Source organism: Vitis vinifera, chromosome 1 (assembly GCF_030704535.1).
Source record: "Vitis vinifera cultivar Pinot Noir 40024 chromosome 1, ASM3070453v1".
NCBI classification, from domain to species: domain Eukaryota; kingdom Viridiplantae; phylum Streptophyta; class Magnoliopsida; order Vitales; family Vitaceae; genus Vitis; species Vitis vinifera.
In genome coordinates, this window is record NC_081805.1 from 9,776,616 (window position 1) to 9,847,142 (window position 70,527).

Genomic DNA, 70,527 nt, shown 5'->3' on the forward strand with positions numbered 1-70,527 from the left:
AGTCCCGCTACAATAGTTGCTATGGCAGTAAGGGGATTGTCCTATCCATGTAAGCCACATGAAGATGCCTTGATCACCGGCTTGGCCGTCGCTAACCATGAGATTCAGCATATCCTAGATAACCTAAGGAGTTGCATAACTCGGCCTTCCAACAGATGTGATTATGTTAAGCCAAAGATGTAATTATTTTTTTGTTAATTAGTAGTTAGTTGGGATATTGTATTTCTTGATATATAACAGCTACTCTGTATTTTTCACAGTAACAGAGCAGTAACAACATGATCTTTTTTCTCCTATTCTGTGTCAATCTTCTTCCTCCTTTCTTTATCTTTTTCATCTTGGTATCAAAGTGGCCATAGCAATTGTTACTAGGACCTCTGATTCATCTTCTGCTAACACTACAAATGCGCAAAACCCATTAGCTCAATCAAACACCCATCCTCCACCCATTGCTCTACCAACAAACACATCGTCTTTCTCCTTCGCTTCAATGAATCAACCTCTCATGGTAAAACTGGATAGTTGGAACTATCTTGTTTGGAAGAATCAACTTCAAAATGTCATTATCGCTAATGGACTTGACAATTTCATTTATGGGTCTTGCCCTTGCCTTGCTCGATTCCTCGATGTAGCAACAAATCATCAATCTGAAGTGCTTGGTTTGGCAACGATACAAGCAACTTCTAATGAGCTGGTTGTATGCATCCCTATCTGAAAATGTAATAACTTAGATCATTGGTTATTCAATAGCATTGAAGATCTTGAACGCCCTTGATCAAATTTACTCTCTCCTCTATTGTGTGGGTTATCGAGCTTTGTACTAAGCTTCACTTGAAAAATAGGGTTTCATGGGAATAATAATCTTTCATTGAGATTATTCTTTTATAGAGTTTACAACATATACAAATCCTTCAAATCAGGGAACTAAATCATTGATTAAAGGAAAAGAATTACTCCTAATAATTACTTTCCTAAAAATACAAAGATTGACAACTAATAGCTAATTTACAACTTTACAAAGTTATTTCTTTCCATATCAGTTTTGGTTTTCCGACACTTCCCCTCAAGCTGGCTTAAAGATATCTTCCATAGCCAGCTTGCCAACTAGAAAATTGAATTGCCTCTTATGTAGTCCTTTGGTGAAGACATCAGCCACTTGTTCCTCAGTAGGGATATAGGTCATACAAACCAATATGTTGTCTATCTTCTCTTTAATGAAATGTTTGTCCACTTCCACATGTTTGGTGCGATCATGGAGAACTGGATTGTGAGCTACTGAAATTGTTGCCTTGTTTTCACAATACAACTTCATAGGAGATGAACCTGTCATCTTTAACTCTTCCGGTAATCTTCCTATCCACATAATATCACAAATAGCATGAGCTACAACTCTAAACTCATCCTCAGCACTACTTCTAACAACCATGTTCTATTTTTTGCTTCGCCACGTAACCAAGTTACCACCTACAAATGAACAGTACCCAGAGGTGAACCTTCAATCCACTATGCTTCCAACCCAATCTGCATCGGTGTAGGCTTCAATTTGTAGGTGTCCTTGTGACTTAAACAGGAGGCCTCTACCTGGTGTCCCCTTTAGATACCTTAGAATCCTGTAAACAACTTCAAAATGCTCTAGTCCAGGCCCATGCATAAACTGACTAACCATACTCACTAAGAATGCTATGTTAGGGCGTGTATAGGATAAGTAAATCAATCTCTCAACAAGTCTCTGATAACGATCTCGGTCCTTCACATTCTTGGTTTTTGTAGGCTACAATTTTACATTTGGCTCTATAGGTGTTTCAGTAAGCTTACATCCTAACATACTTGTCTCATCAAGAACATACTTCCACTGATTTACAAAGATACCTTCTTTGGACCTAGAAAACCTCATACCAAGAAAGTATTTTAATGCCCCCATGTCCTTAATCTCAAATTCCTTAGCAAGTTTCCCCTTCAGCTTCTCTAGTTCATTGCAATCATCCCCAATTAACACAATATCATCAACATACGCAATTAAGATAGCTACTTGACCTTCATTTGAATGTTTGTAGAACATTATGTGGTTAGCTTGACTTTGAGTATATCCATAATGCTTTATTACTTTTCCAAAGCGCTCAAACCAAGCTCTAAGCGACTACTTAAGTCCGTATAAGGACTTCTTCAATTTGCACACTTTCCCAACTCCAACACTTTCTTCAAAACCTGGTGGAGGACTCATGAAAACTTCCTCCTCTAGGTCTACATTAAGAAAGGCATTTTTAACATCCAATTGGTGTAAGAGCCAACTGGAATTTACTACAAGGGACAACAAAACTCTAATCGAATTTATTTTAGCTACGGGGGCGAAAGTCTCTTGGTAGTCTATCCCATAAGTTTGAGTAAAACCCTTTGCCACAAGTCTGGCTTTGTATCTCTCAACACTTCCATCTGTTTTACTCTTTATTGTAAACACTCATTTGCACCCTACAACTTTTTTTTCCTTTGGTAAATCTACAACCTCCCAAGTGCCATTCTTTTTTAAGGCATTCATTTCCTCAAACACTGCCAATTTCCAAATCAATTCATCTAATGCCTCCTGAATATTTCTAGGTACCACAAGTTTTGAAATATTTGTAGTGAATGCTCTATAGTTTTCAGAAAGGTTACTGTAGGAGATATATTCGGCAATGGGATATTTAGTGCAGGCTCGAGTTCCTTTTCTTAGAGCAATAGGGAGATCAAGGTCAAGGTCTTGTGTAGGAAAAAGTAGGGCTAATCCTAAACTAGGTTCAGGTGCAGATATTTCTGGACTTGGATCAAAGTGTGATGGTAAACTTAGATTAGTAACAAGAGAAGAAGAAGCATGTATAAGAGTAGGAACAGAAATAGGGTTACCTAAGGCATTTAGAGAGCCATTGCCCAAGGCTTTCGGTTAACCATGTGCTAGGGTGATCAATTGGTCTTTACTTCTTCCAGGGACTTTTTTCCTTGAATAAACCACAGACTCAAGATTGTTTTTTTTTTTTTTTATTCATAGTATTTCTTCTTCTGATAGACCAATTTCATATTCGGATTCAGTAGGCTTGGTTTCCTTATTTTCTTTTTCAAGAGAGATATCAAGAATTACACTAGGCAAAGGTTCAACAATTTCCCAAAAATTTGGTTCCACTAATTTCTCCCCTGAAGTAAATTTTTGGTAAAATATGAGACATTTTCCATAAAGGAAACGTCCATAGTTGTGTAAAAACATTTTTAAGGGGATTAAAACATTTGTAACCCTTTTTATTAGGAGTATATCCTACAAAAACACATTTTTATGCTCTTGGGTCTAACTTAAATCGTGACCTTTTTGGAATGTGTACATATGCAGTGCAACCAAATATTTTCAAGGGTAATTCAAAATTAATTCAAGATTGTGGAAATACTTTTTTTCAAACACTCTAAAGGAGTGGTATACTGTAAAATTTTTGTAGGCATCCTGTTGATTAGATATGAAACAGTTAGTATGGCATCCCCCCATAAGTATTTTAGAATATTCATGTAAAACATCATAGCTTGTGCTACTTCTAACAAGTGTTTATTTTTACATTTAGCTATTCCATTCTGTTCAAGGGTATTAGAACACAAGGATTAATGTAAAATTTCTTTCTCGTTTGAAAAAGTCTCCAAAACTTTATTAAAGTACTCAGTCCCATTATCATATCTCAAAATACTGATTTTTGTTTGAAATTGGTTTTCAATCGTTCTGTAAAATTCTTTAAAAATCCTTTCTACTTCAGATTTTTTCCCTCATTAAATATAGTTGTCTATAAAGGTCATAAACCATTTTTTTCCTGAAATTGTGGTTACTTTTGAAGGTCCCCAAACATCACTATAAAAAAGATAAAAATGGTTTTGATGCATAGTAGGGTTTTGGAATGTAAGTTTTACGTTGGCTCTTTTCCAATAAACAACTTTCACATTGAAATGATAAATGATCAACCTTTTGAAATAACACTGGAAATAAATGTTTTAAATAAGAAAAACTAGGATGGCCTTATCTGCAATGCCAAACCATTATTTGATCACGAACAGAAAGAGAACTAATACTACTTAGTCCTTGAGAAATGTTATTACTAGGTAAATTATCCTCAAAATAATAGAGACCATTGATCATCCTAGCACTGCTAATCGTCTTCTCCGAGCTCCAGTCTTGAAAAGTACAAAGGGATTCATAAAAGATAACACAACAATTAGAATCTCTAGATAATTTGCTAACAGACAAGAGATTACAAGTAAGTTTAGGAACATGGAGAAAAAATTTAAGATCTATTCCCTCAAAGATTTTTATTAGACTTTTTCCTACAATAGGTGAGAAATTACCATCACTTATCCTAACCTTTTTATTTCCAGGACACAGTGAATAGGATTCAAACATGTTTGAGAAATTGGTCATGTGGTCAAATGCTCCAGAATCGATTATCTATGGAGTAGATTTAAAAAGACAAGATAGAGCATATAATTCATTACCTGTATGTGCCACAAAAACACTAGGAATACCAGATGTCGAGTTGGATTTCAATAGTGCAAGAAGATGCTTCATTTGCTCAATGGTGAAGGGGCTGGTCACAACCTCATTAGCAGTAGGAATAATAGCTCGGCCTAGTTTGTCACCTTTTTTTCGTTTCCAATTAGCAGGTTTCCCATGGATTTTTCAACAGTTCTCACGAGTATGGCGAGGCTTGTTGCAAAAATCACATCAAACCCGTGGTTTTTCATCTGATTTGCGCAGAAACATAACAACTTTATTATAGTCTCCACCCGTGGTAACCAAGGTTGAACCTTCAATAGCAACTCCAGGTCCCTTCTTGCCCAGCATCATATTTCTCCGACTTTCTTCTCTTCTAAACTCTGAAAAAACTTCACCAATTAAAGTCAGGGATTGTCTTCCAATGATTATCCCCCTTACCTCATCAAACTTAACATTAAGGCTAGCCAAGAACTTGAAGATCCGATTGTCTTCCATGGTTTTCTTATGATGATGTCCCTCCTCGACAGATTTCTACTCATAGGTGTTGAAGAGGTCAAGGTCTTGCCAGATCCGCTTCAAGGAGTTGAAGTACTTTGTGACGTTGTCCTCCCCTTGTTAAGTCTCACCGAGTTTGAGGGTTAATTCAAAGATCTGTGATTGATTCTCTAGATCAGAATACATCTTATTTATATTCTCTTAAAGCTCTTGTGTTGTTGGATAGCACATGTAATTAGAGTCAATGTCTTCTTCCATAGAATTCACAAGCCATGTCATCGCCATGGAATTCTCAGCATCCCATATAGCATAGTTCGGATCATACACTGCAGGAGCCTCTTTTCACCTGTCAGGTAGTCTATCTTTCCATGTCCTCTGATGTACATCCAAACTGATTAAGACCATCTCAGAAAGTTGTCACCATTCATGCTAATCATGGTGATTTGGATAGAGTGAGATTCTGAGGTGGTAAGACTGATTTTTTAAAAATCAATGATGATGGGATTGTTCAAAGAAGGTTGAGAAACGATAGTGGACTCGTTTGAAATATCCGACATGGTTTCAGAGAGAACATGGATTGAAAGAGAGGAAAAATGAGGGTTTCGGCAAGCAAATTGCTAGCTCTGATACCAACTTGAAAAATAGGGTTTCACGGGAATAATAATATTTCATTGAGATTATTCTTTTATACAGTTTATAGCATATACAAATCCTTCAAATTAGGAAACTAAATCACTGATTAAAGGGAAAGAATTACTCCCAACAATTACTTTCCTAAAAATACAAAGATTGACAACTAATAGCTAATTTACAATTTTACAAAGTTATTTCTTTTCATATTAGTTTCGGTTTTCCAACATCTTCAAACGCTCAGAAAATATGATCTCTCAGCTAGTGAATACATACAAAAGCTCAAATCCATCTACAACAGCCTTTGTAGTGATAAGAAAGTTGGTTTCCCAAAAAATCATCTCATTTACTTGTTTTGGTGGATTAGATCGTGAGTACAATCCCTTTGTTACCTCCATTCAAAGTTTGACTTGATCAATTAACAATCAAGCAAATCCATAGCCTATTACTTAACTATGATTTTCATCTTGAACAACAAAACTTTGTTCCTCTCCTTAATTCTGCCCAAGCCCATATGGATTATTTGAACAAGAAATCTTCTAGACCAACCTCTCAACCTATATTCAATCAAATTCAAATTCAACCCCGATACTCTCCTCTTTTGCAACCAAACACTAATTGTAGGAAGAGTGTAAATAATTTTTTATTTTATTTTATTTTTAGGAAGAGTCCTATTGGGAATTATATTTATTTTATTTTATTAATCTTATATTTTTGGGAAGTATCCTATTGGGATTGTGTTAGTGGAGTCTCATTCCTTTTATAAGTAGAATCATCTTCCATTTTGAGTCATGTTCTGATTACAAGTAGAGTCTTGTTGAGACTGTGTTAGTAGCATATAAAAGTTGATCACCCTTCACTTTCAATAAATGAATACCAATTTTTCAGAGAGTATTTTCATACATCTATCTGGAGGAATTTTTTCAAAACTCGTGTTGTACACATCTCGCTTACAGAGTGCACCCAATGAGAGATTTGCTTGTTGAATCCTGGATGTAGACCACTGGTACCCTAGTGTACCAAGTTCGTCATCGAGGAGGGTGGATCTATTTCAAGGATAGTGTTTGTCACACCTCAACCGATAAGTTTTTTTTTTTCTTATTAATTTTGTTTTTTGTTTATGTCTTTTGGGCTAGTCATTTGTTTCCATACCCTTAAAACCAACAATCTTGAAATAAATCCAAATGGAAGCTTCCCTAGTTCACACCCATCCTGACACCTCTAGAATTGATCCCTTCAATGAGACATTTTTTAAGAGATGGAAGAAAAGGGTTTTCTCTGCCATTGATGTAGTGAACGTGGGACAAATTTTGATTGACTTAAAACCTTTGATGCAATGTTGGTAGGTTCAGGAGCACCCTCGATCTTGTGATAGAAAGCTATCTTATTCGCATGTCATATTCAAAATAGAATACCTTACAAGAAATTCCTAAATTCTAAGTTTGATATGAAAGACCTAGGAGAGGTAGAGATGATTCTATGAATTAAAATAACTAGAACACCTAATGGGCTTAAACTTTCTCAAGAGCACTATGTTGAAAAGATCTTAAGGAAGTTCGAACACTTTGATTGTAAACCAGTGTCGACTCCTTATGATCCTAGCTCACAGCTGAAGAAAAATAGAGAACATAATGTTGCCCAAATAGAGTATGCTCAGATCATAGGGAGCCTAATGTATTTAATGAACTGTATCAAACCTGACATTGCTTATGCAGTAGGTAGATTGATTCGGTACACCCAAAGTCCTAATTAGGACCATTGGATTGTTGTTCATAGAGTCCTTAAATATTTGAGAGGCACCATTAACTATAGTTTGTACTTTAGTGGATTTCCAAGTCTCCTTGAAAGATTTAGTGATGCAAATTGGATCTCGGATTCAGATGAGATGAAATCCACTAGTGGATATGTTTTCATCCTTGGTGGAAGTGCAGTTTCTTAGAAGTCTGCCAAACAAACTTGCATTACTCAGTCTACTATGAAGGCTGAGTTTATTGTCTTAGAAAAAGCAAGTTTTGAGGCTGAGTAGCTTAGAAACCTCTTAGTAGATATCTTTTTATGAACAAGACCAACCTCATCTATGTCTATGCGTTGTAATAGAAAAACTACAACTGCTAAGGCTAAGAGTAAAATGTTTAATGGGAAGAACAAACATATACGCCTAAGGCACAATATTGTGTGGTAGCTACTTGAAACAGGGGTTATATCCTTAGAATTTGTGAGGTCATAGTTGAATTTGGCTGATCCTTTTACCAAACCACTAAATAAGAAACTAGTGGAAGAAACATCGAGGGGGATGGGGCTTATGCCTATTATAGAAGTCAAGAGTGGTGGTAACCCAACCTATTAGAATGGAAATTCCATGAAGTAGGTTCATATGGGTAATAACAAATCACTTGTTGACTTGAGGTGCTCTATCAACTCTAATTGTATGAGAGTCTATCCATATGGTGTAGATAGAGTGTATTTTGCATTGATTAAGGTTGAGTGTTTACTCTTAATGAATATCATATTCCTTATGGATGGTATGTTTAAGTGCAAAATATACTTGATGGATTCACCTAAATGAGAGTGGAGGTGGGACCGCTTCTTATAAGAACTTTGGCAGGTTCTCTAAAGCTCTCATGAATATCCAGGCAAGGCGCATGGTCTGTTTGTGTCAACCCATTTTATACAACTCGTAGTGTAGTTGAGAAAACCAATGTGGATAAAAGTCCCTTGAGTTACATCAAGAAACACTGGTTCATAGAAATTTATTTTTACCATGTTTTGTGGTTCAATACTTATTTGTCCTAAGACTAGTTCACAACCCTTGGTCACCAGTACTGATACATTGAATTCTTTTTTTTCCTAAAAAAAAAAAAAATCACGTTTACACTCTCTAGGGGATTGTAAGAAGAGTGTAAATAATTTTTATTTTTATTTTATTTTTGGGAAGAGTCTTATTGAGAATTATTTTTATTTTATTTTATTCTATTAGTCTTATATTTTTGGGAAGAATCAAATTGGGATTGTACTAGTGGAGTCTCATTCCTTTTATAGGTAGAATCTCCTTCCATTTTGAGTCATGTTCTGATTACAAGTAGAGTCCCATTGGGACTGTGTTAGTGGCATATAAAAGTAGGTCACCTCTCACTCTCAATAAATGAATACCAATTTTTCAGAGAGTTTTTTCAGATAGTATTTTCATACATCTATTTGGAGGAATTTTTTCAAAACCTGAGTTGTGCACATCTCGCTTACAGAGTGTACCCAAGGTGAGATCTGGATGTTGAATCCTGTAGGTAGACCACTGGTACCTTAGTGCACCGAGTTCATCTTCGAGGAGGGTGGATCTATTTCAAGGACAGTGTTTATCACACCTCAATTGATAAGTTTTTTTCTTATTAATTTTGTTCTTTATTTGTGTCTTTTGGGCTAGTCATTTATTTCCATACCCTTAAAACCAACACTAATCAATATCAACCAAGCATATTAGGCAAACCACAATAGTGTCGACCCTTAAGCCTAATGGAAACCAAATACTTCGACCTAAAACCAAAAGCCTCGGTGATACATTTGTAGTAAATTTAGACAAACTACTCTTATCAACTTTCATCATACAAATCTAAATTATCAACCCCAACCCTCTCCTAAATCTTTCAATACCATATTCACAACTAATTCCTAGTTTTCTAATCCTTTAGAATTTTCTTACCCTACAATGGCTACTCATGTTGCCACACCCACCACTGTTGCTAAAACAAATTAGTACATGGACTCGAGTATCACACATCATTTTACTTTGGACATTAACATGTTTGACCCTATGACACCATTCATTGGATTTGATCAAGTGACAATAGGAAATGATAAGTAAATCTCTATCACACATCTGGGCACTATAATACCTAGTGTTATCAAGTTATCTTTTGATAACAACATTTTTGTTGAATTTTATGCCTCCCCATTTTCTTGTCAAGGATCAAGTTTCAAAAAGGGTCCTCCTTCAAGGTCAACTCAATCATAGCTTGTGCAAAATTCAATCATCTTTCCCATCATACCCTGCTTCTATTGCATCATTTCCTTCCAAAGTCTTCAAAGCACATGAGGTTAGGTCACTTGGATTCTTGTAATATTGATAAACCAAAAACAACTAGTTGTAATTTAGCTAGCAAAAAGCCTCAAGCTCCTTTTTTCTGTCTCAATCTATTGCAATGAAACCATTTAAGTTAATTCATACACACCTATGAGGTCCTTCTCTTGTTAACTCTATTTCTAGTACTCGCTATTTTTTACTTTTATTGATGATCACACTCGATTTGTTTGGTTTACTTGCTAAAAATAAAGGATAAAGCATAACCTACTTTTCTAAAGTTTAAAGCTCTCATTAAAAATCAAATTGACATTAAGATTAAGATTGTACAATCTCATTAGGTTAAAATTGTTGTATCTATATATTTTTTTTCAAAACCCCATCTTGGTCATGCTAAGCAAGGATTAAAATATCGATAATCACGAGTATATCGATACTTGAATTTTACAGATATATCGGAGATATATCGACGGATATTTTGACACAAAATATCGATAGACCAAAAATTCATCAAAACCTATAAAAATATAAGAAAAAACTCTTAAAAATGAAATTAGAAGTATAATAAGCATTTTAAAATTGTTTTATTGAAGAAATTAATATATATATATATATAATATGATTTGTGATATTAAATTTAATTATATAGTGTCGATTGATAAGAAATGTGAATTTTGTAAGTGTAGACTCATTATGAAGTTAAATTATTACAAATATACTAATTATATTATTTAAATATATTATTATTTAAGTTAATTTACTTACCTCTATTAAAAATATATTAATTAATTGTAAAAATATACTAATTTAAATTCAATGTTATACTAATTTAAAAATGTACTAAGTTAATTTATTCTCAATATACTATTATTACACTTGAATATCAAAATAAAATAAAATTATTAATTTAAAACTAAATTATTGCAAATATACTAATTATGTTATTTAAATATATTTATTATTTTTATTTAAAAATATTGGTACATTTTGATACAAAATATTTTTATTTAAAAATATTGATAATTTTATTTATGATTTAATTAGTATACAAATTTAATTATAAGATAATTAAAATTAACTTCTTTATAATATTTTAATTTTTTACCGATTTTTCATCGATATATCTCCGATATAACCAATATATCTCCTATATAACCAGTATATCCCTGAAATTTCAATGATTTTTTTCTTATTTAGGACTGATATTTTGTTTATTTCACCGATATATCCGTGATTACCGATATTATCGCCGATATTTACCGATATTTTTGTCAAACGATATATCTTACATATATATCGTATCCACCTTCTTCGATACACGATATATCGTTGATATATCCTGATATTTTCTTCCTTGATGCTAAGATGTATTTAGCCAAACAAGTATACAACACACCACATGTTAATGAGCAATACGATTTCTTGCTTATGTCAATTGTCAACTCACCATGGTCATGACTTCTCATCAAGTCCCCAAAAAAGTTGGAATTAAGAGAAGATACAAGGACAAGGTAGGAGGAATTAAGGGAAGATCCAAAGACAAGTTTTGCAGCACCAACAAGTGGTGACTTACTTTGGCCAAGTTGATTTTCAAGAAAAATGGACCATATTTAATACTTAATTCATTCACACAAATCCATTCATTTTACTTACAAAAATGTGGAAAAATAATATAGGTTATGTTATACACTTATACCATCAAATTTCAAATTCGTGGATTAGATTGAAATTAAATCTTATTGGTTAAATTTATATTAGTTGAAAGTAATTAGAGTAAATGATCAAGTTCTTTTACAAATATGGTCATATTACAAGATTGGACCCACTATCTCAAATCTGAATAGGTTATTAGATCATGTCATCAATGGAGCACTACAAGCTAAAAACAAATCATTCCCAACCGGTGATGAGAGGGAAAGACGGTGGGCTGGGGCCTGCAATCGGAGCCCACACGTGGGCCTGAAAATTGGAATGGACCAGGCTAATCCTAGACATTCTTAGAAGTTAGAAGTTAGAACCTAAAACCCCTAGTATCGGCCTATATCGAAGTTTGATTTTAAAAACTAGAACACCTGTTAAACCCACCCTGAAGTTGGAGATAAGAAGAGGAGAGAGAGGGAGAGAGATGGACTGGAGTTGTTGCAGTAAAGCTCCATTATCTAATCTTGTTCCATTTTCCTCGTTTACCTCATCCCACTCCCACCAACATCTTGCTCTCTCATCTTTCTCCAATTCCTCTTCCTTTACTTGCTACACTGGCATCAGGTTGAAACACTGGCCTCTTCACTCTTCGCTCACCACCAAATTACAGCCACAGCTCCATTCTCTGGTGTTTTCTTCTTCCTCTTTCGCAAATCACATTTGCCGGGCGGCCGAATACAAATTTCCCGATCCAATTCCTGAATTCGCCCAAGTTGTAAGTCCGTCACTTTCTTCTTATTCATTTTCGTATTTTATATGTAATAGACTGAGAAACTCTCTGCGATGATTTTTTTTTTGTTTTCGTTTTATCTTTCTGGGTTACAGGAGACGGAAAAGTTCAGGACCCATCTTCTTAACAAATTCTCCAAGAAAGATATATATGGAGAGTCTGTTGAAGAAGTTGTTGGAATCTGCACGGAGGTAGATTCTCTCTCTCCCACAAATTTTCTTTTATTTGCACAAGTTTCTGGTTTGTTGGAATGGGTATGACTCTAATTAAGTAGGAAAATAGAGGTTTGTCTCGTTTTTTTTATGGATACGAGGCTTGATTGTTTGTTATTCATCTTCATGAGTTAAACATGCGTAGCATATATCCCCATATGATATGGCCTCCTTCAAGGTTGGACAACTCAATCCTCATTTCCCCTTTACATGTGTGAGGCACCACTTTGGCATTTTAGTTTGAGAAGTAAACAGCCGTCTAAGTGAAAATAAAATCTCAATTTTGTTTTCATTTTTGTGCTTTATCCTTTTGTTTAGTGATTAAAAACCAAGAAACCATGAACTCTATGCAGATGTAATGTTGTTTACGCGTATCTTCTGAGGTTTACCTTTAGTGAAGGGTTTGTGCATTGTTGAATGGCGGGTGTTGGGTTTTGTTTAAATATGTATAACCATTACTAATTTTTCTTTAATAACAATAAAAAGAATGGAAGCAAAAGAAAAATGACCAAATGGCATTCATTCCTGTGTCAAGATAACTCTCACAATACATTCAACTAAAACAGTGGATCAAATATGTGGATCAAAAAGCTTGTCAGATCCCCATACCACAAGTCATGCCACAATGAGATGACCGAAAAGAAATTTACAGCCATGTGGCTAATACCTCTTGTACTGTACAGTCTCATAGAGGAAAAACACATCTTCATTACCATACATGCTTTTGCTTTTGTTGCTTTTTCTTTATAACATATCTTCAAAGGCATTTCTAGGCCACCCAACCAGTTACCATTTTCGAGCATGGATATAGGTTCATGTTTCTAATGAGTAGATCCCCAACTTTCCCAAGTAGGATAATGACGATACATATTTAATTTGTAAGAATTTTTTTACATGATAAATTTATAAGAAAATTTTAAATAGTTTCATATTAGTATAATAAAACTTAATACCCAATGTTAACAGGAAACATCTCTCTCTCTCTCTCTCTCTCTCTCTGGAAAACCGTTGCTAGAGCTCTTTCTGCTTTTTTTCCTTGTATAGCAATTTGTTTACCAATGTGTAATGTATTGTGGTTTTAACAATGGTGCAGAATTCTTGACCCCCATACATTTCTCACCTTCTCTCCACTACTCATCTCATCCACCCTATTTCCATCTACTCCAGAGCTTAATGGTCCATGGTACCCATTTTCCCATTGAAGCTCGTGATATAAGAAGTTTACTGTAAAATGCCATGAGATGTTTCCAATGAGAGCTCAAAAATGCAACTGGTTCCACTTATTAATTACTAATCTTACTTTAGGAACACCCTACCACATCAGAGAAAAGTCTCACAGTCCTCATCCATATACAGCTTCAAGTGGTAATGTGGACATTGTTTGCCAATCTTAGAATCGGTTGTCTTATCATAGTGATTGGATTAGCCACAAGTACTAAGAATTTTAACAGTTAATACCATTAACATTATGAGGGAAAAGAAAAAGGACTGAAATTGCCTCCAGCACAAATTTCCAACTGAACACAAACTTGGGATATTTAGGTATCTGCTTGCAAAAGAATAAAAGAAAGGTTAAAAGAGAAAAAGGGTAAAAAATCAAAGAATTGAAAAATTATTTGCTGGTTGTCACACTGGTGAAACCAAACACCAGTACTTTCAGCAAAATAAGGGGAAATTGTGTAAACGGTTTACAAGAGTATGTTATTTTGAAATAGGACTCAATTACAGTTTGTATTTATCTTTTTCCCTTGGAAAGAGAAAGTATGGGAGATACTTCTAAATGACATCCTTATTTAATTATCAAACAATCTTTCATGTAAATATAGATACTTGGAATATCTCTTTGTGATTCCTCTCTTGAAGTTGTTCTCCTGTACTTAAAACTCTTGTCATGTTAGAGATGTATTTTATGGGGCCTTAAGGTAGTTTGTTTTCTTATTCTGCCTTTGTCAAGGCTACTTCTCTTGATTGGACATGCTGAAAGTGTAAAAGGTGCTGAGCTATTTTGCTTGTGATAATACTCTGAACAGATTTTCAGTACTTTCTTACACACCGAGTATGGGGGTCCTGGGACACTCTTGGTCATTCCTTTCATTGACATGGCTGATACTCTGAATGAACGGGGTTTGCCTGGATCACAAGCTGCCCGTGCTGCAGTCAAATGGGCCCAAGATCATGTTGACAAGGACTGGAATGAATGGACTGGTGATGATGGCAATTAATAGGAAAGCCTCCTCATGTTCAAGTTGTCATTACGAGTATTGATTAGGTTCTGAGAGCTCATGGTGCAGTTTTGAAATCCTTAATTCATGCACACCGTGTAAGACTGACTGGTGACTTTAAGTCACTTGAGGATGTGAAAGTTTTGCAGGTTTTGTTCTAATTGAGATTTGGCAAGAAAGTTCATGAACTTTACTGTTAGGATATTCAGTGTTGTGCTTTGAGAAGAACTTAAATTGAAGGTTTTATGATGTGGAAGATTGTTCTAATATCTTTTCATCTTTTGTTGCTCAATTTACAGAGGCAATATACAGCAAATGGATTCATGATCTTCTGTTTTTAATGCATCCAATGTTTTTGTTTTGCTGCTGTTATAAACTACTAAAATTGAGATACCATCCAACAAACAACCAGGATTTTGACAAATATCAATCCAAAGCTGGATTTTCATTTTTTGGAGAGATCAGTTCTTGATATTTCTTAGGCCCTGTTGGTATCCCAACTCTCGGAGTGGTACAAAATTCAGAGACAAGGGGGTGGGGACACGAGGTGACTGATCTCTTTCCTGGAGAATTTTTGGAACAAGCCTGGTGGCATTGGGAACTTGAATAGGGTGGATATAGCAAACTATTGGAGAAGATGATGATATACAATTGAATCCGAGTCTTCCTGAAATATTCATAGAACATTTTTCGGGACTTCCATTTCCCTAAGAAAGTGGGTCATCTAAGTAGTATAGACTAGCTTCCCGACCTCATATTTTACTAGAGAAACTATGGTACTAAAAATGTAGAATGAAAAGAATACTATGATTGAAAAATTGACGCATAGTCTCTTAATAAGTGTGGAACATAATATAACATTATATTAGATGTAATTAGTTCATAATGAGGCAATTTGGATCCGATCATCAAGTACTGCCTAGTGTTTGTTCCCTTGGTGCTTCATGGGATGCATCATATCTACTGAATGCAATGCTTTCCAAGTGCTTCCTATTCGTATGGCTGGCACTTTATTTGGATTATGACTACATTCTAACAATTAGCGAGACACTCATCCTCTGATGCAAGTGAAGAATGTATTATAAGTTAGCACTCAGCTCTGCCGGGGTCAGTTATGGGATTCATCCATATATCAAAATCAAATTGATGAACATTTTTGTATTGTCAACAGGGTGCAATCCTTATACTGGGGCAACAGACATGCATGACATTCCATTGAGAAATATATAAACTTGTAAACATGTAAAAATTATTTATTTCTCCAGTCTCACAGGGCAATCTTTCTCCAGTGGTTCTGACCAAGAATGATATTTGGGGTATATTGCAGTAATCTTGATAGTACAGTGCATTAACAACTTTACATTTGATTATAATCATCAAATATGATCGACTCCAATCTGGTGTTTCGTTCTTATCTCTATAAAAGCCTCAAGCATCTCTTTCCCTTGAAAACTAGAGAATCTTGACACAATGGTACCACGAGGGCTAATCAAGAATCTGATCGATTCTGATCCAACATTTCTTCCCTGTCTATGAAACGCTCAAGCATCTCTTTCTCTTTCAAAACCAAGCAATCTTCTTCTTTTCCAAACCAGTCATACCGTCGCTTGGCAACATAATCATAGATAGCATCTCTTAAAGGAGTCGGGATTATCAAGAGCGTGCTTAAAGCAGAGTAGGGTAATGGCAGATAAGACAGCACTCTCAGTGCAGCTGCAAAATCACATGAAAGAATCAGATGGTGTTCACTCTCATATGGGGAAAATGTGAAAGGAGAATCACTAAGAATCTAAATGATACTATCCACCATTCATGAGTCATATGTAAACAAAATTCAGCACCAACAAGCAGCAATATGGTTCAAGTCTATGAAGGGGATAAAAGATGGTGACTTTATTTTAACAAAAATCATCACCAATGAGGAAGCAATAGAATTAATGTAGCAAACACCAAATAGTTGCAATAACTCTCGCCTTTTCCCTTTTAATGTAACTGATCCTATAAATAGATGGTTCAAGACAAAGAGTTTCTGAATGCCTAATACATTTAATTTGACAAGTACTTCCATTCATCTTCAGAATCCCTTGGTATAAATTATACCTGCATATTATGCATGTTAGAACACATTAATTCCATGAACAATGCATCTGAATGGAAAATACAGATTTCAATTGCATTCATTTGAATGGCAAATACAGATTTCACCAAATATACTCTGCCTTAATGATTTCAAGTGGTGCCACCACCATGTCAGTATTCCCATCATCCATCCTGCCCCCAAATTGTGTTGAGGTTTTGGATGCATACCCAACAATTGCTTGTTCATACACTATTCAATATTTAATATGTTGGTTGGTAAGGAATCACTAAGCACCCATGGGGTTGAAGGGATGTTCTCTAACTAATATATGTCTAGTTAGTCAAAGTGTAGTTCTAGGCCTCATGAGTGGCTTCTTTCTTAAATGAGACATCAGGATTGAAGTTAGCATCACTCCCCTAAAAAAAAATGCAAATGGAGAAGGGTTGATCTTAAGATTGACAAAAATGTTGATTTATTCTTGCAAGATGACTACAAATCAAGCGAACCCAAATGGAGCTCAATACGTAGATAGGCTAGGTTTCGATTAACGATCATAAAAAAATTTCTGTTAAAGAGAAAAATATTATGTTAGAGATGTAGAACAAAGGACAGAGTGAGGAGACAAACCAGTGGAGGCCTGGTGGTATAAACCCGGGCCTTCAATGAACAAAAAGCGACGGAGAACATCCTCTCGGTCCAGGCCACATACTCTCAAGTATGGTTCAGCAGCCTTAGACTGGAGGCAACAGAACTTGATCTTCCTATGCTTGTCTGCTGCAATAACCCTTTTCACTCCTGCAAAATTAAGGGATTGTGACATAAACCATTTATCAATCAGGGAATTTCTACCCAATTGACAAAAACAAAAGAAACGAAGCAACTGACCGTCTTTTTTCTTATTTAACTGAAGAATTCAATTGGCCTTTCGTGAATTATAACAGAAATGCAAATACCCTAGAAAACAAGAAGAAAAAGAGAAGAAAATATTGATGTAATGATGCAATATTACCTTGGTGGCAGAGATGGCAGACGCCATCGTAGACCACCACCCGTGGCTGAAGGAGGGTGGGTATAAGGGGCTTAACAGGGGGAGGAGGTGAGTGCTGCAACAGCAGATCATCGCCAACAGCATCAACGGGAGCACCAGAAAGAAGACGGGACGGCGGTGAGCGAGAAAACAGGGAATGAAATGAAGGAGAGACCGTCCTTGTTATTTTCAAGCTTCCACCGCCTCTCAATCTCGGCAACATATTCAATGTCATTTGCATTTTTCTCTTCTCCTTCCTCAAATCAATTCAGTGATCAGCTGCTACATTGAAGGGGCATGGGCGGTGTGTCAGAGAAGCTGTTTTTGGAGGCCGCGCCTTCCACACTTGTATTCCTTTCTGATTTCTCCAATTCTCCATATTCCGAGTCGGTTCCCCGGCATAAAAGCCCATTGGGCCCTAGTGAGCTAGACTTCAGTTCACCGTCTCTCGTAAACTATTTTTAAAAAAAGAAAATCCTAAAAAATAATTAAAAAACTTACATTTTTTTTTTAAATTATCAAATGTACTTCTTGAATTTCAAAACCGGTTCATAAAAATAAAAGTTTTTCGAGATCACCTCGTGTATGTAATGATAATGATAACAGAGCTAGAAAATTAAGAAGTCTGGGGGCATTTGCCGGAATATATTATAGAAGCTTTTTCAAAAGAGTACATTTTAGGAGACGAGTTTTTGCAATGCGAGAGTTTTGGTATCATGCAAGCTTATAATATAAAATACTAAATTATGCGAAACTTCCTGACAAGGTGCAAGAATATGTTAAGTAGCATAGAGATTCGAGAATGTACGAAGGTTTGAAGAGTCTCCAGAAGTTGGGGTCAAGTGTAACGCTTTCCATAACAATTCAAAAATAAAAATTAAAATTAATTTATTTTAGGAATAAAAATGTACTTAAAATCGGAAATATGAAAAATAATTTAATTCACATCCAAGATTAAAGTGCGAGTACATTTCAAAGTTTGCCTATTAAAATCTCTTTAAAAATGTTATATACAGATGAAATTTTTAAGAGAACACCAAACCCAGAGTGAAATTAATCCATAATTTTATTACTTGTTCTCTATAAAATTATTACAAATTTGTATACAATGTAAAATATAAAAATAAAATTAAAATATTATCCATATCTTAGCTTGTACGTAAAATAATGTCATCAATGATTGTGAGCTTATACAAAACCAAGTCCAATTCTAATTGCGTCCCACTATATAAAATCAACTACAATCCAAAAGTCTAATTCTAAACATGGATTACATCCCATTTCATAGAATCAAACCATACTCCAACGTTTATACACATTTTATGACATATAAACCCCATGTTCATAATCTACCCTCTTTTAAGTCTCATTTCATTTGGCTATTTGATAAATTTTTTACAAATTTTTTTTTGATAAATTAATAAAATAATAAACAAATAAAAAAAATCCTATTTTAGAAAGGAGAATTATTTTCAACAACAAATTCCAATCAAAACCTTTGATTTTCAAGAAAGACATGCATTTTAGCCATGGCACCAAGACCTGTAAAACTCATTTGTACAACAGGCTTTTATTTTTTCAATTCAAAGGTTTCAAGGGTTTTCTCTTCCTTGGCTTAAGTATTTAGCTTTTACTAAACTTAGCAACATAAATTAGACTTCATTAGTCTACGTCATAGAAGTGCTTAGAAGAGGGAAGGTCCATGACAACAACATAACCCAAAAAATTTCATCCCAATTCACATGATCTTCATATGATAATTGTCCAGACAAACAAAACAAGCATGAATCAACATAAGAGACATGATCTTCAACCTCCCTGCACCCAAAGATAAACAAATAAATAAATAAAAGAGAAAGAAATTGAACCTCACCAACACAGAAAGTACTTCTCATCCAAAGTAAGCAGGCATATTGGGTCACATTATGCCTGGTTCAATCAGCGCTATGGGTAGACAGAGTTGCCTTCTTCCTTATCATTCACAAGATGAATATAGTTTATCTAATACAAATTGAATGCCAAAAGGCATAAGACAGCAGCTATTTATGCTCGAAGGAATATGCACGGATCAAATAAGAAAGTTTCTTCCCAGTCATTCCCACCTTGTGCAGCCAATTTCATGTTTTGTTGGAATCAAGGCACCATAAGATAGAGTTTCCTCATGCTCTGCTGAGTTTTGAAAACCAAAAGCAAGTAATTTTGGCCCTGGTGCCAATCGAGAGCTTTAGTTCAAAATTGATACATCTTCAACATAGCACCGCCAATTACACTGGAAAGTTAGGCATGCATGCAGCCAGTATTGTATTGCCTACTGACACAATGTATGTAACTGCAGAAAGACAAATTCACATTTGAGGGAGTCTTCTAAGCATTGTAGACATACACACCCTTCAGATTTTGATCCACGAAAACAAGGCCATGTACCTAAAGAACAACTTTTAGTCCAAAGAATACAATTTATTGCACATGGTTTACAAATACAAACCTGAAACATATCCAGCAGCTACAATCCTTTGAGCTACTACTCACACACCTCCTGAACTTCACCGACTGCAGCCATAGAGAGATCCCATGAACATTCACAAAGTCGTTGAATAAAAACTATGTAAGATGGTTAAAGAAAGCCTAATAGTCTCACCAGCAAGATGGACGGCCAAGTTTGCTTGAGCATCGGCCTCAGAGTTTAATCCCTTTAGAAAGTTGTATGACAAAATATCAGAATGTTGCAAAGAACCAACGTAGAGGTGAAAAAGAGCAGCAGCAGGTGAATTATAACAAGTAGGATCCTCAAAAACTGAAATGAAGAGATATAACTCATTCAATAAAAAATTACTGTAGTTCATAGAATGACAATAGCCCACACAATCTAAAGCATGCCAAATACTCGGCAATTATTCCATTTTGGAAATAACAGAAGCATAATACAGAGATCCTATGGGTGTTCAGGAAAAAGGTGCACCCTAGAAATGGTTCTGAAAGGGCCCCATTACCATTATGTTTGCAGCACAAGAACATTACTACATTTTCAGTAATAATTCTATGCTGCTCCTTCAAAACAAAGGAAAAGGACTTCCCTTTATATTTTTATAAATCACACTTTTAGATAGTAGGCCAGGGTTACTATCCAAGTTAAGAAGATTATAGTCCTCTGGAGAACCATATATCAACCACATCTGGTTCTAGCATTCACATCAGTAAGCTAACCACTGGCACAGAAAACCAGTTTAGTCTTTATAGGATCTGATGAAAAATGTGACTCCAGATCTCATTTGATTTCTATTCAGTGTAAGGAGACCTACATGATTATGCTAAAAGCCGAAAAGTAAGAAAAGAAGAAATTGTACAAAGCATATGTAGTAGGTGCACCGGTCAGATTGTTAACCAGAGTTACAAACCTGGAACCTCCAGCCTTATTCCATCCCAGCTCATCTAAACTCAATCAAACTGAGATGCCCTGGGAAACTAAACCCAACTGACCAATGGGAGATTGATTTGGTGAAGATACCAGTTTTATTTGGTAGAAAATGAAATTTATTAGAAGGGAAAAGAGAGTACAAAGACAAAGAAGTTCCACAAGAACAAAAAGAGAAAATCTGAAAAAGACATATAAGCAACTGTAGAAGAGAATGCAGGCTTACTATACCATACCACTAAAGTGGCAGGGAATTTTAAACAATGTCTTCTAGACGAACAGTCAATGGAGTCTTTTTTAATATGAGCTTCTGAATATAATTTTTTTTTTTTTTTTTAATTTTAATGGTGGGTAAAAAATGTTTTGATTCTATTGGATAAGAACTTTTTTGTGGAAGACCATTTAACTATTCCTACTCCAGATTCCCTGTGCAAGAATTACAAATCTGTGTTAAAAATGTGCCGGTGAGACTTACTAGACAGTAGGAGCATGATATAACAGCTGTTTAGCTACAGTGTAGCTCTTTGGTGTTAGATACCAAATATTGTTTCCTTTTGCTTTTCCAAGGATCAAAACCTACTTCACTGTATTTCTTTACATCTTCAGTCACCATGTTATGGAAAATATATGAAAGCAATGCTGCACAAGAGCTTGAGATGATTTACAGTGGCTATAATGCCTTTCCGTTGTATTTAGGGTGGTAAAGACACCACCCTAAGAAGGGCAATGTACGAGGGCATCTTTAGGGTTCAAAACATTGTTATCTGTCATCCCACTAGTGTTATTACTCCAAGGAAGCTTTTATGATGGATTATTAAGATAAGCATTGGAGAAAAAAACATGTTCTAAAACTGGAAGCAGAATGCCATAGAGCATAAAAGACGAATGCCATAGAGCATAAAAGAGATGCAGATTCTATTTCACATACCCTTAGAACATGATTGATCTCGACCGAAAGGAACTCATTCTTCAGTTTTTTAGCCTCCTTACACAAGATAGACATGTTCTTGTTTCTTGCCTTCCAGAGACCCTGAACCTGTCCCATGAAGCATCTTCATTTAAAAAAAGAGTTGAAGACACAAACACACACACGCATCAAAGCAAAACAAAGAAAAGAAAAGAAAAGAAAAAAAGACAATGACGATAATGAGGTGCAAAATAATAAAAGGAATGCTGCCACAAATCAAACAAGTTACTAGGGAGATCATTACAATATAAACCAACTGATTCACGAGCATAAGGACCTCATTCAAAAAAAGAGTTGAAGACACACACAACAAAACCAAACAAAAAACAAAAAGAAAGAAAGACAATGACTATAATGAGGTGCAAAATAATAAAAGGATTACCCCCACAAATCAAATAAGTTACTAGGGTAATCATTACAATATAAACTAAAAGATTTACAAGCATCAGGACCTAGAGGTGAGAAATTGATATGATCATCCAGGTTGATACGAAGTAGGAACAAAAGTGTGGCAAATAGAACTCATACTTGATCTAAAGCTTTCAAATGGAAACATCATAAATCAAACTTCCTATGGATTTTGGTCAGCAAACAGTATTTGGTCCCTGAAGTTATAGCTGTAACAGGATAGATGAAGCAAGTTCCTCACTCTGTGACAAGATAAGAGAGGGGAGGAGTTGATGGGTGGGTGGGGGTGGAATGAAGTTTAAGCATGGATACCAATGTTCCCTCTCTGTTTGATAAGGATGATATAATCCTCTCACTGTCCTTGTGGAGGATCCGCAAATTTTGTTTACAACTTCGATTGCTAACAAGGCTATTGGTTTAGATAGAAGAGTAGGGGAGGGGAGGGAAGCGGGGAGGTTTGGTTTGTAAAGTAGACATTTTTTTTGACAAATAAATGTCAATTGAACATGGAGAGGATGGGCTTAGATTAGGAATGGAATGATTGGATCAAGTTTTGAGTTTCAACAGTTAGGTTCTCAGTTTTGGTAAATCGGACAACTATCAATTTTTTTGGAGGCTTGAGAGGTTTGAGACAGGGTGATTCCTGTCACCCTATTTGTTTATGTTAATGCTGGAGGCCATAAATTGTTCCTTTTCTAGGGCAAGGGAAGGAGGTGTTACTTAGGGGTTGAAGGTGGGGATCAAGAAGGTGAGGAATGGAAATTTCTCATTTACATTTTGCTGATGATACCCTCTTATTTTATCAGACTTGTTCAGAGCAGCTGCTATACTTGAGATGAACATGTCTCTAGTTTGAGGGTTTAAAATGAATCTTGAATAATAGCAAGTTAACTCCTATAGAGGAGGCTCTTAACATGGAGAAGCTATCTACTTTCTTGGGTTGCAGAGTAGGTAAGTTGTCTGCCACCTACTGAGCCTTCCATCGAGTTCCCTGTTCAGCCTCTAATGGTATGAATGCAGTTGAGGACAAACTTCATAAAAGTTTGGCCCCAAGAAAAATTAATGCCTTTCTAAGGGGGGCAAGACTTGCACTTTTTTTTTTTTTTTTTTTTTTTGATAAATAAAGGACTTGCACTTTTAAAGAGCGCTCCATATAGCTTGTCTATTTATTACTTGTCTCTCTTGTTCCTAGGAAGGCGAATTAGGCTTGTGGGATGCTTTCAAGAAAAAAACCTCACCTTTTGGAATGGTTGACTTAGTAATCAAATAAAAAGACGAGAGGATCAAGCATTAGAAGCCTATCTATGCTCAACAAGGCATTGCTCGGAAAATGGTGTTAGAGATTCACAAGGGAGTAGGACTGTCTTTGGAAACGTGTTATCTTAGGGAAGTTTAGGGAAGAGTTAGGTAGATGGTTCTCTAGAAGAGGGATAGAGGGCTTTGGGGCTGGCTTGTGGAAAGTGATGACAAGAGGTTGCAATGAGTTTCGTGTAAGAACTTAGGTGTAAGTGATGGCAAGAGAGTTAAATTTCGGCATGTGTGTTAAGATGCTTCTCCATTATTATTATTATTATCAAGGCTGTAACAAAAAAAAAAAGAGCTAAATAAATAATAATACTTGTTACAAGCTTAATAATAATAATAATAATTTGCTTTTATATGACGAACTTTACTTATCAACAAGTTTTTATGTGTCACTTTTATATGATAATCTTTACTTATCAATAATGATAATAATTGTTGAGATTATAGGAGCGATCATAGGAAATTATGGGAATATTTTTTATTTATCTCATTTTCTTTTGTTGTTATAGGCTTATTAATACCCTTGTACCTATTTCAAAATATATAGAAAATATGAGATGAACATTCTTCTTTTCAACATGGTATCGAAGCATAGTTGTCCTAGTGCCACCATCCTCCATGATACCACCTACTTGTCTATTTTCATCTCAAAGTCATTTTACCTTGTTGTGAATGTTTTTTACAATTTTTTTTTTCTCTAAGTCTCACTCAGATCTTGAGACAATTCTTTCTCATAATTATAAATGAAAACACGCCAAGCAAAGACTCACATTTCTATGACCCTATGACCTAGTGCCAAATTAAATAGGTCTAACTATCTTCTATGATCCCAATCAATAGAAAATTTCATTAAGGGCACATAGTAAAATTTCTCATATTCGGTCACCTAAGCCTAAAGGTGTAAGGTTGCTTAAGAATATACTAGCTCCCTCAGAATCCAATTCTAAAGTCGACTGAACAATATGTCACTATAGGGAATCAACTGCACTTCAATATCCTATGATATTAAATCAAGATATAAAGTTCAAATCTATGACATACTAACAATTGCATGCAAGTTTCCCATGAACTAGTTTTCGTAATTTAACGAGGTGAATGTTTCAACCTCTTAAGATTACCTCTACCATCCTTGAATTCAAATTCTCATATGTAATCAATTGACATATTCTAACTTTCTAAGAGCATATATGAAATTTCACTTAAGAAATTACTGCAACCACAGGTTTCATAATCACTTGTCCTTAAGATCATCTAAGATGACACACTATCTCAAACTTATAAGATATTATGATGTCTATCTCGAGAATACCTATTGTCACCTGCCTTGATCAACAGTGACCCAATCCATAAGGAATATATATTACCTTAGGTCTCACCCATTGGTTAAATTGTCAAAGTCACTAAAAAACTCAACACTAGCTCAATATTCCTCATGGTTAAGAGCTCATGCAATATAATAGCTTGGTGAAGTTATGACAACTTGATAACCAATGTCATAACTCATTGTAAATTTTGTCCAATGTGCAACCATACACACTAGTGCACTCATCATGGGAACTTCATCCTGATAATCAAGATAAGTCATCCTTCCTATTGGGAGATACTACAACCTCAGATGGATTGTTTAAATCTATAAACTAGGTGTAAACAAGTCATCTACTTGAACCCATGACTTCAATTTTCTATATAATTCCTAAGGCACCGACTTCATGTACAATGCAAGTGATGCAGGCGTGAATGCTTACCATAGATTATGCATAAATAAGATAGTGAAAGGAGAACCAGAATCATACTATAAATATTAATGAAATTCATTTATTATTACGTCAGTTTATGCTTTTAAGGATTCTATCCTAACAAGTATATGGAAGAATCCCGAGCTTCTCATCCATTGAGAGGTAGTAGGTAGGACTCAAGATACCTATGCATGACATATTCATACTTACAATCAATATTATCAAAACTCCATGTCTTGGTACCAATATTGTCTCAAACAAGATGAGATTCATTTATCTAACAATACCATAAAACCACATTGATCTTCATTTCGGTACTGAAGGACCATTACAATGTAATATGTATAAATTGTTGATATTTAATTAAACCAAATATTCAATTTAGATTAATATTAAGTGCACTCTTGCAAAATTTATATTTCTTATCTACACACACATGATATTATTGTTGGATATCACAAATAATATCAAACATATGACTTAGCTTTAGAATAGCATGGAAATAAAGGTATTCATCAGTGTCATTTGTCTCAATTCTACTAAAGATTACATTGGTTGAAATGCATTCTTTTGCCACAAATGTTTCTCGAATATTAACTCAATCAAAATCTCTACTCTTGCCAACAAGGTAATAGATCAATTCAACAATTTTTTTTTTTATAGGTAAATATATATATTATAAAAACGCTTGGAAAAGGCGCACCAAGTACACACAGAGTATACGAAATGCATCAAAAAGCAAGCAATAGGAAAAGAGAAACAAACCACAACCCAATACAAAAACAATGTCCCAAAGTTTTAAAAAACAAAAGGCACCCATATGACCAACTTGCAAACAAACCAAGTTTGCTAATTAGTGAATGAATAGAGCCTACATATCTCCTACCCAACCACTCTTCAAAACTCTAGCATGTACCCTCCGAAACCAATTTCCACTTGCTCTTCTGACGACTCCTCTCTTTTCTTTTTGATTCATTGTAATTAACCGAGTTGTGCAACTTCCAAAGCTCCCTCCCAAAACAAGACATAGACAAAGATCTCCTCTCAATACTCGAGGCCCTCACTCTATGCCCTTTCAAGCTTTCAACTTCCTCAAAAGGAATACAACTTCCTTCTCAAAACTATCCATTGGCAATCCCAAAGACTTACTAAAAAAGATGAATTCCTAAAAGAGGAGAGACCCCCATCTCCCACAATGTACTAATTAAGGTCATCCTTTCCTGGAGCCCCTCCTCACTACACTAATCAAGGACAACACACTTGGCATATTTATAAGAGTTTTTTGGGACATCCACAAAAGTTCACAACCACCACCCTTGCTTTCTAAAGAAAATCCCTCATCTTGATCCTTCAACAGAACTAAGCACTTAGACAAATCCATCGACGCACCCTTGCCTTTGAAAATAGAAGAAGGGAAATCCCACCCCCTAATAATAAAGCAAAATACAAGGCTTTATCCATGAAACCTTTTGCTTCACACAAGTGAGCAACATCTGCAGATGGCACTCTCTCACCAATGATATGTGTTGCTGCTGAGAAGCAAAGGTCTCAGGGAAGCCTCTAAACCCATGCTTCCTTCATCGGACAGTAGTGGAAGCCTCTTAAAAGAACCTCGGGTTTGGCCCAACATAAGATTGCACCAACCCTCTATAGGAATAGCTTAGCTCGAGGCAGAGGAGGGCTTCCCTCCAAGTAAAAATGAATAGTTAGAGAACAAAAACCTAAGGAAAGAGGTTGGTCCAAGTCAACAAAAAAAATTGTAGGCCTAAGGCACTCAGGGCCTCCCACCTCTTGGCTTGTAGGAGAAAGAGGCCTCGATACTGCTTGGCCCTCTAGCCTAACTCGAGCCAAAAAAGAGGCTCATAGATCATCCCCTCAACTAGCCCCTCAGCCTCCATATGTCTATCGCATGCAAAAAATGTTGAGCCTACTAAGACTTAGGGAACATGCAAACACTCCTTGGGTGGCTCTAAACTTTTTGCACGCTTCCCAACCTCAACCCCCATAGTCCACCCTATGTGTTGCCTCCCCTCACTATCATCCCTGACCTCCATCATCCTGCAAACCTCCAGAAAAACCATTGACACATATGGTGGTATCTCCCACCATAACTGAATAGCGAAGACTGAAGACCCTACCACCCATGGTAATATTAGGATTGACCAGAAGGGAAATGAAACTTTGATTCATCACCTTAGCAACACTTTTCGCACTAAAGGTCTTGGTAAACTTTGTTATTTTCCAAGCATTGAAGTTGCAAGATCAAAGAAAGGAAGTTGTTTGTCTTAAAGGAATTACACTCTTGATATTTTAAGAAAACATAGGTTCTCTTGCTGCAAAACCTATTATTATGCCAATGGAAACCAATCAAAAGTTGATGAATGATGGTGGGTTAGTGGATGATCCTAGATGGTATAGGAGAGAAGTGAGAAAGCTGATTTATTAAACCATTAGTCAGCCAACAATCCCTTACATGGTATTGTCAACCAATTTATAACCACTCCATAAGTTTCTCACTTGAACATAGTTATACAAATTTTGGAATATTTCAAGAGAAATCTTGGTTGTGGTCTTTTCTATCGATCCAAATTAGTCTGATTAGGTAAGATCTCCCCATGATAGAAAATCAACACTGGTCATTCATTTTTTTTAAGGTAATTTCATAACATGGAGGAGCAAGAAATAATTAGTTGTGGCTTGTTCTAGTGCAAAGGCAAAGTATTGGGTAACAAGAAATACACTATGTGACCATACTTGATTGAAAACCTCTTTGAAAGAAATTGGCATACCATGTCAAAATATTGTATGAATGGCCGAATACCTTGGCCTTGAGTTTTGTATATTATATATAGACTTTACAAGGATGCTATACATGGAAAGCAAATAAAAGCAAATAAATTCCCTCATGATTCTAGTCCTATACATGTAAACTATAATCTGTCAAATAATATATGCTAATTGTACAGAATAATAAATGGAGAAATAAGGAAACAATTGTAGGCTAAAATAAGGAAAGAAGTGTGGGTTAAAATAAGGAAAGAAGTGTGGACAGCAAAGCTGTCCTTTGACAGCCCCCCTCAAATTGATGCAGGTTGATCAACAAGCATCAATTTGCTACTTAGCAAGCAATGTCGATGACGAGGGAGAGCCTTGGTGAAGATATCAGCAATTTGTAAGTCAGTGGAAATATGTGGAAGAGTGATAACACAAGCTTCAAAGGCTTCACGGATAGAGTGACAATCCACTTCAATATGCTTTGTGCGCTCATGATAAACAGGATTGGCCGTGATCTGAATAGCACTTGTATTATCGGCATGTAGAGGTGTAGGATCGGTCTCAGAAAAATCTAACTCCGCAAGCAAACCTCGAAGCCAAATGATTTCAGAACAAACAAGAGACATCGCCCAGTACTCAGATTCCGTAGATGACTTAGAGACTCTGTCTTGCTTCTTACTTTTCACAAACATCTTAAACTAAAGCTGGGCTAGAGTCCGAGACCCCTTAGGGCTAAATCCGAGAGCCCCTAGGGCTAAATCAGAGAGCCCCTAAGGCTAAATCCGAGAGCCCGTAGGGCTAAATCCGAGAGTCCCTAGGGCTAAATCCGAGAGCCCCTAGGGCTAAATCCGAGAGCCCCTAGGGCTAAATCCGAGAGCCCCTAGGGCTAAATCAGAGAGCCCCTAGGGCTAAATCCGAGAGCCCCTAGGGCTAAATCCGAGAGCCCCTAGGGCTAAATCCGAGAGCCCCTAGGGCTAAATCCGAGAACCCTTAGGGCTAAATCCGAGAAAACCCAAAGAAAAACCTAGAAAGCGTGTAAACTCTAGGTTCAAAATACAAGCTCTGATACCATGTCAAAATATTGTATGAATGGCCGAATACCTTGGCCTTGAGTTTTGTATATTATATATAGACTTTACAAGGATGCTATACATGGAAAGCAAATAAAAGAAAATAAATTCCCTCATGATTCTAGTCCTATACATGTAAACTATAATCTGTCAAATAATATATGCTAATTGTACAGAATAATAAATGGAGAAATAAGGAAACAATTGTAGGCTAAAATAAGGAAAGAAGTGTGGGTTAAAATAAGGAAAGAAGTGTGGACAGCAAAGTTGTCCTTTGACATACCAATATTAAACCCACTCTCTATTGCAACAATCAAGCAGTCATTTATATTGCTAGCAATCCTATTTTTCAAGACAAAAAACATCAAAGTAGTTCAATTGCTCTAAAGTGGGACAAAGGAAATCCTTAATTTATATTATCAAAGAACCAACTAGCAAACATCTTCACTAAAGCTTTTTCATAAGAAGCCCTTCACTTTTTTGTGACAATCTAGGAGTTGTTAATATCTACTCTCTAACTTAAGGGGGAGTATTGAGATTAGAGAACTGATTATAGAAGAAATTACTGGAGATATTATCAGAAAGATTGTTGGAAAGATTGTAAGGAAGTCTAAAAGGAGAAATTATAGGAATATTTTTTATTTATTTACTTTTCTGTTCTTGTTATAGGTTTGTAAATATACATGTAACTTCATTCAAGATATACAAAAATATGAAATGAATTCTCTTCTTTTCAACAACAATAATAATAATAATGACAACAACGATACTAATAACAACAGTAATAATCTCCCACTATCTCAACCATAACATAACAATAAATCTTGTTAGCTTTGCCCAACTAATAGCGATAACAAGAAGAAAATGCAGAAAAACAGAAAACATAATTAATCAGCATAGAAATTAATGTAAATTGAAGATGCAGATGCAGAAAGTAAATAGATGTCATTCCAAGTAAATATAAAACAAAATATTAAAGAACAAATATAAAACAAAATTACAGCAGAAAAGTATTATAAAACCAAGTAAATAGATGTCATTCCACACCCCATACATATCAAAGAAATAAAAGTACCTGCATACAGACAAGTTTGGAATCTCCTTGTACACGAATGCTTGTATAACCTTTTTTAAGAGCATATTTCAACCCTAAAATCATAGCTTGATATTCAGCTACATTATTTGTTGCTAAGCCCAAACCTTCACGCACTCTACAGATCTGTATACAAAATGCAGGATTAGAGAGATACAGCACTAAGAAAAAGGTACAAACCCAAACAACTAATGTGAATACCACTCTTCCACTGTCAGATCGCAGCACAGCTGCTGCACCAGCTGGTCCAGGATTCCCTTTTGAAGCACCATCAAACTCAACAACACAGGAACGCTGCACATAATTACTGGATCAGGTCTTGTTGTTTTAGCAAAAATTTGTGAAAGAATTCTACTCAACTCAGTAATTCAACAAGGCCTTCATCCCAAATACTTGGGTTTGGCTACAAATTCATGCACCTAACCCTGAAAGACAATCGAAAATCTTTCATCCATCATTTAGCATAATCAATGTTGCTAAGATCTATGGTGGAGAGCCATCCACTGACAAAAAGGACTAGTAAGTCTTAGTTAACGAACAAAGACAAAGAAGAAACAAACAAAGTCTAGCAACCATCAGGCTTCACCATGTAGTCCACCTACACAATCAGAAAATAGTGCCTGAGCCTCAACACGATCTAATTTGATATGCTCTTTCAATGGATCAGTTGTAATAGGTCTTGATTCAACTGCTCCCTGCCAAAAAGGAAGAATATAAAACAAAGAGCATAAACTTTCAAAATCTTAGAGGATAAGTCTTAACTTACCACTATTTCTGTTCTTATGACAAGACAACAAATCATGTATTAATAAACACTAAAAAGAGGAAGCGCACCCTACGTATATAGGCAATATACACAAAACTACCCAAAGCAAGTACCAAACAAAGAAAGAGTTAGCCTACAAAAACAGGGTATAGCTAACCACAGTAAAAAGCATCTAAGAAATTCAAAATCGAGGGAGATGTGGGAGGAGTTAGCCGTTGTAAGGGGGCTTTGGGATGAGCCATGGTGATTAGCAAATGATTTTAATGTGGTGCGGTTTCCAGTCGAAAAGAGTAATTGTAGGTAGATGACATCTGCTACGAGAGAATTCTCTAGCTTTATTAATAAGTTTGAACTTGTAGACCCGCCTCCTGAGGGGAGGGGGGGGGGGGGGGGGAGGCCTTGGAGTGGAGGGCAAGGTGGCTCGCTTGGACCATTTCTTATTCTCTGGCGATTGGGAGGATCTTGTTTCTAGGGTGATGCAACATTTGCTACCAAGACCCGTCTCTAATCATTGCCCCATTTTCTTAGATTGTGGAGGAGTGAGAAAAGGAAAAAGTCCATTTAGAATTGAAAACACATGGCTAAGGGTTGAAGGTTTTGCGGATAGAATTAAAGAATGGTGGCAGACTTACAATTTCAGGGGCAGTCCAAGCTTTGTGCTTGCCAAGAAATTACAAGCTTTGAAAATCGACCTAAAGAAGTGTGATAAAGAGGTGCTTGGAAATGTTTCAGCTAGGAAGGATGCTGCTTTAGAACAGATAAACTACTGGGATAATGTAGAAAGGCTAAGACCCCTCTTTGAAGAGGATAAGAGAAGTCAAAGGTCAGCTAAAGATGAGTATAGTCGTTTAGCCATCCTAGCAGAGACCTCTTGGAGACAGAAATCAAGGGCCCTCTAGTTGAAGGAAGGGGATAACAACACCAGGTTTTTTCATCGCATGGCTAATGAAAGGAAAAAAGGAAATTTTATCAACAGCCTTACTGTTAGGGGGATTCGCTTGGAAAAAGAGAAGCTGAAAGAGGGGATTAACTCCTACTTCAAACTTGTGTTTGAAGAACCCCAAGCGAGAAGACCTAATGTGGCTTTAGAGTCATTAATGAGAATTGACGCCATGGATAATGAGGGATTGAAGGGTCCATTTTTAGAGTAGGAGATGACCAAAGCAATGTTAGAATTGGGGGGTGATAAGGCACCAAGGCCGGATGGGTTCTCATTGGCTTTCTAGAAGTTTTGCTAGCCTATAGTAGGTGGGGAAGTGATACAGGTATTTGAAGAATTCCATTCGCAAAATGTCGTAGTTAGCAACCCAAACACAACTGTTTTAGTCCTCATCCCAAAGAAGGGAGGGACAAGTGACATATAGGAATTCAGGCCAATTAGTCTTATGGGAAGTCTCTACAAAATTCTTGCAAAAGTCCTAACTAATAGACTGAAGAGGGTGATTGGCAAAGTGGTGTCGAACAACTAGAATGCATTTGTGGGGGGGTAAACAGATTGTGGATGCAACCTTGGTAGCAAATGAGGCGATCGACTCATGGAAACAAAGGTCTAATGCAGGGCTGGTCTGCAAGTTGGACATAGAAAAAGCTTACGACAATGTAAACTGAAAATTCCTTCTATCGGTTTTAGAGAAGATGGGTTTCAGCCCCAAATGGAGATAATGGATCCTCTATTGCATTTCTACTATAAGAATGGTTGTTTTAGTTAATGGCACTCCCACAAATTTTTTCTTGACACATAGGGGGCTGAGGTAAGGGGACCCACTTTCACCTTACCCATTCGTTTTGATTATGAAAGCATTCAATAGATTAATTGCTAAGGCTGAGGAGGGAGGTTTTATTAGGGGTGTTAAGATAGAAGGTAGAGGGGGAGAAGGGGTTCAAGCTTCTCACTTATTATTCGCAGACAATACTTCCCTCTTTTGCAAGGATGATGAAAATCAACTGAAATATTGGAAGTGGATTATCACTTGTTTCGAGTTGGTTTCAGGACTCAAGATAAATTTGCAAAAAAAATGAAATCATTCCAAAAGGGGCCATGGAGGATACAGACAAAGTTGTTGTCCTGTTTGGGTGCAAAGTGGGGAGATTTCATACTTCTTATCTAGGTTTACCCCTTCGAGCCCCAGAGCAATTGGTGTTTGGGATGTAATAAAGGAGAGATTAAAGAGGAAACTAGTTGCATGGAAAAAAACAATACCCATCCAAAGGAGGAAGACTCATCCTTATTAAGAGTACTCTCTCAAGCCTCCCGGTCTATTTTATGTCACTTTTGTAATCCCCAAGAAAGTGAGAACCAAATTAGAGAGAATTCAAAGGAACTTTTTGTGAGGGGATACAGAAGAGAGGAGGAAGTTTCACTTGGTAAATTGGGCGGAGGTTTGTAAGGATAAGAAGCATGGAAGGTTGGGGCTAAGGCACTTGGAGGGTCTTAATCAAGCCTTGTTAGGCAAATGGTTATGGAGATTCTCCCTTACGAGGAAAAGTCTTTAGAGGAAAATCATTCTTGAAAAATTTGGGAAGGTGGAGGGGGGTTGGACCATTAGAGAGGTGAAGGATTCTTACGGGCTAAGTCTTTGGAAAGACATTAGAAAAGGCCGAGAAAAGTTCACTCTTAGAACCAGCATCCGCATTGGAAATGGTAGATGCACAAGATTTTGGTAGGATAGTTGGGTTGGGGAGATTAAGTTGAAGGATGTTTACCCAACTCTTTTCAAGCTTTCTCCCCACAAGAATGCAACAGTGGCATATTTATGGGGAATGGGAGGGGGTGGAAGTGGATGCTGGGAGGTTTCTTTTAGAAGACCCTTCCAAGATTGGGAGCTATAGGAGGTGTCTCGGTTTTTGAAACACATCTCTTCTTCAAAAGTGCAAGAAAGGAAGAACACTTTAATTTGGGAAAATGATGGGATGGAAAAGTACAGTGTCAAGTTTTATTATATTTCTCTGAGGGCTGATAACAATTTTTTATTTCTAGCTAAAGAGGTTTGGGGATCAGGTGCTCCTCTCAAAACTCATATTTTTGCTTGGGAAATAGTGTGGGGGAAGATATTAATTGTAGATATGTTAATGAAGAGAGGATGGCCCTTGGTTAATAGATGTATTCTTTGTAAAGATTGTGAAGAGTTAGTTGATCATATTTTGATTCATTGTGATAGGACAAGTCAACTTTGGACATTGCTATTAACAACTTTTGGTTTGGTTTAGATGTTTTCGGCTTTAGTGAGAAATCTTCTCCTAAAATAGAAATTCAAGGGACTAGGGAAGAAGAAAAGAACAGTTTAGTGGCTGGCTCTAATTTGCTTATTTTGGTGCATTTAGGGAGAGCGTAACCAAAGGATCTTCGAAGATGAAGAATTGTTGGACCAAATGTTGAGGATTCTTTTTTTTAGATCCCTTGTGGAGTGGTCCAAACAATTGTTGGATTTGGAGATTCTCTCTCATTTGATTTTTATAGAGACTCTTTATTGTGGCTAGCCTTACTCTTTTCTAGGTTTCTTCTTTCTTTTCCAGTGCTTAGGTTGTTTTTTTTTTATATACTGCCTATATACATTGGGTGCGTCCCTTTTTTTTGTGCTTCTTAATACAAGCTTTTGTCTATCAAAAAAAGAAATTCAAAATCGAAGGGTTCTCCAAATCTAAAGAATCCTAGGACCACTCTAAAATCAATCATATAAAGAAATCCTTTAGTATTTTATCAAAAAGCTCTTCATCTTCGAAAGTCCTTCAGTTATGCTCTTTTCAAATACACCAAAATAAGCAAATCAAAGCCAAGCGCCAAACCGCCCTTTTCTTAAAATCTAACCCCTTTAATTTCCATTCTAATAAGAGATTTCTCACTAAGGCCAGAAACACCCAAACCAAGCCAAAGACTACTAACAAAAAAGTCCATAACTTACCACTATTTCTAATCCCATCACTTCTTGTGAACTCTCTCTTGGTAGATCCTTGCTCAATATTTCACCTTTGGAAGAAGCTGTTTGCTGAAAGAAAACAGAGAAACTTTGAGAATTCTTTGAGTCACCAACTCACACTTCTTCAAGTACCAAAGACATAGGAAATCATTTAAAATAGTTAAATTGGAAAAAACTATCCTAGTGTATGGAAAACATTTTATCATCTAAACAAAGAGCTATTTGTCTGGTTTCAAATAAAAAATGTGTTTGTTTTGTGGTTGATCATGATAAACACTATACTACATTGACATACAAAAAACAAGTGAGACAAACTTGTCGATGTACTGGTTAGATACACTAAGAAGTAATGGTATTTGTAATTACATATAATCAACTCAGCTCAACTCCAATCGACCTGACTTGTCTAGAGTTTAAGCTTTGTGCAATCCAGGCTCAATCCAAGAGAGTAGAGGAAGACTGCATTAGGTAAAAATCAAGCATACGTAACTTAATATTCAAAGCTTTATGAACATGAATCCTATATTAAATGCAAGTATTAAAGTAAAAGGTATTTCCTATTTGCCCATCAAAAGAAATTAATGGAAAAGGTAATCTAGCCATAGAAAATGAAAAATTGAAGCTATGTGGTGGATCTTGAATCCTGAATTTCCAAAATTGTCTGCTAGCATTCAAGAGAAAGCAGAAGGACCTAAAAAAAGGAAGGAATGTAAGTCTGACAAGTTATACCTGCCACTGATGCCATGGACTTCCCTAAGTAAATGCATTTCAAACTTTTTCAAAACAATGATTTGAAAGAAGGTGATCAAGCTCAAAAGAACAATGCAAACTGTTATAGAGTTCAATATTTCTTAGCTCATACCATAACACTTTATTAATAGGATTTTGGGGCTTAAATGATTGCATTGTTCCTTGTAAGTGGTTAGTATAGGGTTTCTTGTATAGGGTTTCACTCAATGGATGGCAAGTGGTTAGTATAAGAATGCAAATCATCAACTCCATTTTAAAGGTCTTTTCCAATGAAGATCATCTCAACTAGGCCCAGATGATTATTTCAATTCAAATATTTGCATGTGAGGTGACCAGTCATCTCACCTGAAAAGCACAAGGCATGAGTTTTCCGAAAAGATCCTCTTTCAAATCTGCAGCTCTGATGGTGTAAAGAGCATTCCTAAGACCACGGGATACCAAATATTCTTCAGTGTCCTTAGGTAAATAATATCCTTTGTATACACTAACAGGCGGATCGCATATCTATCAGGAAAGAAAGACCAATTAGACCATAGCAAATCATAATCCGCACAAAAAGGAAAATGATGCATTTAAATCTCTTACATCTTTCCAAATTCAGGAAGAAAACAAAGCAACGTAAACTTGTTCTATCATCAAATTTGTGTTGATATGCTGGCAAGTGTTGCCTTCCAGCAAAGTGAGACGGACCAAACCTAAGTCTGCTCAAAAGCATTTAAAATATTGTAGAGCATGATATACATTGTGGACCCAAATTCTACAATTTTAAGCTTTTTTTCAGAAAAATCAGTGGTTCAACATGGTATCAAAGACTTGTTTGGAGGAAGGTCAAATGTTCAAACCTCACTACCCATGTTTATTTCCCCAATTTATTAAGTCTACATGTAAGCCTAAAAATGGAGGCTACATGTGAGGAAGGGTGTTGGAAAGTATGATATACATTGCGGACTTAAATCCTACAAAATTAAGCTTTTAAGAAAATCGGTAGTTCAACATCAAGTATGTGCAATGTAAAGTTTTTTTTTTTTTTTTTTTTTTGATAGGTAAGTATGTGCAATGTAAAGTATCTCAAACAACTATAGACAAAAAGAGCAAAGAGACAAGAATTTTATTAAATTTAAACAAAAGTTTAAGCATCAAACTTATCTCATGAGTTTGAATCTTTGTTCTCATTGAAAAATTAACATATATATGTGTGTGTGTGTGTGTGTGTATATGCATCTTTCAGACTTGTAGAATAAATGGAAACTAAATAAGACAATTGGCGTACTCCTAAAATTCTTCCAACAAATCCTACTACAAAGCCTCTAAATTATAACTTCCCTAATTTAAATAGTCAACAAATTTAAATATGCACAAAAATCAGGAGTCAATTGTTGGATTCCAACAGATCATTAATCAACCAATCTGAATCACCAATGTGATGTTATAAGAATTTTAAGTCCACAGAAAAAATCAGGAACAGAGAAAGGAAAAGAAGAAACATGATATTTGACCAGCAAGTCCTCACATATTATATTTGGTTGGTAAGTCAGCTGGATCTTCTAATTGCTACCAGACACTCTAGGTGTGAGATGACTTTGTAATGAGAGCCTTACACCCCCATGGGATGCAAAGCCTTAGCCTCAAGTTTATGCTTCAAGGCATTTCCTTGTTTTCTGTCTCAAGGGATAAGCCTTAGTAGCCTCTTCAAAAAAGGGTTAATTTCATTCACCTCTCCTAAGGTTTTGGCTAAATGCACCTAGTCCCATTATTTTAAAATTTCATCAAATACATCTCCTAACTTTCTTATTTATTATTTTCATGGACCTCTCAAAATAAAATAAGGGAGATATTTGATGAGATTTGAAACCAATGGAGGGTAAATGTATTTAGTCAAGACCCAAGTGGGTGAGTGAAATGAACCCCAACTATGATACGTGTAAACATAAATTTGAGTGCAAGACCAATAAAATGTACTCAAACAAATGCAAACGAGTTTACGACAGCAAATGATTAGGCAAGAAAATAATTACAGAAGATCCAACTTGAGCTTGGCAATCACTGAAAGTCTTGTAAACACCAACAACATCCCCTTTCCGAACCACAAAAAATGCATCCTTCTCTTCTTCCATCACAGGTTTAGACTCTAACTTTTGAGATTGCGATTTGGCTCCACGCCCCCGAGATGAATAGCTCTGAACACGAAATCTCGTCAACATCAACTCTAAATTATTTGTTTTAACATTAGCATTCTCGAAGTTAATTTTCCATGATGAGGTAGAACATCCATATAAAGAGCTCTTAGCAATGAAACGACTGGTTTTTGAAAGTATGGCCGAATAGTAGGAAGAGACATGCGGCAGGCAGTTCATTACAGAGTAGTTTTGCCCGAGTGGTCCAGATTTCTGCCAGAATTAAATCTTTCATATTAGAATCACTCCAAAAAACCAATTTTATAAAAGCAAATAAATAGACAGTGAATGACCCTTTGGTTCCTACAATTAAAGAGAGAGAGAGAGAGAGAGAGAGAGAGAGAATTGAAACCATTTTTTTCCATTTTGTTGGTTTCCCGAAGCGTAAAAGTCAGTTGTACAAAATCATATGGTATTCTGAGTAACCAGACAACAGAAGAACAGAATCCAAAGGTGCAGAACAGAAATGTGAATGAAACCCTAGGCGTTAACGTATCGTAACATACCCGAAGAAGCCGTGGGCAGAAGAGGAGCCGTTTACTGAGCGCAGCCCCGGCTAGAGAGAGGGAAAGGAGAGAGGGGGACTGGGTTGTGCTCTTGGGTAACTGGTTCAGGGTGTGGGTGGGTGGGCTTTTTTGGTAGGTGTAAAGGGGAATGGTTGGGCTCTTTCTATAGAATTTGGGCCGAAGGTCCCGTAAGTGACGATCGGGCCCCCAGTTCATCCTTTTTAGGGTTCCAAAGCACACTGATGGATTTAAGGGTCTCTTTGTTAATTGCTTTAAAAAACAATTTTCTATTTTTGAGAATTTAAAAAAATAGAAAAATATATTTTATAATCAAAAAACAAAAATAACAATTTTCTCTTAGAAATAAAAAAACATGATATTTTCTACGAATGTATTTTAATTGTTTTGACTAAAACCTGTTTTAAAAAATAATGGAACAAATATGAATAATAATTAAAAATAAAACACCACATATAAAATTTATTTTTTAAAATATAGGAAAAAATTAACAACATTTCAAATTTATGAATAAAATTTTGTTTTAGAAAATTTAAAAACTATTTTTAGAAAACATTCTCAAACAAACCCCAAGTATTTTTCATCAACTCGTAGATTGGTAAATTCCGAAAATTTTGGTTGATTTACATTCTTAAAAAAGTTATTGCATTTTTCTTGTGTAATGTCCACACTCAAGATGTGCAAAAGGATGGTGTCTGGGGCATATATGGGATTCAACATTCTTTCGCAAAAGTCACTTAACCTGTTTTTCCTTTCATCTTGAATAAGTTTTGTAGTCCCCAAATGGGAAGATTTAGATGGTTGCCTCTTAACGACCGCTGCTTTGGTGAACTCCATAGAAGTTATATACAGGCGCTTCTCCAGTTTTTAATGGGCCAAAACAGAACTCATCCAACATCCTGGAAAAGGAAAAGAGCAAATAAAATGGAATTTTGCTAGGTTGCTTTACAAAATTCGGTGATTAGAAGTCTTTTGTTCACTGAAATTGTCTAGAAATTCGCAGGAGTGGTAACAGCTTACTCAAAAAGGAACAACATTTGCCTTCATGATTAAGCAGTTTACACTTAAGTTTGCAATAATTGTCCTTCATCTCAGTTGATCTCAAATGATTTGAGTCCACACTGTTTAGCCCTGTTGTTTTGTAGTGTTTGCAGCTTTTACTCCATACTTGGAGAACACATCAGTTAGCACAACTTTCTCCTTGATCCTTAACCTGCATCATGAGAAGTATAATTTTTTTACTTTTTATTTTCCACAAGAATAACAGTGAAAACATGCTTGCCAATAGATGGCAGAATGATGGTAACAAAAATTTAGTGTTACCTATTTGCAGATCCTGGAAGTTTCAACACTGGAGCCTTCTCTTGGTTTTTTTGGGCAATTTGCTTTTTCTCTAGTTTCTTCTTTTTCTTCTGCTGCTTTGAGGATACTGAATTGGTTGTAGGCTCATCTCTCGTTTCCCTCCTATCATCACCATTCAGCTCTGATGTTGGAATCTTCGACTTTGGAACCATCCCCCATTTCCCTCTGGCAAGCGGCCTTCTCTCAAGTTCCTGGATACTCTCTAGCTGCTTTGAGGGCAATGAATCAGCTATAGGCTGCTGTCTAGGGTCCATGCTATCACCAAAATTCTGCCCAGCTGCATGAATATTTAACTTTGAAACCTTCCATCCTTTTCCTCTGGCAAGTAACCTTCTCTCAAGTGCCTGGATATTCTCTAATGGCTTGGAGGATGATGAATCAACAGCAGCCCCTACTCTTTGATCAGTAATATCACCATCATTAAGCTCTGATGCTTGAACCTTCAACTTCAGAACCTTCTCCCCTTGTTTACCAAGTGGTTTATTCTCAAGTGCCCAGATTTCCTCTAGCTGCTTTGAGGATAATGAATCACTTGCAGACTCTATACTTGGTTCCAATCTATCATCACCATCCATCTCTGAAATACTGAAAGATTCCAAATTCTCTCTCACATCTTCCCTTTCCACTGTTATCTTCTGCTCATCATCCAGGGCATTAGATTCATCAGAGGCGGTTTCCTGCCATGTATCCAAGGAAGTAATATCCATGTCGAAATCAGAAGCCATGTCCCCTTCTAAATCATCTGGACCATCAGACTTCTCTGAGGCAGTTTCCTCCCATACATCTAATGAAAAATTATCTATATCAAAGTCAGAAGCTGGAGTTTCATCAAAACTGGGAACTGTTGACTGGGGATCAGTGAAGGTGCTAACTGCTGATTGCTCATAAGTAACATTGGGAGAGCCTGAATTCGTTATTTCACATTTTATCTGCTTCCGAATCTTACCAAAAGTTATATTTTGTTCGGAAAACATATGTACAAACCTGCCATGATTAACAAAGCATAGAGTCAGCAAATATTTTTATCAGACACAGTAAACAAATCAGGATCTCCTTGGACAAGCACTGAAGTCTATCCTAGACAATAAGATGCAAAATTTCGATACAGATATGACTTCCAGAATACATATATGCAGAACTTGTTCAGCCCAACAAATAGTCCATCACCATTTGTGTGTCTATGTGTGTATGCATGTGAGCATAAATTTCTTGCCCTGTCTCATCCACACTTGTAGCACAAAAGCCATCTGCTCTGACCATCAATATATTGCTAACTGCCTCTAGTAATTATTTCAGCTGTTGAACAAGAAATTCAGTTCTGTGAAAATAGATGTCCAGTTTTACCATGATGGAAAATATGCAAATTGAATAAAAATTTGCATATTAATCTTCACTGGAAGTGGAGTTGGAGATTGCGGAAGAGAGGGAGCCCCATTGGAAACAAATCATTATTGGGAAGTTAGGAGATGAGGAAGGGGATGGTGTTCGAGAGGAGTGAGAGGAGGTTACGGTGTGGGGGTGTGGAAAGCCATCAGAAATGAATGGGAGGGTATAAGAAGTAGATCTCACTTTATAGTTGGGAACAGGAAGAAGGGTTAAGTTATGAAAAAACTTGTGGTGCAAGGACCGAACTTTGAAAGAAGTTTGTCCTAACTTATTTTCGTTGGCAATAAACAAAGATGGATGGGTGTCGAAGGCATGGGAGGAGGGTAGGGTTCAGGTAGTTGGAGCCCTTGCTTTTCAAGACATCTTAACAACGGGGAGATGAGAGAAGTGGAGAATTTGTTTTGTAAACTACAACCCTTAGTTGTTCAAAGGGAAGTGGAGGACATTTGAGTTGGAGAGAAAGCAAGAACCAAATCAATTAGATCTCTTTATTGCTCCCATACTAGGGCTTCTAGAGATCCTTTTCTGTTTAGTATTATTTGGAGGTCCTGGGCTCCAGTTTGCCTGGGAAGCATCTTGGAGCAAACTTCCGACCCTTGACCAACTAAAGAGGAGGGGTTGGAATATCTCGAATAGGTGTTACTTGTGCAAAAAAGAGGAGGAAACTATGGATCACCTACTCCTAGTTTGCAACAAGGCTAGAATGTTGTGGAACTTGATTTACTCCCTTTTTGGTGTGCAGTAGGTTATGCATCCCTTAATTAGAAGGAATTTGTTAGGTTGACACGACTCTTTTGTAGGTAAAAAATGGGAGAATGCATGGATGGCTGTCCCCTAATGCTTATTGTAGATTATTTGGAAGGAAAGGAATAGAAGAGCTTTCAATGACGTTGAGCGGTCCAACAAGCAATTAAATCTATTTTCATGTATACTTTTGTGAATCGACTAGGCTGTATATAGAGGATCATATGTTGTCTTTGATTGATTTTGTAGATGGCTGTTTTTCAAGTAAGGGAAAGACCTTTTTTTGGTCTCCTTACTTCCTAAATTTTTTTGGGCTTTGTGAGTATACTTCGTGTGTACTTGTTTTGCCATCTTTTTGGCAATTTTAATGCAAGCCCCTTTTATTACCTATCAAAAAAAAAAATTAATTTTCCAAGGCAGTGTACCTAATAAAAATTTGTAAATTTCTTCATAGTGATTGTAGCATTCATCCTAAATACTTTCCAAGGACAAAGAATGGTTCAGTGTCACTTGACTAATGTCTCATGTCAAGAAAGACTATACCAACAAGGTTGGTTTGTTGCTGTTAAGGGCCATGCACAAGAAGTATATTGTAGGACACAACAGGGTTTCTTTTCTTAAACATGGTTTACCTATTTACGTCGTTCTCAGTCTTGAGATCAACAAAAGCAAAGCCCTTGCAAACAGGATCCCTAGTCTTCTTATTTCCAGAGACTGCAGGGATTATATTAACTATACCAGGAACTCCTTTAAAAGCCAACTGCAGATCTCTATGGATGTTCTTTTTCTTAGGAAGGTTCGCCACACGTACACGAAATGCATTTGCAACAGGTTCAGGTGCTGCAAAATATGACTGCACCATCAGAATCAAGTTGGCATAGAGGAGTAAAATGTCATGCACCGCCATAACTTAACAAGAAAATAATACTTAAACAGATCCAGTTGCATCCTTGAAAAAGTCAGCTAAGAAACATGCAAAAGCATCCATCCAATGATGTGAACCTAGGATAACTAAAATCCCATAAACACCATCAATAAGCACAGACTGAAAGATAAGATAGTGGTTAAAATAGGGACTACATATGTCAAGTGCAAGATCCTCCATCATGAAAATGATTAATAGAATGCTCTTCATTCCTCACAAGAGTAGTGTTCAACTAATGTGATGGCACAGCAACCAAATTCAGGATCATGGAAGTACTTAATGACGGAAAATTTTAAGTTTAGGAATTAATGAGATCATAACTAGTTAAGAAGAGATCGAGAGGATTTCAGTGGGCAAGAGCAATGCGGCAAAAAGAACAAAAATATGTTTTATTACTATGCAATCATTCATGGTAGTCAGGAACATTGCGAACCAAGGATTGACTTAACTTAATTATTTTTTTTCGATAAGTAAACAGATATATTAGCAAAAGGCAAAACGCCGCATAGCATACAGGGAGTATACGAGGCGACAAGGGCCTCTCAACAAAAAACAAAAGGAACAAAAAACCCACCGACCCTTAACTGGAGGCTAACCACTCCAAGAAACCTATAAGGGAGCGAGAATCCGCACCACTATACAATTTTGCCCACCCCCACACATTACAAACAAAAGAATTCTTAATTTTCTTAATAGCTAACTCCCCCCCCCCCCCCCCCCCCCCCTGAATGCTAATCTATTCCTTTCCTTCCAAACCGTCCAAAAAATAAATAACGGAATGGATCTCCAAATTTTCTCCTTCTTTTTACCCACGAAAGAACCCTTCCAGCTAAGAACCACCTCCTTTACAGATTTTGGAAAGACCCACTGGGCACCAAACAAACCAAGAACAATCCCCCACAACACTCTAGCCACTATACAATGAATAAGTAGATGATTTACATTTTCCTCATCATTACCACATAAATAACAACGATTAGGAAGCTGTCATCCTCTCTTTTGAAGCCTATCAAGGGTAAGAACCCTCCCCTAAGTAGCTTCCCACGCAAAGAACGCTAACTTAGAAGGAATGTTCTCCACCCAAATGCCCTTTTTGGGAAACATGGAGACACTAGGGCTGATCGTCAATCCATATGCTTCCTTAACGCCAAACTTCCCATTTTTTCCTCCCTTCCAAAAGCCCGAGTCCTCCTCCAAGGTGATTCTTTGACTCCTTAAGATTTGGAGTAATTCGCCTACCATGTCCAGCTCCCAATCATTGAAACCTCTAATAAACCTTAGATTCCAACCTCCTTGACCAGAATTCTGGTCCCACATATCCCCCACTATGGCGTTCCTTTGGGCAACCGCAGCGAAGAGTTGAGGGAACCTCCGAGACAGCTCCACATCCCCACACCAAGGATCCTTCCAAAACCTAATTCTGGTGCCTTTTCCCACCTTAAAAGTCACATTATCCCAACACCAATCAGCTTCTTTCAAGATCTCCTTCCAAACCCCAACACCAAATGCCCCATTTGCCTTTTTAGTCCTCCACCCAAATTCCTCTTGCCCATATTTTGCCACAAGAACTTGTTTCCACATCTCGTCCTTGGCCCGAGCAAATCTCCACACCCATTTTCCAAGCAAAGCTTTGTTCAAGGGGACTAACTTCCTCAAACCAATCCCCCCCTTCTCCTTACCCACACACACCCTCTCCCAATTGACTAGGTGGGCTTTTCTTTCCGTACTTCCCCCTCCCCACAAAAAATCTCTTTGCAACTTTTCTAGCCTTCTTGCTACTGTCCTAGGGATACGGAAGAGGGACAATTGATATAAAGGCATGCTAGCCAAGGTACTCTTTATGAGGGTGATTCTTCCTCCCTTGGAGATGTATTGCCGTTTCCAAAGGGCCAATTTCCACCTCATCCTTTCTTCAACCCCATCCCACACACAAGAGGCTTTATTGAACGCACCCAGGGCCAGCCCCAGGTAAGTTGATGGCAGCTGACCTACCCTGCATCCCAACTCCACAGCCATCTCAAGGATCTCTTCCACCTCCCCTACTAGAATAATTTCGCTTTTAGCCAAATTTATCCTCAGCCTTGAGACGGCTTCAAACCAACATAAAATCCAACTCAAGTAGGTCATGTCTTCTTTGCTAGCCTCACAGAAAACTATTGCGTCATCCGCAAAGAGAAGATGGGTAATATTAATAACCTGCCCACTGCCCCTCCGAATTTTGCACCCGGAAATGCAGCCCCCTTCCACAGCCCTCCTAATGAGGGCACTCAGCACCTCCATTCCCATGACAAACAGATATGGGGATATAGGGTCACCTTGCCGTAGCCCCTTTGAGCTAGAAAAAAACCCAACAGGCTCTCCATTGACTAATACTGAAAATTTAGCAGTTGAGATGTAGCTCCATATCCAATCCCTCCACTTAGCCCCAAACCCCATTTTTTGCAGAACCCTCATCAAGAACTGCCAATTAACGCTGTCATACGCCTTTTCAATATCTAATTTACAGATTAGGTCTTTCTCTCCTCCTTTTTGCCATGAGTCGATCACCTCATTTGCGATTAGAGATGCATCCAAAATCTGTCTTCCCATGATGAAAGCATTCTGATCTGAGGAGACCACTCTACCAATCACATTTTTAATCCTATTGGCCAGCACCTTGGCCAAAAGTTTATACAGCCCGCCCAGGAAGCTGATAGGCTTGAAATCCCCCAGCTCCTCTGCCCCTCCTTTTTTTGGTAAAAGAACCAGAAACGTGTTATTGAGGCTCTTGAGAAAGGCATTTTGCTCATGGAACTCCTTGAACATCTCTAATACCTCCTCTTTCACAAACTCCCAGCAGTATTGCCAGAAAGCCACCGTGAAGCCATCTGGACCTGGAGCCTTGTCCCCATTCATGTCCATTAAGGCCGAATGGACTTCCTCCTCCATGAAGGGAAGCTCCAAAGTGTCCGCTTCTTGCTAACTAATCTGATTCAAACTTAACCCCCCTATATCCGCCTTCCACTCCGAGTCTTCCGTTAGTAACTGTTGAAATGCGTCTACTATTCCTGTCCTTACTTCTTGCTCCTCTGACAACCAAACCCCACTGACTTTTATTCGATCCATGGTATGCCTCCTTCGGTGTGCATTTGCCATTCGATGAAAATAACCCGTATTTCTATCCCCTTCTCTTAGCCAAAGCTCCCTTGATAACTGTCTCCAATGTATCTCCTCCAAATTAACCCACTTAGCATATCCTTCTTTTGCTTCTTTTTTAATGGAGGTTTCCTCCTCTGTCAGTCTCCTCTCGCTTTCCACTTGATCCCAGTATTCCACTTGTTGTAAAGCAACCAATTTATTACTCTCCAAGTTCCCAAACACCTCCCTATTCCAGAATTTTAAATTCTGTTTAATCACCTTCAATTTTGTAGCCAGCTTATAGCTAGCCCTTCCACTAACCGACATCCCCTGCCACCAACACCGGATGAGGTCTTTAAACCCTTCCACTTTCAGCCACATGTTCTCGAACCTGAAAGGTGAAGGACCTCTTCTTTTGCCACCCCCCTCGATTAGAATTGAAAAATGATCTGAAATAGGCCTAGGTAGTCTCTTCTAGGTCACATTGCTGAACTGATCAAGCCAGCAGGGAGAAACCATAATTCTATCCAACCTAGCCCAAGCTTGATTATGAAGCCCTCCACTCCAAGTAAAGGATCCTCCTTGTAGGGGAAGGTCAACAAGCTCAAGGTCATCCATAACCTGAGCAAACCTCCTCATAGCTGAGGTAACCCTCCCTTGCCTGCTTCTTTCCCCTTGGGATAGGATAACATTAAAATCTCCCCCTACACACCAACGTTCTCCCCAAATTCCTCTGATTGCCCCAAATTCATCCCAAAGACACTCCCTATCCTCTTTGGTGAAAGGGCCATAAACACCCGTAAACACCCAGACTAGCCCATTTTCCACATTTCTAAATTTACAAGAAATTGAAAATTGGCCCTCCTCCCACTCCAATATTTCCAAGGACCTTTTGTCCCAACAAATTAGCACACCTCCAACTGCTCCAACAACTTCAAGAGCTCTCCAGTCTAAAAATCTCCCCACCCCTAAGCTTTTCACCACCCCTTCAATCATTAACTGAATTTTAGTCTCCTAGATACAAAGCAAGTCCACCTTCTGTTTTCTAACAAAAGACTTAATTATCCTCCTTTTATTAATGTCGTTTGCACCCCTCACATTCCAACTCAAAAGCTTGAGATTCATTAAACAATCATTAATTGGCCCCCTCTACCCTTTAGATGATTGTTCTTCTTGACACTCCCCTTGTATTTGACTGAACACTCCAACCTCTTGAGCTCCCTCTCGAATTTTAATTTCTTCAACATCCCTTTGCTATGTATCCTTTCCCGCCTTTTTCTAATCTTGGACAAAAAGCCCAGGATTTCCTTCTCCAGGCCTTCTGTTGAAAATCCCAAAAGCTTTCTAAATTTGGTCAGGCTACTCTCCTCCCAATTAATCTCCTTCTCACCCCTGAGATCCTGGGACCCAGCCTGAACTGGATTCCATTCCGGATTTTGAACTCTATTGCGGCGCAATTGACCTCAACCAAGTCCCAGCAGCCCTCTCCACTCACTGTGGACCCCCCTGCAGCTGCCGATTTCATCATGTTTCCTTCCTGAAGGTACGCCCTTATCTCCCCAGAGTGGTCGTAAGACTCCCTCTCCAGAGTCCGACCAAAAGGAATAGAAGAGGAATAAGAGGACCCCGCAGCCCTTAAATCCCACAAGTTTGAGTTAGACCCATACCTTAAGGCTTCTTCCACTATCGCATACTCTGCCATTGAACACTGAAGTACCAGCTGCTTCTTCCCGCTCACCTCCTTCTCTCGACACTTTATAAATTTCATTTCCAGCTTAAGGCCCAGACAGGCTGCATTGCCTGTGTCAAGGAGTTGGGCCTGAGAAGGCCCCAGACAACCCCCAAGCATAATAGCAGGCCCATGGAACAAAAGCTCCAACCCATCGGAGGCCCGCCCCTCACACGGCCCACACACTGGCCCTATTACAGCAAGCTCAGCCCCCTTAGAAAGAGACGGGCCTTGCATAGTTGGCCCAAAGTCCCGCTTCAAGCCCACGGGGCCAACACCCGGGCCAAACAAACTCGGCCCATCACCCGTGGATCCTGAACTATGTCGGGTCACCTGCCCGAGATGGGCCTAATTTTCAAACTCATCTCTGCCCTCACCTCCCACCTGCTCTCCCATCACGTCATCTGTCCGGCGCTACACCTTGGGCCTAACGCCAGACATTTCTCCCACACACAACCCCGCGCGTGTATCTCCATCACCCCTAACCTCCCCTTTCTGCTGCTCATACTCGTCTCGGTCATCCCCCTGTTTCTTTCTCAGCGACGGCGAGATCTCCTATCACAAAGACAAGGCGTATACCTCCCCCTCAACCCCGATCTCCAACGTGCTCGGCAAATCCTCCCCATTCAATTTTATCAGAACCCTGGCCCACTCCAATTCCTCCTTCCTTTCCGTTAGGGAGTCAATGCCTAAGAACCCGCCGCACGCTTCCCCCACTCTCCTCGGAATCGACGGCACCCATAGCGAAATTGGAAGGCCCAAAATCCTCACCCAAGCTTCTTTCCTATCTTCACCCTCTGAAGAACATCCAAATTTCGAGCTCCACATCTCCAATCCCAGCTGAATCCCTCCCCCTGATCTCTCCCCCGAGGCTAGAACCCTCTTAACTTCCTCCACAATCTCAAATTCCATAAGAGCACAACCCTTACCCAGTCTAGCCATACCTAATTTACCTTTCAAACCCCACGCTCTTGCCACTGACCACCCCAATCTCTCCAAATCCTCTTCTCGTGCAGATCTAGGGTTCCATTTTCCTACCAAGCAATGCTCCAATCTACTCACGTTTCTCCTTATTTCCTCTTCCTTTATCTCCACTCTGACCCTTGTGGCATCCCTGCACTCCGGGCCCTTGACCACTTCCACATACGACCTGTCTAAGACCCTTACTTCTTGGTCGGTTTCCTTCTTTTCGAACCAAAGTCCCACATTCCCTAAGGACTCCACCATAAAAGCCCATCCCCCCTTCTCCCCCCTACCTTTTGGAATACAAATACCAAATCTCCTCTTCTCCATATCGATCACCCCTAGACGGATGAAACACCCAGCCATGTTGACCTCTCTCACCAGAGAGTAGTTCCTCCCTTTTTCCTTCCAACCCTTCTCCCATCTTCCTTCTTTCCCATCCCTTATGCACTGAATCAACCCTTCTGTGAACAGCCCCACACTCGCCAGCCCCAGACGGACCCAAGACAATAACTCTCCCTTGTTTTCCGAGATAATAACTTGGATCTTACCTTTTCTCTCCTCGGCTTCTACCTCGAACACCTTCAATTCCACCACAAACCTGCTTCCCTTCCTCTTCCCACGATTCTCCGCCCAGCTTTCCCCCTCCTCACCTTCGCTCGCGAGTTCACTCTCACTCTCTCTCAAATAACTCAAAACAGTTGAGAACATCTTAAAACTTTCAAAAACAATAGTAGCCCAATTACTTGGTTTCCACACAATCAAAATAAAGGAGCAAGTGTCACATCAACTAGAAAAGGTAATGTTAAACCACCAATTTAACCCAAAAGCTTAAGCTGTTAGACATTAGGTTAACCATATACATCAAGCTGACTAAGGCTAAAGTTGGAAAGTGTCTTTAAAATGTCAATTTTTAAGTCTTTAATATTTTCATATTAGAAGATTTTCTTTTAAGGAATTTTACCCATTCTTATAAAGTAAGTATCTTATTGTAAGATTTCCTTATAGAAATATGCCTCTTCTATAATTAGGCAATTGATTCCCTATATGGAAATATTTCTATTTTGTGAAGAAAAAAATATAAAAGGACATTTTGACCAAAAAAGAGTCCTCTTGGGTATACAATTAGGGCTTCAGGATTTGAAAATTCTAAGATTGTAACCTCCTTGCATAATGTTCATTGTTGTCTTCGACCATATAAGTAGGCTTTAGGTCAAACCATGTAAATCCTTATGTGATTGTCGTGTTTTCTATTTTTCTTCTTTTTTTTTACTCCCTATTATTGCTTTTTGTCATGGTTTATTACAACAAACTATATTACAGCTAAGGTTGTTAGACTTGTAATAAGAATAAAGTTCAGTTTAATGCATCCCCTATTGGTCCAATAGGGGTAGTCTCACGTGTTGAAAGGTAGGAAGGTTCTAACTATAATGTTGTTTGACGAAGAGAAAGCTGAACTTATAGAGAAAATGCACAAACCTGTTCTATTGTGCCTAGATAATGAAGTACTTCACAAGCTTGCATAAGGTTGCATAGAGATACTGTCCTCATAAAGGATGTTAAGGTGGCCTTGGATTAAAAGTAGTTGAAGAAAAGGTGTTTGAGAGTAGAAAAGAAGGCTTAAGTAAAGGCTTTTTAGTTGTTAGTGAAAGAACAAGAAAGAAAAACCATGATAATGAAATGTTTGTTGGTTTAGATCTAAATCAAAATCCACCAGAAATGACAAGTGCTTCAATTGCAATAAGAAAGATACTATATAAGGAATTGTTAAAAGCACAAAGGAAAGGAAAAGGAGAAAACTTCTACTTTTGGTGATGCGGCAATTATGGAGGGAAGTTTAGATAATGTTAATGTCCTTTTAGCAACTAGAACTCAAATGATGGGTGAATCTTTTATTCAAGGTGTTCCTATCATATTTCTCCAAGAGATGAGTTTCACACCTACCAATCTATAGATGGCGGAAAGGTTTTATGGAAAATAATGTGGTTTGTGATAGACACAATTCAAATTAATATGCAAGATGATATTGTGAGGACATTGACTAATATACATCATGTTCTAGAATTTAAGAAATTTTCATTTCCATAGGGATGATTGAATCCAATGGGAACACACAAAGCTGGAGGTAGATTCATAAGAAAGCTACTCTTCTTGTGATGAAAGGTAATGGTCTTTATACATTCGCAAGTTACCAAGGTTACAAGTGTAACTGCACATTCAACATAAAATTCATTTTTAGAAACTAATAGACAATGACATATGTAATTTAGGTATATGAGTCAAAGAAGGCTGACAGTTTGAAACAAGTGGGGTTTGCTTTGTGGAGAGAAAATAGGAGGGCTGAATTTTGTTAGCATTGTGTGTTAAAAAAAAACTTATAAATTCAACATAAGTTTTTTTTTTTTTTTTATAGGTAAATAGATTTCATTAAGAGCCAAAGGCTAGAGAAAGGCATACACGGAGTATACCAAAGACAAAGAAGCAAAAAAACAAAGGGACAAAACAAACAAGACCCTTACTTGGTGGCTAGTCAGTCTACAAAATCTATCAAAGACAAAGTGTGTTCCTCTATATACACCCTAGCCCAATTCACAAAAGTGTACAAAAAAATGGATTTAATGTCTTGATCATTCCTCTCCATATCATCGAATGCTCTCCTATTTCTTTCTCTCCAAATGGTCCACATCAAGCAGAGGGGGGCAGCTCTCCAAGCTTTCTTCCTTTTCTTGCCCACAAAAGAACCATGCCAACCTAGGAGGTGTTTTTTCATAGTGGAGTGCATCACCCATTGCACCCCAAACAGGGAGAAAATTAGGAGCCATAACATTCTGGCTTTCTCACAAAACAGTAGAAGGTGATCTGTGGTTTCCTCCTTATGTTTACACAAAAAGCATCTGTTGGGGATGCTCCAACCAATTCTCTTCAGGCGGTCTGTGGTGAGCAACCTATTCCAAGCCGCCTCCCAACCAAAGAAACTAGCCCTAATTGGAACCCAAGGCGTCCAAATAGTTCTAGCCGGGAAGGGGGTTTTGGAATCCCTTGAGAATGAGCTATAAAAGGACTTGACAGAAAAGGTTCCATTCTTGTTCTCTTTCCACAGGAACAAGTCCTCCACAGGAACAAGTCCTCCACACCTCTTCTAATGGTCAATGGATGAAGCTTACTTAATAAGCTTTCGACTTCTCCCACCTCCCAATCATTAAGGTGTCTGTTAAAACGAAGCCCCCAGCTACCTCCTCCTTCGTCTTCCTCCCAAGCCTCAGCAACCCATCCTTCTTTATTGACAGAGAGGTTAAACAAGATGGGGAAAGCTTCCTCCAGAGATTGATTTCCACACCACAAATCCTTCCAAAACTTCACTCTGGTGCCGTCCCCAATGATGAAGCGGGAATGAGAACGAAAATTCTCCCAACCTTTTCTGATGGCCTTCCAAACCCCCACCCCATACCGGTTTCTTGCATCTTTGGAGCACCATCCTCCCTCTTGAAGATCATACTTACTAAGGATAATTTGCTTCCGTAGGGGCTCATTCTCATTAGCGAATCTCCACAACCATTTCCCCAGAAGGGCCTTGTTAAAAGTAGCTAGACTACGAATGCCCAAGCCACCTTTCTTTTTATTGGCACAAACAACCTTCCAACTCACCATAAGTGTTCAACCAAAGGTACATATGATTTTATTCATTCAAATCTTGAGCATCCCTTCAATTTGCATCATATGGCAGTGAAAGACATTTATTAACCTTCATTGTTGACTGCTCTAGAAAATCTAGGTGTATATCTTGAAACACAAGAATAATGTTGTTGGAAAGTTTAAGCAATAGAACACTATGATCAAGAAGTAGAATGAGGAACATATCAAGCGCTTAAGAACTAAAAATGACACGAAATTCTGAGAAAAAGTTGTGATAACACATTTAGGCATACTCCACAATAAGTGATATTGCAAAATGAATGAAAAGAACTCTTTTAAAGATAACATGGTGAATGCTTTCTAACACGGGGTTATTGAAGAAATTTTGGATTGAAACAATTAATTCAAATTGTTATCTTGACAATAAAGAAGATGCATTACAAGAGCGATAATATAGCTAGAAACAGATGGAGGAGGCTGATTAAGCCATCTCAAAGGTGTGCTAATATGGATTTAGTTGCTTATGCACTTAGCATGATAACAAATATTAAGGAAGGTGAGCCTAATACCTATCATAAGGTCATAAGTCATGCTTAGTAAAAAGATCATTGTAATGGAGAATTTGATGGATGTGATTACTAAATTTGTTCCTACATTTTAGTTTAAGTATTGTATGGAGTTAATTTGTGTCTATAGTGGCTGGCCCTTTGGGACTATGAATAAATTTCCTAGGTACTTTTGAGTCTCTTATGCTATGTTTGGTTATGGGAAAGTACGAAGGAAAGGAGAAAAAAAAAACGCTAAGAAAAATTATTCTCTTATGTTTGGTTTACTATGGAAAATACAAAAACAAATCAAATATAATTAAAATTAATTAGAAACTTATACATTTTCAAATTATTAATCTTTATATAGAAGAGAAAAATAAGTTAAATAAGTTTAGAGAATAATGTTTAAATCTATTTTTTTATTTTTCTTCCCTTCTTTTTTTCTCCCTTTATTTTCTCTCAAAGTTTCTCGGAACCAAACATAACCTTAAGCTTAGGAATTTGAATCAAGATAGAGATTGATAAACATGCCTTAAATTCCCTCTTGAGTAAATTTCTAAGTCCTTAATATTTTCGTATTAGGAGTTATTTTAGTAAAATAACTTTCCTATTCCTATAACAGAAGTATTACTTAGTAAAATTTTCTTATAAAAATAGGTTTCTTCTATAATTAAACAATTCCTTATAAGGAATATTTCCATATAATGTGGGAAAAAATATAGGACAAGATGTTAATTGAGTCTTTTTTGGGTGTGTAATTGAAACTTTGGGATTGATAGGTATAGGAAGTACTGTGGTTGTTTTGTTGCATTTTTTGTTTTTGTTTTCTTATTTCTTCCCCCTATTATTATTCTTAGCCATGGTCCATCATAAAAACTAAGGTAACCATATTTTGAGTCCCTTTAAACTAAATGTTAAACTTAGGTTTGCTTAATCTCGTGTTTTGATGATAAACAAAATAATATTTGGATTCAACTATATTTATGTATGATATGCAAGAAGATCTTCTTGAAATTATCAAGAAGAAGATACAAGAAGAATGAAGAAAATGGTTATGAAGTTTATCAGTAGGAAACTTTATGTAAAATGATGGGTGCACTAAGTTAGGATTGCATATTTTTGTTAAGCACCAAAACATTCATCCATAAGTTTTTAATTGGTTTTATACTTTTACAATTTGGATGAAAATCATTTTGAGGATGAAAATACCTACCCAACCTAGAAGATTATGCTAGACATCAAGCTTTTAATGAAAATCTTTTAAGATTTTTTAAAAACGTTATCTACTTAACCGAAGTGCCTTAAACTTGAAAATTTCTCAAAAGTTCAATTAAGACTTTGTTAGAAGGTGGTCTGCATTTACATGAGTTAGTTAAAAAAGGTCTTACCCCCAAAATATGCAAAAACTTTGAAAAATATTGGGTTAAAGCACATGTGGATGACCAAACAGTCATCCAAATGTCATGTAGATGATCAGGCAGTCATCCAAATGTCATGTAGATGACCAGGCAGTCATCCAGTTGTCATGTGGACGTTTAGGCAATCATCCACTTGCTATGTGTAAGATCATGTGGTTGTTGGCTTGGCAATGTGGACAACCAGGTGGACATCCACATCTGTTTTTGGCCTCTAACAACTCTCTGCACCTCATTAAATGCTCTAACGGCTAGTATGTGAATGACCATGTGGACGTCCAATTCTAGGAGACTTATTTCTTGTAACTAGTTTGACCTTTGAACTCCTATATAAAGGCTCTATACTTCATTTATAAAAGATATAAGAGTTTCAAACTATTATTCAATCATCTTTTAAGCCTTAAGGAAGATATTTTGAGTGCATTGAGCTCAAACTTTCGTTTCATTTTTAGTGTACCTAATCAATCTTAGTTTTCTTTGTATCCTTGACGAAAATTTTGTAAACTAGGGATGTGTATTAAAATTTTCAATTCTTGTAAACCTTGTGAGGTGAGCTCAAGTGTGGGGTATCACTTTAGAGGAAAATCTAAATATGAAGTATCACTTAGGGTTTGTGAAGTGTGAGGTATCACTTAGGATTTGCAAAGTGTGAGGTATCACTTGGGGAGTTCAAGAGTGAGGCATTGAGCAAAATTGTAAGCGCTCATAGGATTCGATTAAACCAAGTGTAAAGCTTGAAGGCTTGTGTTGAAAGAACTGATAATGGAGGCCTCACTTGATTGGAGCATGAGAAGAGTATGTAAGCCGAGTTACACCGAAACACTATAAAAATCTTGGTTTACATTCTCTTTATCAATTCTCTATTTACTTCATGTAATTATTTGATTTATTGGTATATGTTATATTATTGCGTATTTGTCTCTTAGATTCATCTAAGTTAAATTGTTTAAAAATACCAACACCGAAATCAACCCCTTCTTGGGTGTTTACAATAGTTTGATATAACTATAATCCTAACACTTACATTTTTTCCTTCGTGTCCTAAAAATTGTCATATTATTAAATTTGAGCTGATAACTAGTAGGTGCTTTCAATCCAATCAAAAAACTAGTAGGTGCTTTCAATGTCCCCCATTTCTACATTGCTAAAAGGTGCAGTACGCGAAGAAGACAGTTTGCGAAAAAACCAAGAAAGAAAGAGGAAATAGGTATGCAAGAATGACAAGCACAATTCTCAACACAAAAAAATGAGGAAATGGGTTAACAATGCAGCGAACTATACAAAAACCATTCACATAATATGATGAAAAACCTTTCTGTCCTTGATTGTTAGCTTTCTCGGAATTGGGGTTCACAGGATTCTTCTTAAGCTTATCGATATTGGCCAGCTGAGCCACTCTGCTCTGCTTTATTTCTTCCAGCAACTTGTCCTCAATACGAGTATCATACACTTTACCTTCACCAAATCCACTTGGCTTGTTATTATACCACCTCATCATATCAGGGAAAGCTATAAATGCATCTTCATCATCGGACTCGTCCCCATCATCACCAATACCATCCTCATCTAATGGGGTACCGTCACCGTTTCTTCGCTTGCGAGCAGAAACACAAAACCCAATTCGCTCTCGACCAAGAACAACACGAAAGCCCAATTGAGGTTCTCTTAATCGATGAATTGAAGGGAGAAATGAAGCAGTCGAAGATGCATTTACTGAGAGAAAAGGGAGAAGTGGTTGGTAGGTTTGGTAGGATTGGAGGGTTTTGCTTTGGGATAGGAGAGAAGAAGTGGTGTTGTGCAATGTGCAGAGTCGCGGACAGCCTCCTAGGCCAAGCATCATAGTCTCGCTCGAGCTGCTTCTGCTTCTTACTGGATGATGTTCTCAGACGATGTCAGAAGAGCTATTTTGTGAGAAGATTGTCAGGGACGATGGGATAACTCCAAGTGAAACATCGTCGTTAAGGTTAAGGCCCAAAGTTCCGTCGGACTAATTTTCTATTCAGCCCATACACATCATCCAAACAGGCCTTACAAGTTACACCTTTACGTGGGCCACTCAAAAAATGGGCTTCAAATTAGGCTTGTGTGGGTAGGCATTTAATTTATCCTTGCAGACAGTAACCCGGTGGAGGGAATTTTTCAAGAGAGGAGCCCTGGCCCACCAGGCCCATGGGCCATACCCATAAGATGCTTGCACATAGACAGGTGTGGATGGGTCTTTTGCTGTTTATCTAAAGGAGTAGGCAGTAGGCAGAATAATTCAATCATGACAACACCCAAATGGGCCGTCTCAGAAGAGGTAACAAAGATGGGCCCTACCAGGAAGGGCCCATAGAAGAGTGATAGTTGAGAATGTAAGAAAATCCAAGGGCCGGGAAGGCCCACCAGTGTCCCACTCACCAAACAGGATTGAGCAGTTAAAAGAGGGCAAATCTCGTCCCTGCAAATTGAGCACAAACTGCCCCAAACACCCCTTCAACCACACAACATCTCGGTTCCCATTTCAGCTAGTGTCCTGCCTCCTCCAACTCAGCTTGGCCTCACATTCTAGTCACAATCTCTTTTAGTACTAGCTGATTCCCTTTTGTTGATTTGATTGGCCTTTTACATGCCTTGAAATAGGCGGAAAATCACCTCCCCTCCAATCATATTCATACATTTGGGGATTAAACACCCTAAGTAAAATATCATCAAATCCTACCCACCACCCTCACTTTAGGCAAAAAAATAAAGCGCTGGCCCTGCACACCCTCAACATAACCTCAGAAAGGGCAAAAAAGAAAAGAAAATGGGATAAGAGGAGGAGGAGAAGGGCAGATGAAAGGGGAATGATGACCCCACGACTAAGCAGCTTCCGTTTGTTCACGGGAAGCCTGATTCCAATTAATGGGGTTGGGTCAGGGCTCCGTAGATATTGGTATTAGGTAAGAAGAGCTTTCCATCAAAGTCTAGAATCTTTTCATTTGATTGACACACCCACACCACTCAAGAATTAGTCAAATGGGAGGGTGAGAGCTGGGAGAGCATTCTCTTTCAAGCCAAGTTGGCCCATCAACCCCTCTTCACCCCCACCCCCCTTAACCCATATTTCAATTCACCACCACCCGCTCTCCATATTATTAAAACCAAAAAAAAAAAAAAAAGTATACATATATATATTGCAGGAAAGAGCCCTGACCATGGACAAGCCGGTTTGTCACCTGTACAAACGCTAGCCCATATTTCAAACCTCTCTTTTGTTGTTGTTACGTTGTTGTATTTTCCTCTTGTTGTAAATAGCAGGTATGAGCCTTGGCCCACCCCCTCATGCATCAGTGGCATTGATGATAAAGAGCAACTGGACTAGAAAACAAAAATAAATTTTCATTTTTAAATGTTGGAAAAATAAATAAAAACAAAACCAAAATTATTGAGTAATATCGTATTTCCAATAATATCCCTGTGACGAGACTGATGCCAACATTACGTGTCTTGGATCTTTTCTCACCCCCTAAAACTCATTAAAGTGCCATCGACTTGTTTGTCTCCGACGAGATTACATCGTACATCATTAATTATATATGTACCAAGTTACAGAAATAGGTGTGCTGGGAACAGATTTGACTAGGAAAGGTATAACATTGGTTAAATCAGCGGATAATATGGCATAGAATATAGGGTTTAGGTAGAATCTATGACCTGTTGTAGCCACCCAGGGAAAAAAATTCAGTTCATGATTGTTGGTGCAAGCGCAGCAATTATAAACACGCTCCAGGATGACATAAAGGGGGAGGCGGGGTTCATTATTAAATCACGTTCGTAGTTGTTGTGGCCGTATCATATTGTTAATCCTCCGCTTTCTATAAAATCATCATTATTTGCACTAAATAACCCAACAAAAAAAAAGGAAAAGAAAAAAACCTACTATACCTAAACGTCAGAACCACAGTTCCAGGGGGATAAGTAAAAGGGGCTTGAATTTTTTGCGGGTGGATGCGTCCCAATACATGGCACCGACCAAAGTCCAAAAGGCAGAAATGGGTCCTATATGGTTGTTTTGAGAACCCCCTAAGTCCAGATAGGAACTCATACCAGAATCCAAAGGTATCAAATATGTAGCTCATTTGCTTTTCTTCCATCATCAAAGTTGGGTCAATTCAAAATTTTCCTTTCACTTTGTCTAGCGAAAAGGGAAAGGAAGAAAGAAGGAAAGAAGGGAAGAAAAAAAAGAAAGAAAACCCACCCACCTAAGGCCCTAATAGACTACTAGTGATAGCCCCTGTGACTTGTGACTCTGTGAGAGGCAAATAATACAAGGATGAACTAGAGAAAAAGAAAACACTGTGCTGAAAATGATGTTCCCACTATGCAATTTTTTTTCTTTTTAAGTGATTAATGATCATATTCAGGGACCAGCCCCCCTGCTACACTGGCCATGTCTCCTGTGAGTCTGTGACCTTGTCCAATTAAAAAAAAATCCCACATCCAACACATCCCCATTTCTCCCTCCCCCTAGCATATGGGCAGCAATGCTCACTTCCTCTGCCACTCTGCACACATGAACATTGCACAATTGTGAGGTCATCACACTTCAAAAACAAAACCCTTTTCAAGTCTTAAAACAAGAAAAAAAGAGCTTGTGAGGTATGGAGAGCCACTAAATTTGAAAGTCTAATTGAAGCAATAATGGTTAGCTATGTGAAGCATGATTTGGAGTCTTCTACTTTCTGCTTTCTACAGCACAGATGGTTGAATCCTTGAATCCATATTTGATTGTGTCCATGCTGCCACTACATGTTGGAAGTCATGGAGTCAAATTTGTATGATGTATGGTTCCAAGAAGAAAAGGGCCACACCTACCAATCTAATTTTCTGAGTGATCTGTCAGTGTCTACTACTCTACATCTACTCTACTTTAATAGTATCATAAATGAATGTCTCCCCTCCTCACACAATTTGTGAATATAAAAATAATTGAAGAGACCCTTTAATCCAATAGTCTCTAGGTTTCATGGCATGTCACTTGGCCGCCTGCACCAACAGCCTTTAATAGATGAACCCACCCAATTGACTATATGATCAGTCATTTATCATTCATTTCCCTGAATGGGCCTCCTTATCCCTAATTTTCTTTTATTATGAGAAATGAATTACTATAAAATAGAAATCTAAACCTGCCCCTTTGACAATCATTCTAGATATCGAGGTCCATCATCAAAAAGTAAAAGAAGATTTAGGATGAGATTTGTACAAAATTAAGACAAAATTTCCCACTAATGATAAAAATAAACATGTCCACATCTGATTGGAAAGTCATTTGGTACCCATTGCTAGATATCATAATTAAAGGTGTTAGAGGAGATTCTATGAATATTGGAAATGTCTCTATTATGTTTTAGTGTTAGCATTTAAAGGTATAAATTAATTATGATAAGAAATTCAATATTTAAGATATGGAAAAGAAAAGGTGGCACTCAAAATTAATGGATGCATAAATTAATCCTAGACCATATGCCATTAATTGTATTTATTATACATGGTCTGATACCTATAAATTACTAAATGAAAGCCAACAGGTTGTTGAAATTTCATGAAAACTCAAATGATCCGTAGAAAAATGTGACATTTCATGAGTTATCATTGTAATCATATGTGTGAAACCTAAGTTTAAAGTCAAAATAGCGTTTTATGACCAAATTATTAGATATAGACATTATTTCAAATTTATGGTTAAAATAGTCGTCCTAACACTAAAGTCATGAAAATATATTTAATTGAAAATAAATAATAAATAATATCTATATCATTGGGAGTGGATTATTATAAATTATATCAGAGTTGATCTCGAATCTTAATGTATAAATTTGTTTTATCTTATAAAGAGTATTTATTTGTATGACGGAGTAATTGTGATATCCTATATCAAACATAAAAAAAAATATTTAAGTTATATAAATATGAATTTTTTTTAATTTTATAAATATTTTTAAAAATTATGAAAATTAATTGAACATAAATAACATTTAGATAATTGGAAACTAATGTTTAAAAATGGGACCTAGGATTGATAGAAGCCCCTAAACCCCTACCTCTTAGGGCAAATTTTCCCCTTGTGGCTTGGAATCATCATTACTACATAGGCTCAATGTTTGTGGAGTCTCTGTTGCTGCAAAGGAAAGTTTGGAGCTGTCCAGCATTTTGAAATTAAATTTATTTTAAAAGTGATTAAAGACAAGAAAATAATAATAATAATAATAATTTGCCTTTCCGGGATGTGGAAGAGGCCGTTATGAATCTTTTGATCATCATCAACATGGAAAGGTAACTTGATAATTTCACTGCTAATCTGAAAAAAAAAAACGCGTGAATGAAAAAGGGGACAGCCTATGAGATGAGAGGATGTGCAGAATGCAGTACTTATTTTTATTTTTTTAATCATTTTACTAACCTTTTTGATGAGTTCAAAATGTTAAATCATATCGAGATGCTCCACCAAAAGCCTGAGGGTACTTTGATGAATTAACAAAAAAATAAAATAAAATAAAAGCACTTTCTCTCCTTATGATATTGCTGGTTTTAAATCCAAATCTTCCTGTACTCTTTGCCCCAAGCTTTATGACCTTCCATACAGTTCATGTTCTGTAAATCGATGGAATCTTTTTTGTAGCAATATGACATCAGACCACCTCTAGAAATGACCTCAGATCAGTAGCTCGTCCAGCAATCATGTATCCTTCATTCGTATACCTTTTCAAAAGGTAGCTTACGGGACTCCCACCACCTACGGCGAATTACACTCGGCTACAACTTGGACTGGTTGGACCGAATTGCGTGGAACTCAACTTGAATTAAGAAACAACCCATTCAAATTCAAACATCACCTCATTTTTCTAAGTTTTGATTAAGTTCGGATTATTTAAGTTAGACCCGTATTCATCGGGTTATATAATTCAAATTTTATTTATAATATTTAAAAAAAACTTTTTTAATGTATTCATATGAAAATTTAAATAATAAATAAGTCAAAATCTTAAAATAATTATAAAAAAATAAATTTAAATTTATATATTTTATAAAAAAACTGAACAAGTATAATAGAATATGATTTAGTATTTTTTTAAAAATAGAAAAAAATCAATAGCATTATATAAGATGATATGTATTATTAATACTATGAAAACATTACATCGGGTTCAAGTTAGACTCGAGTTGTTTGAATTTTAACTTGTGCTCAATCTAAATTAAGTTTGAGTTGAAAAAACCTTATCCAAATTTAAATCAAATATTAAAAATGATTATCCAAATTTATTCAGCTTGAATTAAGTCAAGTCAACCGTTTAAGTTACATATTAAATTATCAATTTTTTTAAAAGTTTAAACTTATAACTAAATAATTATAAAAATTTTAATATTTATCTATAAAAATAATTATCTTTAATATAATTAAGAATTTTAAAATTTAACTCACATTAAAATTTTTATTAAGATGAAAATAAAAATTAATTTATTTAAGGCCGTTGCCATACATATTCCCAACCACACATCCACTTACAATTTGGGCCTGAATTTTATTACTTTCCGTTTGCCTCGTTTTATCATCAAACCTTGGCGACATTGATGTTATGGTTCATGTCGTTACCTAGTAAAATTTGGTAACCACCCTCAGCAATGAAGGATGAAGCTTTCAGACAAAATGATAATTAATTATAATTATTTAGGTCATGTTTGAATATACTTTTTATTTCATATTTTTAAAAATAATTATTTTTATATAAAAATATAAGAATTTTTATGCAAAAATAGAAATTTATTTTATTATCTTAAAAACCCTTTTCGAAATTTTAAATTTTTTGACAAAGTTACTTTCTTAAATTTTAAAATATGTTTTTAAAATCTACTATAAAAATTATTATATTTTATATAAGAATTCTTAATTTGCTTTCATTATATCATTGTAATAAATAAATAAATAAAACACTAAGGGTCCCTTTATTCATATTTTCTAAAACTTGATTTAAAAATTATTTTAAAGTCATAATGAATTTTTCTTTTTTCAAATTTTCTATAAATAAAGGTCTCCAATAAGTTGTTTTTTAACACAAATTTTGAGGGAAGAAAAAAATGTTTGCATAAAATTTTTAGTTATTCTTAATTTTAAATTTGTAAAAAATTTATAAATTCAATTAATGTAATATCACTCTTATAAAAAATAATAATTTTAAATTACAAATAATTTTCAAATAAAAGTGTTTAATAAAATATGGATATTAATATTATAATAAAATTATGAATTTCAAGTTTGGCTTAGTTTTGAATCTATACTCTTAAAGAAAAAAAGTTAAAAAGTAAAAAGGAAATCTAAAAAAAATGTAGCTTGGAAATAATTTAAATATTTTCAACACTAATAGATAGAGAAAGGATAAAAAAAAAAAAAGACAAAGATTATAGGGTTATAGGATTGTTTGAAACTATTTTTTAAAACAATTTTCTATTTTGTAAAACAAAAAAATATGAAAAATACTTTCGATAATTAAAAACTATTTTTTTATTTTATATTCTTAAGAATAGAATACATCTTTAAATTATTTTATTTCATTTTTACATGTTTTCTTAAGGTTATTTTAATAAATAATTATATAAATATATAGAATTATTAAAAATAAAACAATAAATATAAAATTTATTTTTAAAATATTAAAAACATTTTAAGATTTCAAATAGATTTTTATCCTACAAAAATTAGAGAATAATTTTTAAAAATTGTTCTCAAAAATTATTTTTCATAATTGTTTTTTAAAATAGTTTCCAAACATGCCCAATAATTGTTTTTAAAAATAATTCTAAAAATTAATTTTCTATTTTTTAATATTTTATAGAGCAAAAATCTATTTGAAAATATGAAATATTTTTAATATGTTTTTAATAATTTTTATATGTAGTATTTTGTTTTTAATCATTATAAATATTTATATAATTATTTTTAAAAATAATTTTTAGAAAATAACTAAAAGATGCTATTTTAAAACACCTCATTTTTGTTCTTAAAAATAAAAAATAGAAAACAAATTTTGGTTATCAAAATGAGTTGTTCAAATTTCTTTATTATGAAAAATAGAAAATTGTTTTTAAACCTATGATATATATATATTTTTTAGTTTTTTATAAATTTATTTTTTAATTGAGCATGTTGTCACGGGGCAATCCAACGCTCGCACAGTAAAAAAAAAAAAACCAAAGGGTAACCACCAATTCTATAACTTGTCAGCTTGTGAAGGCCAAAGGCCTCTCTGAGTTTAACGGTTTATTCTTTGCCGCGTTCGAAAAAGTGAGTCTCAAGTTTCAAGTAGTAAGGAGTAAGGAGGAGTTGAAGAGACTAAAAGCATAATTATTACGAAATAAATGAAAAATTAATTTGTGGAGAAATGATTTTCTTGACATTATAATCCCTTGGGAATTAAGGCCATGAGGCCATGAGGCCATGGTGGAGGAAAGCTAGTAAAGCCGAACGATGGGGGTTGTTTTATTGTCTGAAGAGGAGAGAAATGGGTTGCGTTGAAGCGGGCAATAATGATATCACTGAAAAGATTTCGAGATGATTATAGTCATATCAAAATGCTGAAGATAGGCACATGCCCATTCTCTCTACAAGCCACTAGGCGTGTGGGTCTTGGGGTGGGGAGCCCCTCCCCCGGGCCCCGACCCCGACCCCGACCCCATCTATATTATTACACTTGTGATTCTGTAGGACGCGTGTACGGCCACTAACTCCACAGTTTAACATCCCCTTCATTCAACCTTCTTCGCTTGGGGAGTTGGGATAAGGCGAGACAGCTACGGAGGGGAACTTCTGTACCACCGAATCTGGCGGGAAAATATATACGTGGAAAATATCCCACCTTTTTCCTTTCGTTTTTTTGGAATATTCTTCACCATCCACCACCTCCTGTACAAAATATTTGCTACGTTTCCGTTACATTTTGGCGTTTGATCTGCCTCATTGAATTTAGAAAGATGAATTGGTAACTAATTTAATTTTTTAAATATATTTATATTTGTATAAATTAAATTAAAAAAAAAAATGTTACCTCAAAAATATCTTTAACTTGGTTATGTTTTATTGGAACATTCGGTCGGATGATGAAATTCTAAAATTCTTCTTTCAATTGCATATTGTACGAAGAAGAACGGTTTGGTACCAAAGTTTGAACCCTTTCTCTCCTCTACGACTCGTCAATTATATCTCCTTATTTACCGAAATTTGAGAAGAAGGCAAAATGAACTGTTACATAACATCATGCAAGTACTGAAATTAGTGGAGCATGATTGGAGAAATGGGAATTGAGTCGACACGGAGATAAAGAAAAGGGCAAAATATTTGTACAAGGTAAATAAAAAATTAAAAAAACAGTGAAGAGGGGAGAACTAATGAAGGATTTTGGAGGGGCAAGTGGTAATTGTAATTTGTAAGTGGGTGAGGGACATTCAACATTTGAAGAGTGTGAAGGGAAGTGAGGGAAATGTGGAAGCTCACCAGCTTGTCCGCCACGTGACATTACAAGATTCGTAGGGGGAGGTGAGTTACCTAACGTCCCTCATCTCAAGTTTCAACATATATTTTAAGCTCCGGCGGCTCTCACTCCATCCCATTATGAGCGTTCAAAACCTTTTTCTTCGTCTAACTTTTAATCTAATAATTAGTGAACACAGTTCAACCATTTTGGTTTCCAAGTGGAAATTTTCTTGCAGGAAAATTTATTCCCTCATTTTCTTGTCCTTTCCCTCGCATCCAAAATTTACCGGGAAAAAAAAAAAGAAAAAAAGAAAAGAAAAGCAGAACACAACACCTCATATTTATATCCTGTGAAACAGATAGGACCTTCAAGCTCCAGCCAAACAGAAACCAATACTTTTCACGCAAAGATTCCGGCGAATTTTCCGATCACTTCTTCCGCGATGGAAAGAGAATGAGGTACTATCCAACGTCATGTCACTCTCATACTCTGACCGCTTCTCCGACCTTCTCTGCGGCGAGGACTCTAGCATCTTATCCGGCGACTTGCCGGAGTGCTCTTCAGACCTCGAATCTCCGACTGATATTGAGGAATCAATAGCTGGATTTATTGAAGATGAAAGGAACTTCGTGCCTGGATTCGATTACTTGGCCAGGTTTCGGTCACACTCGCTCGACGCCTCCGCTCGAGAGGAATCTGTTGCATGGATTCTTAAGGTACGATTCTCAGAATCTGATCATCTTTTCCCCCATCCATTCGCTAACGTGTGTAGGTGCCTATTTCCGCTTTATCAAGGCCTCCTATGGTCGGGTTGTAAGTTGCAGAATATTACGATAAATACCATCGAACAGTGTTAGTCTACGTGGTTTTGACGCCGCTAGAATGCGCTGGTGGAATCTCTCTCCTACACCAACCCACAGACGGCAGTGGCCGGATCTGAGTGGTTGAGTTCAGAGCCACTATTCGAGATGTCTTAGGGGCGCATTTTAGCTTTCGTCTTCGGCCAAAGATGAGCCGGAAGATGAGATATGAGTTTCTCAGCCGTCCGATGAACGGCCAGATACGAATATTTGGCATCAAGGATTGCCAGCCGATAGTATAGATTATTTAGAACATGAGTAGCTATATTGAAAGAGGATTAAATAACTTAACATGGAGGTGACTGACAATCGATCAACTGCGTGTTCCGCAGGTGCAAGCCTACCATGGTTTCCAACCACTAACGGCGTATCTCTCCGTCAACTACTTGGACCGTTTCCTCTATTCTCGCCGTTTGCCGGTGAGCTTCTTCAAGGGCTGAATTAATCAGAGATTATGCTAATTATTATTATTGTTGTTGTTGTTCTTGCTATTCCCAAATTTTAATGGATTAATTTATGTTGACTTTTCAATTGTGAAGAGGACTCCACTTGTATGATGTATATACAGTGGAAGGGTAGTGCTGGAGTCCTCCAGAGGTGCACGCACTCCTTCCTGAAACTCTCTGATTGAAATTCATAATTATCAATCGCTTACTATTACTTTGTCTAATTGCATGACAGATTAAGTTTTTAGTATTATATACTTTTCACCTTCCATCAGCAGTAGGCCAAAAAGTGGAGCATAAAAAGAATTGGTTTTTTTGTTTTCTTGACTTACAATTAAATTCTGTGTAAAACCAATGGTGACATCATTAATTAGTAGTGTTACTGTTATATTACTGTTACTATTCATGTGAGTTTTAACTTATAGTTTTGATGATTTTAGCAGCAAACAAATGGGTGGCCACTGCAACTCTTATCTGTTGCTTGCTTGTCATTAGCTGCAAAGATGGAGGAACCCCTAGTTCCTTCTCTATTGGATCTCCAGGTATTTGTCTCTATCTCATCCAACTTTATTTTTGTATTCTGGGGGTGTACTTGGTCAAACTTAACAGCATTGTACCATTGACTAATGGTTCATAGGTTGAAGGTGCAAAATTTATATTTGAATCAAAAACAATTCGTAGGATGGAGCTCCTTGTACTTGGTGTTTTGGATTGGAGACTAAGATCGATAACACCTTTCAGTTTCATCGGGTTCTTTGCATACAAGCTGGATTCAAGTGGAAGTGTGATTGGATTTCTTATTTCCAGGGCCACGCAAATTATCTTGTCTAACATCCAAGGTAATAATTCTAGTAACATGCATGCACTGGAATGTATATAGAAATTGGGATCTTAAGATTGAGTCAAGTGATTTGTTATGTGTGCAGAGGCGAGTTTCCTGGAGTATTGGCCGTCATGCATAGCTGCAGCAGCCATACTTTGCGCAGCCAATGAGATTCCAAAGTTGTCGCTTGTTGATCCTGAACGTGCAGAATCATGGTGTGATGGACTGAGCAAAGTAAGGACATAATTATGATTACTGTTGGGCCTATGTTTAACGACAAACAAGCTGTTATGTATGCCAACTTGGAAACATATCAATTTTTGCAGGAGAAAATCATCAGTTGCTATCAGTTAATGCAAGAAATCACGGTTGACAATAACCGGAGGAAGCCTCCAAAACTCTTACCACAGCTTCGAGTAACAATTCGGGCCAGAGTTAGGTCGTCTGGCTCCTCATCCTCATCATCCTCATCATCCTATAAGAGGAGAAAATTAAATAACTGCTTATGGGTAGACGATGACAAGGGGAACGGCGACTAAGTGGGAAAGAACTAAAGCAAAAGAAAGGGAGGGAAAATAAAAAACAAAAGAAGTGGTGGACCAAGGTGTCTAGAATCCTCAATATTTTTTTGGAGGGTTTTGAGGGTAAATTGACTCAAGTGATGTAGATCATCAGTGTATATGTATGTATGAGAGTTTGGGAGATTTATTAATTTTTTTTGGTGGGAGTTGCCATTCATTAATGGCTTTGCAGATTCCCAAGGGTGGGGGATTTGTGACATATTTTTTCTTTTTTTAAATTTTGTGTGAGAAAGCGAGGGAGAGAAGTGTTTAATAGTGGAGTCATGGAGTAGGAGTGTGAAAGGAGTGGGGGGGATTGAAAGTCCAAGCCTGCATTGATTGTTGAATGAAAGATTGGGGATGGTGGGACCATCCTACAGAAAAAATCAATGGGAGTTATGAAAACAAGGGATTGAACTTTGAAGTTTGAGCTGCTCATGGGATGTAAGTCAAGCTTCTCATCTAGCCACCATCATTGCTTCAGCATCTCCTGCTCTTGATACATGGAGAAGGCGAATAAAAAAAAAGGGGAAAGCAGGAATGAAAGGGAATAATATGGCTCCAAAATAGTAGACTTTTGAGTGGTATGTGAGCACAAGCTTATGAGAGCGTGCCACATGTGTGTATGTGTGCTTTTTTGGCGGGAAATGCCTCTTCTAATATGGCCTCCTCAACCTTTAGGCCTAACCATACTGAACTCTTGGATGGAGTTCGCGCGTGTGGTGGTCGCACGTGTGTACTCTTCTGTTTTTAATATCTCCATTTTTTTTTTCTTTTTTGACAGAGAGGAGAAGAATTCCTCCTTTTGGTGGCCCAAGAGTGGGCTAATAACACAAAGGTCTTTGGGGCCTTTTAATGCGTGTTGTTGTATTTGGATTCATCAATGTAATGTTTATATTATTAATCTCTATAAATATATATATTTCTTTCAATTTGATGCCTCTGTGCTTTTTTCTAGATTTCTGAGTATGCACGTGATTGACAATGCAGAGTTTGTAGGTATGCCATTTGTTTTATCAGTATGCGAAAGAACTTTATTGAGAAGAGCGGTGGAATATTGCGAGGCATAGGTGATGGAGTTGAGTGAAGTGAATGACCCATGGCTGGTCCCGCGTGCAATAAATTAACATGGTTAGTTCAATGAATACGACTCCTTTGGCATGCAAGTGCCCTCTTGTGACTGACCCATGGCTGTTCTACCATCTCCTTTAGATTTCAGACAACTTTGCCCCCCCGCAACTCCCATCTACTCTGCTCCACCCTCCATCCATTGGATCCCCAACATGGTACCCTTGATTCTCCAAGCGGGTCACAAGGGAAATCATAGGAAAGAGCCAAAGCCTTAAAGCTGCTTTTATTTACAGAGTCTCTACACTACAAGTAGAAACAGCCCAGCAATGAAATTGTCATTTAGCCTCCGCTCTCCGACACCGCTTCTATTCTTTCTTCGTTCTTTCCTTCCCCCTTTTGGTTGCATACATACACTCGCTTATATATTGCACAATGCCCCTTTACATCGGGGCCAATACACTTTAGGCAGTACGCCCTTTCTGATGCAGTCTTGTCACCGTGGCATTGTGAACCCTCCTCTCTCACCATCCACACACATCAAACATCTCGCACTCGCACATCAATTCCACACCAGCACTGCTTTCTTAATGGACCACACCACACCAAGCAGCATGCATGGTGACAATTCTTGATCCGTCCTTTTTTTTTTTTTGCCTTTTCACTCACCCTTCCCCTTGGATCGTTCATTCCTGCCCTAATTAATATCATCTTAATCAATTCTTTTTTCATATAATCAGAGTCAACACTTAATTAATTAGGACCACTCAATTATATTAATTTGAGGCTGCAATCCTAATTAATTAAGAATAGTACTGAATTTAGGGAGGAAAAAAAGGTTCATCCTTTGATGCTGCATCCTCCTGGATATTGGATTCTTGCCTGAGCAACATCATCTTTTTACGCATTCAGGCTTCAATCAAGGAAAGCAAGGGCCACCTGCTTGATACATACTTCACGGCTACTTAAGATATTTGGATGATCCATGTCATATTCATTATGAGTGAAGAACAAAAATAAAATTAAACCTTTTTAGTCTGATCCAAACAAAGGGGTTCCCACACTCCACTCTGTTGGAATCCACTTGATGAGATAATATTGCGAATTGAATGAGATGTGGTTCTTCCTCATTAGATCACATCAGTGGGAGCCACGAATTCTTGGACTATATCACCCAATTAGAACATTATTTTACCACAGTAAAGAAAATGTAAGGCTGCTTTGTCGAATGATAAGCTTATAATAATAGCCCAATCCATATGAACATGAGCAGTGACAAGAAATTGGGTTTACTAAAAACCATTATTAATCCGACACATAATAGGACAGACCATGGGGTGCAATATGATCAGCTGATTCAGCACCCTTGCCAGTTACCTCCATTATTCAATTTAGTCCTTGGAACCCGCGTATGAACTCACGCATGCTTTATTGTTGTGTTTGATTGAATATTATATATTGCTTTCAACACGATGTTAATGGAAGATATATCCTACAAAAAATGTGTTGTTATATTTCTGATTGCCAAGAGACCAGGACCCTCAATAGTGACCTTTGAGGAATTATTCACTGGGGCCGCCACTGTTGGACCAACTAATCGAGAGGCTATGTTGTAGGTAACGTGATGCTCTCTCAATTGGTGACAAATTTACGTTGATGGGAACGTGAAAGTTGGGGTTCCTATGCAATGGGTTCCCAGTATTATCTTTATTCCCCCCATTATAAAAGGTCACATGACACAGAAATGAAAGTTTATTTGGGCCTGGGGTGGGTTACCTTAATGGCTATAATTCACCCATAATGGCATAAAGGAAGAATGAAGTGTAATAATGAGGATGAACAAGTTATGAGTAATGACAAGGGTTGAGTGGGCTACTTTATTTGAACCCAAAAGTGTAAGCGT

The 70,527-nt window shown here is 37.0% G+C and overlaps 5 protein-coding genes across 7 annotated transcripts; 2 read left to right on the forward strand and 3 right to left on the reverse strand.

The window, feature by feature from the left end:
• Positions 1–11,683: 11,683 nt before the first annotated feature.
• On the forward strand, positions 11,684–14,916 carry LOC100260319 (protein PLASTID REDOX INSENSITIVE 2, chloroplastic). Its single transcript, XM_002267991.5, has 3 exons — positions 11,684–12,105; positions 12,216–12,311; positions 14,363–14,916. Exons 1-3 carry the CDS (start codon positions 11,815–11,817, stop codon positions 14,552–14,554), a joined length of 579 nt encoding a protein of 192 aa, XP_002268027.1. The 5' UTR covers positions 11,684–11,814; the 3' UTR covers positions 14,555–14,916.
• An 865-nt stretch (positions 14,917–15,781) lies between these two features.
• Positions 15,782–18,244, reverse strand: LOC104879959 (uncharacterized). The gene is made up of 3 exons (XM_010654789.3): positions 17,644–18,244; positions 17,262–17,429; positions 15,782–16,267 (listed from the first exon to the last, which is right to left on the reverse strand). Exons 1-3 carry the CDS (start codon positions 17,900–17,902, stop codon positions 16,044–16,046), a joined length of 651 nt encoding a protein of 216 aa, XP_010653091.1. The 5' UTR covers positions 17,903–18,244; the 3' UTR covers positions 15,782–16,043.
• A 1,279-nt stretch (positions 18,245–19,523) lies between these two features.
• LOC100255243 (uncharacterized) lies at positions 19,524–38,768 on the reverse strand. 2 transcript variants are annotated; one of them, XM_010654773.3, is made up of 11 exons: positions 38,538–38,768; positions 37,873–38,244; positions 36,203–36,361; positions 35,093–35,176; positions 31,030–31,122; positions 30,629–30,721; positions 30,410–30,553; positions 22,002–22,109; positions 20,300–20,351; positions 20,147–20,211; positions 19,524–19,990 (listed from the first exon to the last, which is right to left on the reverse strand). In XM_010654773.3, exons 1-10 carry the CDS (start codon positions 38,751–38,753, stop codon positions 20,183–20,185), a joined length of 1,350 nt encoding a protein of 449 aa, XP_010653075.2. In that variant the 5' UTR covers positions 38,754–38,768; the 3' UTR covers positions 19,524–19,990; positions 20,147–20,182. The 2 variants fall into 2 exon arrangements, with proteins under 2 accessions (XP_010653075.2, XP_010653081.2); XM_010654779.3 differs by having other exon boundaries at positions 19,524–20,085.
• Positions 38,769–39,472: 704 nt separating this feature from the next.
• Positions 39,473–56,338, reverse strand: LOC100250082 (uncharacterized). Its single transcript, XM_010654763.3, has 4 exons — positions 55,689–56,338; positions 42,680–42,887; positions 39,879–40,901; positions 39,473–39,768 (listed from the first exon to the last, which is right to left on the reverse strand). Exons 1-4 carry the CDS (start codon positions 56,215–56,217, stop codon positions 39,681–39,683), a joined length of 1,848 nt encoding a protein of 615 aa, XP_010653065.1. The 5' UTR covers positions 56,218–56,338; the 3' UTR covers positions 39,473–39,680.
• Positions 56,339–64,995: 8,657 nt separating this feature from the next.
• On the forward strand, positions 64,996–68,488 carry LOC100255261 (cyclin-D1-1). 2 transcript variants are annotated; one of them, XM_010654753.3, is made up of 6 exons: positions 64,996–65,583; positions 66,060–66,146; positions 66,614–66,715; positions 66,811–67,012; positions 67,100–67,230; positions 67,323–68,488. In XM_010654753.3, exons 1-6 carry the CDS (start codon positions 65,341–65,343, stop codon positions 67,533–67,535), a joined length of 978 nt encoding a protein of 325 aa, XP_010653055.1. In that variant the 5' UTR covers positions 64,996–65,340; the 3' UTR covers positions 67,536–68,488. The 2 variants fall into 2 exon arrangements, with proteins under 2 accessions (XP_010653055.1, XP_002268394.1); XM_002268358.4 differs by having other exon boundaries at positions 66,617–66,715.
• Positions 68,489–70,527: the final 2,039 nt, after the last annotated feature.

Excerpts from the sequence above, each read along its gene's own strand:
- LOC104879959 (XM_010654789.3), bottom strand. The coding sequence starts at position 17,902 with ATGCAAATGACATTGAATATGTTGCCGAGATTGAGAGGCGGTGGAAGC. Across the intron at positions 17,430-17,643 it reads CTGCCATCTCTGCCACCAAG|GAGTGAAAAGGGTTATTGCA; the intron begins GTAATATTGCAT and ends TTAATTTTGCAG. Across the intron at positions 16,268-17,261 it reads ATACCACCAGGCCTCCACTG|CTGCACTGAGAGTGCTGTCT; the intron begins GTTTGTCTCCTC and ends GTGATTTTGCAG.
- LOC100250082 (XM_010654763.3), bottom strand. The coding sequence starts at position 56,217 with ATGATGCTTGGCCTAGGAGGCTGTCCGCGACTCTGCACATTGCACAAC. Across the intron at positions 42,888-55,688 it reads TAACAATCAAGGACAGAAAG|CACCTGAACCTGTTGCAAAT; the intron begins GTTTTTCATCAT and ends CATATTTTGCAG. Across the intron at positions 40,902-42,679 it reads ACTGAGAACGACGTAAATAG|GTTTGTACATATGTTTTCCG; the intron begins GTAAACCATGTT and ends TAATCATGGCAG.
- LOC100255261 (XM_010654753.3), top strand. The coding sequence starts at position 65,341 with ATGTCACTCTCATACTCTGACCGCTTCTCCGACCTTCTCTGCGGCGAG. Across the intron at positions 65,584-66,059 it reads CTGTTGCATGGATTCTTAAG|GTGCAAGCCTACCATGGTTT; the intron begins GTACGATTCTCA and ends CGTGTTCCGCAG. Across the intron at positions 67,013-67,099 it reads TATCTTGTCTAACATCCAAG|AGGCGAGTTTCCTGGAGTAT; the intron begins GTAATAATTCTA and ends TTATGTGTGCAG.
- LOC100255243 (XM_010654773.3), bottom strand. The coding sequence starts at position 38,753 with ATGAACTGGGGGCCCGATCGTCACTTACGGGACCTTCGGCCCAAATTC. Across the intron at positions 20,352-22,001 it reads AGATCAATCATGTTCTAAGG|GGATTAAACTCTGAGGCCGA; the intron begins GTATGTGAAATA and ends AACTTTCTAAAG. Across the intron at positions 20,212-20,299 it reads CTTGGCCGTCCATCTTGCTG|TCGGTGAAGTTCAGGAGGTG; the intron begins GTGAGACTATTA and ends CTATGGCTGCAG.
- LOC100260319 (XM_002267991.5), top strand. The coding sequence starts at position 11,815 with ATGGACTGGAGTTGTTGCAGTAAAGCTCCATTATCTAATCTTGTTCCA. Across the intron at positions 12,106-12,215 it reads TTCCTGAATTCGCCCAAGTT|GAGACGGAAAAGTTCAGGAC; the intron begins GTAAGTCCGTCA and ends TCTGGGTTACAG. Across the intron at positions 12,312-14,362 it reads TTGTTGGAATCTGCACGGAG|ATTTTCAGTACTTTCTTACA; the intron begins GTAGATTCTCTC and ends TACTCTGAACAG.